Here is a 72,089-nt window from a genome sequence, read left to right as displayed (position 1 = left end):
AGGCCCCAACATGGCACCGAAACAGCATTGATTGACCTTAAATCCCAAATCGATGCACTTGGGGACAATGGAAAAACTGCCCTGTTACTATTACTTGACCTATCAGTGGCATTCGATTTGGTGGACCACAAAGTCCTCTGTAACAATCTAAATACAGCTGCGCACTTCTCTCAAGAAGCAATATGCTGGATACAATCCTTCCTGAACAACATGACCATGCGTGTATTCTCACCTTCAGCATCTGCCAACCCCATTTCCATCACCTGTGGAGTGCCTCAGGGCTCATGTGTCTCACCTACCATGTACAGCATATTCACTAAGCCCCTTTTTCGATAATCTCGATGGTCTTGGTATTACCTACACTAACTATGCCAATGATACCCAGATCCTCATTCCGCTGACGGGAGATTATGACAAGGATTTGGCCTTGCTGAACAGAGTGTACCTCTTCATCCAGGCATGGATGGCCACCCCAAATACACCAGCTTTAACATCGATGGCAACGCAATCAAAGTTGCCAAAGAAGTTAAAACATTCGGTTTCTATTTAGATGCCACCCTTTCCTTCACCAACCAGGTAAATTCCATGGCTTCCGCCACTGCTTACCCCTGTAAACTAATCAGAGCTGCCAAGACATTCCTTTCCACGTATAGCTGCACCACCTTGGCCAGAGCCCTAATTCTATCGAAACTGGATTACTGCACTGCCCTATACCTAGGAGAATTCATAATTGGCTTACCACCAATGATAACATCCTGCTAAAAACAGCCTTACTTACACATAAGTGCCTAAATAACACCGCCCCACGATATCTAATAGAAATATTTAATAGACAATCATCCAACTGGCCAACAAGAATTGCCAACTCCAACCTCCTGACGGTACCCAGGTTTAAACTCTCCAAAACTGGCTATAGCCTCCCAGCCAATGCCACTCAGCTGTGGAACTCCCTACCTATGGCCCTAAGAGCAGACCAAACATACCCTCACTTCAGACACAGCATCATCAACTGGATTAAAGAAAATGATCGCTAAATCACAGCCCCCGCCTTCCCCACTCTAGTACCCTGCACTGTATATAATGTTGCTTTTTCACAACACACCGCCTGATTGCTCATCCTTATCTCTGACTGTGTATATCTTCTAAGATATTCCGATGCTCTACTATTTGTGTCAGCCTTTTTTCTGTCTGTATATAATATCTAAATGTCTTTTGACCGAAGTGTTCTGAAATGGTTGACTTTAACCTTGTTGTATATACTTGCTGAATTCATCTCTGTTGTATTTACTTGTACAGCCTTATAACGTGAGCTGAAAATATTCTTGCCTGTTTCTGTGCCCTGATACCCTCGGGTCTGGCACGCATTATACATATTAAAACAAAAAAACTATACATATAAATGTTAATAATATGAGTAGAGTTAGATATATTAGTAATAATGTGAACAATAATAATAATGGAAATGAATTTAACAAGCACAACACGGCAGTGGGGGAAACAGTGAAAAGGTTGTTTTCAGCAAGTAGGAAATTGGCTACCAGAGCGAAATGATATAATGTTATTTCCGATAGCACTAGTGAAGCTGCCATCCTTGAAAACAGGTATAGAATAATGAAAAGAGAAGTACGACCAAAGTATGACACGTATCAAGGGCTGATTATTTGATGTTATTGAGGATATTCATCATCCTGAGTTCACCAACTCATGGTATTCTGACATGAGAGGTGTGGGGAGAAACAATGTGAATGGGAGCTGTTAGGTGTTTTCACTCATTCCACACACGTCGGGGCCTCCCAAGGTGTTAGTACCGAAAGTAGTCCCAATTATAGAGGCACAATGCCTAGTTCATCTTGCACTATGCAGAATAAAAGGAACGTTCCAGGCACACAGTGTGCAACTGCAAATTGTGGGTCCTGGTCTTGTGCAGTTCAGCAGTGATTCAAAAGATATCAAGTGGGTGGAGTCATATCTGAAGGTGAAAGGGCATAAGCATGTCAATAATAACTGGCAGGATAACACATTACCTTGCATGGCAGAAGAACTGATAACATATATGCAAGGAAAGGATAGCACGAGTGGACAATTTCTGGGCACAAATCTAGACATAGCATATCACAAAGTTTATGTGGATTGCAGCAATGGAAAAGCCGGTGAGAGCGCACAAGGAAGAAGGATAATGGATCTGTTTCTGCAGAAAGGGTACATTCTTTGTCGGATCAAACAAACATTGCAATAAGACTCTCCTGATCACAGACATGAAGCAAGGAACAGCAGCAATGATGGATTACTACTGGGTCTGAGGCCAACAAGCTTACTTGCACCTCCCACCATCATGGAGGGGTGGATGTTCGCTGGCCACATTGCACTCAGCACTATTAGTAATCCCAGAAGAACACCTGAAGGTGGAAGCACTGCCTGACAGGGACTATCTAGTCTCACCACAGTCGAAAATGAAAATAAGGGCCTGTTGCGCACACAAGAGCTCCATACCATGACAGGAAAATGACAGCTGCAACAACCACAGAGGATGAACAGTTCGAATTACATATCCAGTGATTCCTTTACATTGCATGCTGAAATACCAGAAGAATACAGGCTCATCAGCTCAGCAGAATCCTTTTTTCCATCTTTACTTTTGCTGGGAGTACAGGCCGCAGTAAATGCCAAATGGTTGCAGATTGTGAGATGGGAACTGGTCCAGAGCATGAACAATTCAGAGAATGGGTTCAAGGTGATCAAGGTTGAGTTGCAGGCATTAATAATTAGGACGATGCAAAACCGATGTGTTGGGCATGTTAACAGCAATGGAAGGTGAGGTTTACAAAAAGTTTGGCGATTCCTGTTGCACATTCATGCCTCCAGAGGATGCAGAGAATGCATCATTATCTCACATTGTCGCAGCTGTCTGCCCTGGCTGCTCACATGAAGAATGAGGGAGTAGTACAGGACAGTGATTGGTTTACTTTGGCATTCAGATGGACCCCGTCGTGGCTATTGTGAAGATGTTAATGCTGATCATCGTGTTCATCCTTGTTATTTTCTGCATTTGTCAGCTTGGCCTTCGGTGTTGTGCTAATGTGGCACTTAATAGTGCAAGAATGATGGTATCAATTGGGGTTTCAAAAGCACCTTGCGAAACAAAAGATATTGAAGTACAAACTGATATCCCACAAAGTGGATCTAAATGTGAAATGCTCCCCATCCCATTTGGAGAGGAAGTTGATACCACGCTATCATTTCTCCAGCCCCTGATCTAGAAAATTAGACAGAGGTTTGGGTGGACCTGGAGGGGGCTGGTGGTGCATATACATGACTTGCTCACCTGAAGGGTATGCCAGAGGGTAGGTTTTGCAGTCAGTGTGTATGGCCTGGATGCCAATAAAAGGAACTCAGCCATTTGTGGAAGCCGAGAGGAGGGTGCGGTAGTGCAGAGGTATAGCAGAGTTTGTTACTGTAGAAGTAACAAAAGGGGGAAATGTTGCAAAGATGTTCGAGAGGAATGTGCCCTACAAGGCCGTGATCACAGATCGATGCTTGGTGTGCATGTTATCTCACACTGGCCAAAGCATGACCCGGCCCGTCCCCAGGTGAACACGAGTTATAGCCCATATAACTGATTAAAACTTAAGACCCCTGAATTGCATGGCACCAGGTGCACTTTGTCCACCAACTCAAAATAACAAGTCCTGAAAGTTCAAAGAGGACGCACAGGGCAGTTTGTTGAAGCAACAATCGCGTGATTTGTATTGCGAGGTGCCGGCAGGGATATGACAGGAGAAATGGGGGTGTGCATACGCCGACCAGAGACCACCTCGTGAGGTGACAAATGGTGGTCTTTGCTGGGCTGTGTGTTTAAACTAAAAAGGACCAGGGGAAAACAGTGTTCCCAGTTCTTCTTCAACGTGGTACACAGTTTGGACAATTTGATTTTGAGGAGCCCATTGATCTTCTCCAAAACACTGTTGGCCTGTGGGTGGTAAATTGAAAACATCCAGTGCTTAATGCCAAGTAGTGCTGTGACATGCTGAAACAGTGCAATGAAAACATGTCTGCCATTGTCTGACCTTCACATCCAGATGTGCACAAGGCCCTGCTCCCACCCACCTTGAGATATGGCAAACCACGACTATGAGATACCTCGAGCCATTGCAACACTCACCCATGTTTGCATTATCTATGTGTAATTCACGGAACAGCCCAGCAGGGTGGGGAAAAGTGCCCCGTAACGTCGGTCGTGTCATCCCTGTACTGAAACTTTGACATGTGGTGCAATGTATGACCATTTCTGTGATGCTCTCCTGGATGTTAGGTATGAACCAGTCCTCCTGTATATCTGCTGCGATGTGCTGCTTCGAACGGTGGGATGGATAGTGTAACTGTTCAACTGCTACTGCTAGCAGCTCCTGGGACATTACTGACTTCCTGGAGCCCTCTTGTCTCCACAATAGATCTGTTGGGGAATGCTTGCATCCCCTTCATAGCCACGATTCCTTCTCCCTTGCTGGTGACCTTCCCTGTAACTCTATTATCTGGGATGTAGGCAATGCTCTGTAAGGTGTTGGATGTTCGCTTTCTGGTGGAGTCATCACGATGTACTCAGCAGGCATTCTATTTGGCAGATACACCGCCATTTTGGTTGCCGCATCGGCGGCTGCATTCCCCATCGATAATTCGTCTGTCCCGTTAGTGTGGGTGGCTCACTTGAATACCGCCACAACAGATGGCTGGTATAATGCTTCTATTAGTGTTTCTAGCACTGCTGCATGCTGCACTGCAGACCCATCAGCTTTCCGAGCCACCAACTGTTCCAGCAGGATAGACTGGCATGCATAGTTTTTGTGATGTATGCTGAGTCTGAATATATTGTAACATGACACCCTTTGGATGCTTTCAATGCTTCAATGAGCGCTATGAGTTCTGTCGCCTGTGCTGAATAATGCATGGGTAATCTTTTCATAACCACTGTCTCATACTGATATGATATGATATGGCTTTTCTAATGCGCCTATACACAAGTGTTTCATGGCGCGACGAGGCAGGGGGGGACAAGGGGAGGCAGACAACGATTCTACTAGGCCAGGTGTCATTCAGATCGCGCAAGTGCAAGGGTAGAGGGGACTGGGAAAAAGTGCAAGGGGAAGGGAGAGGCGGAAAGTGCTGTACATGGTTAGTAGAATACAAGATATATAATAGGGCCAGCTGGTGGCAAGTGCAAGGAAAAGTGCAGGACATGGTTAGTAGAATACAAGATAAATAATAGGGCCAGCTGGTGGCAAGTGCAAGGTAAGTGCCGGGAGAAGGGGCTGTAGGATACAGAGACAGTCCCGTAGTGCAGGTAGGCAGTGCAGGGAAGAGTGGCTGGACCAAGGACCGAGATCGGAGAGTGGCCCAGTAGCAGATTCAGTCCAGGTTCAGTGTTTTTAGCAGGGGAGAGAGGGAGAGAAAGCAGAGGCAAAGAGGAAGGTTTTAAGGTGCTTCCTGAACCGGAGATGGTTCTCCTCAAGTTTCAGGGAGGTAGGAAGGCTGTTCCAGGGGGAGGCCCCAGCTGCGGAAAGAGATCTACCCCCAGCTCATTGCTTGGAGAAGCGGCTGACCCTGAGGTAGTTGGAGGTGGATGAGCGAAGAGCTCGAGAAGGAAGATATTTCGGAAGAGAGAGTTGAAGGTATTTTGGCCCCAGAAGGCCTTGTGGAAAATGCAGAGGGTTTTGAACTTAATCCTTGCAGCCACTGGGAGCCAGTGTAGTGATTTCAGTCCTGGAGAGATACGGTGCTTGGGCTTGAGGCCAAGGGCAAGTCTCGCAGTCCTGTTCTGGATAAGTTGCAAAGGGCGGAGTAGAGGCAGGAAGATTTAGATAGAGGCTGTTACAGTAGTCCCCTTCCTCAAGACATACTACTGCTGCCACTGTATGTCTCTGTCCATCCTCCTGGTCAATTGTGGATGATCCATCAATGAACAGTACCTCACCCTCTGTCAATGCACAATCTTTCGATTTGGGGATGTCATCCTCCTCCCCCTCATATGTGGTGCAGTCATGCCCTGTTAGATCTTCGGCAGTGGGCATAACTGTTAGGAAGGTGGTAGGATTCACTGTTTTGCATCTAACCGCATGAATGTGGGGCTTTGAAATAATAATCTTGTACGCTGAAGATCTCTGTGTAGTCAGAGCAGATTTTGACCTTTCCAGGATGTCAAATATACACTGTAACTGAGCACCCCATTACAATCATAGAACTTTTTTCTATTGCAAATGCAGCAGCTGCTAAAGCGTGCTTGCACGCAAACTGCACTTGCACCACTGAATCCAGTGTGCCACTGTAATAGGCCAATGGCTTATGGCCCATAGTGCTGTTCTGTGTCAACACTGCGGCCATGAGCTGACCATCTGAATGTGATAGTAAGTAACATTCCTGTGTGCAGTCTGGGGTGGCCAGTATGGGTGCTGCACTAATGACTTATTTTAGATCTTCAAACTGTTTGATCATATCTGCAGTCCACTGTAATTTATGATCCTTTGTTTTTTGTGCTTTCTTAAGGGCCTGCAGAAGTGGTCTTGTGTATGCCACGTAATCTAAGATCAATGCCCTACAGTAGTTGCACAGCTACAAAACGTCTGCATTTCTTTAACTGAGGCAGGTCTGGGGGTGGCGCGTACTGACACTGCCCTGTCTCGTAGTATTCTTTTATAATTTGCTGATATTAACTTCCCCAGACAGAGCATCTACTGTTGGCAGTATTGCAACTTTGCCTTGTCGACCTTGTACCCCTTATAGGCCAGCAATTGTAGGAGTGTAATGGAATCCCTTCAGCTGTGCTGCTCACTGTCACTGCACCCTATCAGATTGTTCACGTACTGGATTATAATGCTGGGTACCTGAATGTTCCCTAAATCAGCATGCAGTATTCTGTTAAAGAGGCTTGGGCTCTCACAGTACCCCTGAGGTAACCTAGTATGTTCGAAATGCATCTGGCCCTGTGTAAATTGTGTGAGGTACCTCGACTCAGGATGGAGAGGAATTAAGAAGAATGCATTCTTCAAGTCCACTAAAGTGAAGTATGTGGCTTCTTTGGTGATACTGCATAGAATTGTTGCAGGATTACTAACGACTGGTAATTCTTTCTGTACCACATCATTGAGCGGGCATAGGTCCTGAATCATTCTCCAATTGCCCCTTGTTGATTTCTTGACAGGGTATATCACTGCGCTACTCAGAGACATAGATGGCACAATTATCCCCATGCCCAGTAGAGACTGTATTGTATTTCTAATACCGTCTTCTGCCTCCCTTGATAATGGATATTGTACTGTGCAATTATGTCGCAGGGGATACAAATCCTTTATATTATTTCCCCATTTTGTTATTTTTCTCGAACAGCTATTCATCCATCACTTCCTTTAACTGTATTTTTGGATCTATACAGAGCACTGTGCACCACTCACACCCATCCCTGTCTATTCCTAGCTCGACAACCCTCTTGTCAGAGACCAACAATTCCTGTAAATCCAACGACAAAAATGTTCCTGCCACCACCTCAGGTGACACAACTGGATGAAAGATGAAATTTGTGGGCACTCGCCAACACTGCTTAGCAATCTGAGACGTCTCCTCTACAAGCACAGTAATACCATAAATGAAAACGTCCGGGTCTACGGGAGTCCCGAGAACCACCCCCCCTTGTTATTGTGTATATTATCAGTATTGCCTTTATTGCGTACATCCCAGGCGGGTAACAAACTATACCGTGACCTGTAAATTATATTGTCATGGTTAATTTTCTGAACAGGTCCCTGCCCAGCAAATTGACAGGGGAACTTTCAGAATATAGTAAGGTAGCCCATACCACCTTCCCTTCAAACTTTACGTCCAGCTCCTCAGTGTATGGAACTGTGGTAATAGCCCCAGAGAATCCCTGCATGTCAAGATATTTGCCTGATAATGGGAAATTCCCCTCCATGATGCATGATATTGTTGGAACTGAGTCCACCATAAATATGAACTGCTTGTTTCCTATCTCCGTCCCCACCAAGGGTTCCTCTTCAGGGTGGGTGGTTGTTGACAAGACCGACACGTGAGTGCTCTCTGTGGGCTGTCCTAATTGGAATATGTATTCATTCTAGGGAATGAGAAGGGGTTACCCCATCACTGTTGCTCCTGCAAAGGGCCGGTGGCCCTGCTTAGTATCATATTGACTGGACCACACTGCCCTGCTGTTGCTGTGGTGGGTGCTGCACCTGTATATCAGATGCTTGAGGCCGCTGGTTATATGTTTGGGATTGCCCCTGTAGATACCCTTTATTCTGAAACCCTTGACCCTGTTGTAGATACCCTAATCCTTATTTATTTATTTATTCACATTTGTTGAGCACACAGCAGCCCGTAGGCATCGTGGCGCTTGGGGCCCTTGGGGTCTTTGGGGCCTTTGGCCCTGATGCTGTGACCCATAATTATACCCCATTGCAGACCTGCTCCTGCATTCGCCTGCAAAATGCCCCCTCCTCCTGTCCCCGCGAGCCACTGCTTATGATATTTCATCATCCTGTTACGTTACAGTGGCAGGGCCTTGTACATAGAAGTGCAGAGAGGGATCATGCCACGTGGAACGCCACGTTAAATTATATAATATTCAAAAGACTTGAAGTGAACGGCTATAGGGAAAGGCTTAATCAAACCAAAAATAGAAAAAGCATACTTAAATATAACACATTTTATTAATAACAAGTACATAAAAGCCTATTAAATCCACAAAGCTAACCCATGATGCATATTGGGTTTCAATAGTTAAGAGCAAGCACAGATAAGTAAAGTGCTAGTACATCTTGTGTGTAAGTTCAATATCTAAATAACACACAAAAACAGAACTGGGAAGACAGAACTTCAACCAAGCAAAGGGTATCACCTGGGAGAAGGCTGTCAAGCCGGGCTCTGCGGCAAATAGAACTTTCACAAATGTGCATGAGGAATAGTCCCAAAATATAGAACTGAGCCACCTCATAAAATACGGTGCGATTAGTCAACTACAATACCCTAGGGACATCAAGTAAGAATAACAAGTGTCAACCTATTAGGACTGTATGTGGAATGTCAGTTTCGACAGAATAATGCCTCGAACTGGGAACCAGCTGATGCCCGTCTTCTTCAGGACAACGCACTCTGATGTACTAAAATGCCTGAACGGTGGCTAATTCAAAAAACTCACAATTTATTTAAAAAATACACAGTCCTCTAAAATAAATCTTTTTATAAATGCGATCCAAAAGACATCAATAAGAGATCCTGTAAAAAAGGAAGGTAAAAGAAAAAAGGACAAAGAGAAAAAGTTAAAATCATTGTGAAAAAGCTTGTCCTTAAGGACATTCATAAACGAAGTTCAGTGGAATATATAATGGAAGGGAGAATAATAAATACCATGCTCTCAACCTTGAAAAAGGGACTCTGTCATACGAACATTTCCAATGGTGGGTCAACCATGTAGAAAACAGTCCTTAATAAATAGTCTGAGGAGACAACACCAAGGATAAAGCATTTATTAACTGGGGTAAAAACCACCTAATTAAAATGATGGAACACAAAAGTAGTTCCCATGAGCTTGGGGCCCAAATGACCTAAACATAAACCCAAAAAGGGTCAAGGGAGGAAAACTCACCTGCCCAAAAGAACCAGAAGAAATCAGAGTCTTTTGGTGATAAGTAAATGGAAAAGCAGCACCTAGTGGATATAGGTATTTCAATGTTCAAAGTCCACAGCGGAAATCAACGTGCCCCACCATAGTTCAAAGCTGCAGAAAAACGAAAAAGGAAGGAATAAATGAAAAAAAGCACACTGTTCCTAGTTCTGCCAACTAAACAATAGAATAAAGCAGTCCTTGTAGGCGCTGAATACATTATGCCTATAGTCCAATCTTCATCTGTGTGTGTCTTTTGGTTGTATACGAATTGTTCGTATTACAACTGTTCGAATGACAATTGACCTTTTCACAATTGACCAAATTGTGAAGGTCAATTGTAACATATATGTGGGGGGAAACCCATCGCAACCCCCCACCCAACCCACACCCGCCCAAAACCCTATATATATATATATATATATATATATATATATATATATATATATATATATATATATATATATATATATATATACGGTCAATTGTGAAAAGGTCAATTGTGACCCTTTAAATTCGGTCAATTGTTCATTCGAACAATTGTAAACAAACTATTTGGGTAATACCTGTCTTTTGACACCCAGCATAATGTTACCGTTCTAAACAATTTCAAATTGAATATACAGTGTAAACGGGGCATCGCCAAAGGTAGAGAAACACAAGCGGGACATAATTAACATGGCCCTCCAAAAACAAAGGTGTAACACTCCCTTATGCGCACAGCTAATAAAAAAACGGCGTGTAGTTGTTAACGTGCATATTCATTTAATCAAAGGACAAAAAGCAAAAAACAAGTGGGAACTGATGCCATCCATTTACTTAAGCGTGGCATTATATGCGCACAGAATGGAGCGAGTCAAGCTGCAATATTCTCAAAACTAGGAGAGGCAGAAAAAAGGAGGAGAAAGCACTCGTGCTGTGTCATACCAAACATTAGTACCCGGTACGTGCAGCGCAACGGGAATACAGCATGGTGATTGGCTCATTTGCGAGCCATACCACACGGTGTTCCCTTTTACGCCGTGCGTGCCGGATTCTCTGTTCCCGGCGAGGGGCGTGGCAGACCCTCAGCCAATGAGGAGGCTCGAAACAGGGCAATCCCCGCTCCGAGCCTCCCCATGGCTGGAGGCTTCCCTCGTCCCACGCCGGAGACTCGGGTAAGACATTTTTTTTTTGTTTCTCCTTTCCTCCTCCCTCCTCCCACCCCACCCCACTTACCTTCTTTTTACGCTTCTTGGAGCGGGGCCATCCTCGCTCCAAGCCTCCACACGGCTGGAGGCGTCCATCGTCCCCCGCCGGAGGCCGCGGTATGTTTATTTTTTTTTCTTCCTTCCCCACCCCACTTACCTTCTTTTTTCTTCTTTTCTCTTCTTTTCTCCGGAGCGGTTGTGCTGGGAACAGAGTGTTCCCAGTGCGCCCGCTCCCGATGGCCGCCATGGAAAGGGAAAATGGACTACGTTTTCCCTTTCCCGGTGGCCATTTTTGTGAATTATTATTATTTTTTTTCCTGCTCGGAAACGTTTCGGAACAGAAAAAAAAGCAAAGCAATTAGTACCCCGGTCTAACAGGCCGGGGTACTAATGGCAATAAACCCCTCAACTGCGGGCTAATACCGCCCGAGGTAATGCCCCCGGGGCTATGTTAAGGCCCTCGCTACGCTTGGGCCTGTAACTACGGCCCCGGGGGCATTACCTGGGGCGGTATTGGCCCGCAGTCTCGTGGCTTATTGCCACACTAATGTAGTAAGTGCCCTGGCGCTAACTTCTGAATTAGCCATTACTCAGACTCGCAAAAGGATTACAGGCGCTGAGTCTGAGAGGTCAAGCAAACTAAAGCTCTAAGAGCGATTGAAGAGATGTATTACCTTGGGACTCAGCTTATCTGCATCCGAAATAAGGCGCCAGTGGCAGTCCTCGTCGCTGCATGAGGAATGAAGCAGGGCGTTTGAAAATGCCCGATCAGGTTTTAAATAGCCCGAACACGGTAGACGCAAGAACGTCACGTGTCAAACGTGTAATTAATATATAGGCGTCTGCCCTTGCTTCAATGAAGGTAAATCCTGTAATGTGCACTGTGATGCATTGTGGTGTTGGAAACCATTTTGAGGGCATAATCCAACATGCCCAGATCTATCTCTCTTAGCAACAGCGATTATAACGCCGGGAACCGCCAATGAACCACGGTCTGCAGAATAATATTGCATTCCATTGTTAAAGTTACCAGTTTCGCAACAAAAATATGCATTATGTGGCAAGAGATAGCTGCTAACTTGTAATAAGAGCAGGCTCGATGGACACAGCTACCATGTCGATGTATGTATTGTGGGTGTATTGGCCCCTTTCAGGGCCCTCAGCCAGTTTGGCTGGTCATTTTCCACACTTAGTGGGAAACCTGGCAATCTCCTTCCCCAATCTGATGATTACAGGAAATTTAAATGTTAAGCCTAATAGACCCTCTGGCACACCAGCTAGAGACTTGGTGAATCCATTGGCGGATGCAGGCCTCATACTGTGCAATGATCAACCCACTCATTCTAGAGGAAATGTATTAGATCAGATTTTTACCTCTAAGAAGGAACTTGTTACGGTAGCGTCTCCTTTTCCGGTGCTCTGGCTTGATCACTTGGTTCTTCCATATACTATTACTTGTCTTCCCGGCATTAGCCGAAAACCTAACCTTGTGGGTCGGCGTCGACAATGGGGAAATTGTCCCTGGTAGCCATCTTGAATCTTGAAACTAAGGACCTTATTACCAAAGAGTCACAGGACCCTTGCCTGGCCCTACCAGAAGCTATGTCTCATGTTGTGGATGTGGTTGCACCCCTTAAGGACAGCAACATTCGTCTTAGGCTGTCGGAAGCGTGGTTTAATGAGGAGCTTATAAATATGAAGCGTAGCTGCCACCAGCTTGACCGTAAATGGAGACTAGATTACGACCTGACCTCCAGGCAAAACTATAAGCAAGCTGTGTTCCACTACTAAATACCTTTACTGTGCAGATCAGATTATCTCAGCCTCTTGTGCTGCAAAAGAACTCTTTTAAATTGCAAAGGAGCTATCTTCTGTCACCACCCCTTTAATGATGCTATGTGCTCACAAGAAAGAAGTGTCATTATTAGCACCATTTTTGCTGACAAAATACAATAAATTCGGGACTTGATTGTGGTCAATGGGGCCATTGGAGGAGACCGTGATTTTCTGGAACGGTCAGCAGGCAGTGAGCCTGCCCCTCGGCTGGACCACTTTGAACCTGTCACGTCTGATATGATTAAGGAGACTCTGCAGAAATTAAAATCATCTTCCCCTATGGATTCCATCCCTTTGTGGGTATTGCAGTCTCTGCCTTTCAGAGTTTGTCTCACTCCTTACATCAGCAGTGCATTCTTCTTTTACTTTAGGGGTCATCCCTAGGCCTCTGAAGCATGCACATGTCTCTCCACTTCTTAAAAAGCCAGAGCTTGACCGAGTCTTGGCCTCATTATTACCGTCGGTAAAGAAAATCATGGAGGCAATATTTACTCCCCAGCTTTCATCATTCCTGGAATCTGGAGGTTTGCTGCACTCTGTCAGTCTGGCTTTTGCTCTATGAGAGGCACGGTTCCATGTGTTAATATCCCCGCAAAAATATTGCCATATTTTTGCGTTGATATTGACCCATGGACTCTGTGGGGGACACCCCTGCATTATTTTAAAATGTGCGGGCGACACCCCCGCAAAGCCCACGCCACAAAATATCCTCCCCAAAAATATCGCCTACGGCGAGACAAACGGCCATATGTATGGCCATATTTTTGGTGTGGATATTTTGTAGGGATACCGAGAGACTGTCTGTTATGATCTTGGTGTTGGATGTTTTGGCGTGTCTACAGGACTGGGGCGAGGTTGGCGTGTTGATTTTGATCGACCTCTCCGTGGCACTATTGATCCCCCCCTCGCCTGGTTAACATCCTTCCTGGCAGAATGTACACACACTGTATCAATGTTCCCCTTTTCATCTTCAACTAGGTCTCTGTCCCGTGGGGTTCCCCAGGGCTCATCCTTGCCCCACTACTTTTTAACCTGTACCTGCGCTCTTTGGCCGACTCGATATAGGATTTTGGAGTTACATTTTATACCTATGCCTTCTTTTTCGATTAGATTCAGCCAGTAGTGATCCTTCGTCCCAACTAAGAAAGTACCCGATAGCAGTGGGGGAATGAATGGAAAAAACTGGTTGAAATTGAACGGGGCAGAAAATGAGGTTATGGTGACGGGAGATTGGGATACGCAGGCACTCTGGAGCGATGGTTTCTGGCCAGTGTCTCTGGTTCCACGTCCTCTTCCGGTGAACTCGGTAAAGAGTCTGGGAATCAAAGTCCATGCCTCCGGCTCTCGGGAACTGAAAATCGCATTCATCTACAAGACAGGGTTCACGAAACTAAAAACTCTGAGGAAGACCCTGCCATACCTACGTGTGGAATCCCGCCCTAAAGTTGTTGCTGCCACTGTGTTGTGAGCTACTGACTACTGTAAAAGCATTTATTTGGTATGATCAGTATGTTTCATTTCAAGACTGCAGCTACTACAGAATGCTGCAGCCTGCCTCACTCTAGGAGCGAATCGGATGGACCATTCCGTCAATCTTTTGCGTGAATTGCATTGCCTCCCGGTGCACAGCCGCATTAAGTTTAAGGCTATGTGTATTACTCACCGTGCCATGCAGTAGGGAGGAGCCGAATATCAGCAGGTTAAGTTTCCCCCATACGTTCCTGGTACGTGTGTACGGTCGGAATCACAGAGGCTAGGTGGATGCGCCTTTTCCTGTCTCGCACCTGTGGACTAAACTCCCTTTGGGACTACAAAATATTGATGATCATCTATTATTTCGAAAGGCCTTTCTTTTTTTGGTTGATAACTGGTAAAGTGGGAGAGAGGTGTGGCTGCTGGTCTCTCCCCTCTGCCAGCCGCCTAGTTGCTCTCCCATAAATGCTATTACATTACATTACATATACAGGATCATGACTTTTATTTCTGGATTCCTCCTTTAAACAATATATTTTATGGTGGAACCACCTTCCCTCCCATTCTGAGGAGGGACTCCCTGCCTTACCTTTGCCTTACCTTATAACGCCTTACCGAATTAATCTCTCTACAATGCAAACACCAATAAGAAATAACAGTTTAGTTCAGAAGGCTTTTATTCGACATTTGTCATCTTGCCTTACAAATTTTACAAATTATAAATGTATGAAAATGTCACCACATCATAAAATATAACAACAAACATAGTTCCAATAAAAATGCATATATCCAATAATCACAATACTGTTAATAAAATTCTTACATGCACAGATAAAAATCATTCTATTTGTGAGCGTTCAATGATATTTTTAACGCGCGTAAGAAAAGTAGATACACAATACACCACTTTGATCACATCACATTTTCTGAAGAACCATAGTGCTTCTACTGTTGTTGTACCACTTGCAAACAATACTAAAAATCTATGCCTACGCACACTATAGGCTTTGTTAAAAAACAGGAAATGTGTCAGGGTCTCCTCTGCTAATAAACAAACAGGGCAGACACCATTACTGTTTGTGGACCATTTCTTGGTGCCATTCCTCAGAGGTAAATTGGAGAATCTGAACTTAACATACAGCTTACGCGAGACAGGTGGCCTTACCATATCAAGGTATGTTTCAAAACCCCAACCCGGTAACGAGAGGGATGGCCCTTAATGTGGAAGGATATAGGGCTAATAGGTGTTATGATACAAAAGGGGGTGCTCCTACCACATAGTACATTCGTGACAATACATTGCTATTCGTATGTCTACTGTAATTTACAACCAAGTTACACATATTGCTTCAAAAATAAGCTAGACATCCCTTGACGTAGTAGTGAGTGTGTGGACTCAATCAATACATATATCATAGAGCAATAGTTTAACTCATAGGTCTGCTTTATCAGTTTAGCAGATCTTTTTGTCTGTTTAGTAGACAGGCATCTTTAGTATTTTTCAGTTCATACTTTTTGACAAGGAGGGTATATTGTATACAATGTAGTCTTGGCACAGATGAGGTATTGAACAAGACAAGCATTGCTCCAATCAATCACAGGTGTGTTATTGTGAAATCAGACACATATTACATCATATTTGGCAATCATATATATATTAAAACAGAGCATTGGTTCTGAAAAAGAAACTAAAACTCCAATGTTTCCTTAGTGCGTTAGAACAAATTTGTGCTTAAGTCCTATGTGATCTAAACGTAGATTGATGTCCGCTAACTCAGTCAGACATATTGGGCCTCATTACAAACATGGCGTTAGCTGTGCCTGTATTTCAGGCATGGCTACCGCCATGCTCGCTACCGGCACCGCCTCCCGCGATTGGGCAATAACTGGCCCATTACGAGATAAGTGGGCCGGTAATTGCCCATTCGCGGGTGGCGGTATTGCCAGGCTCCCGATCCCCATTCTGCCCCACAGGGCAGAATGGAGGTGGGGAGCATGGTGGCACCGGCACCGTTGAAAACAGTGCCGGTGCAATCACGTGTTCTGCTCGCGTGTGCCGCACAGCCCGCCAGGTAAGACCTGGTGGGCTGTCAGGCACCCGCGAGCAGAACTCGTAATGCGGCTGCCCGGTATGAACGGTGCTGGTGCCTTACCGGCATCGTTCATACTGTTGCCGCCACCCTTGACATGAGGCCCATTGTCTGATACCTAGCTAGGGGGACCAGACTATGGGTCAGCTAAATGCTGAATAAGTGGACCAAACCGTAGGTGTACGCCAGGGGGCAGAACTCCCGAAAGAAGTGGTGAACTTGCAAGCTCGCGGTTAGCTGTGTCCACTGGCGTTTCGGCTCCTAGTTGTTAAGCCCTCTTCTGGGCCTCTGGGATAGTCTCTCTAGATGTAAAGGAAGAGAAGAGAGTCGGTAGAAAAGAAGAGGAAGCTAAGACTGTTGCAGTGATGCTGAGATAATTTCAAAGAAGACATAAAAACTGCTGCGAGTAAAGAAACTCTGCAAGCCAATGGAGGGTCATGTAGTTGCAACAAGCCATACTTCATTTCATTTGTTGGCGTTAGGACAGAGCAGGTACTAACCTGTTGGGGATCGTGTGGGCCAGGCTTGGGGGGGCAGTCTTGCACATCATATGGACGGTATTGTCCCTGATTGATGTAATCGTGGGTTCTTTTGTAGTGGACAATCATCAAATTTGTGTGTGCCAGGTGGGGACCTGGCGCAGGTCTGTAAGGAAAAGAAAATATATAGATGTATTGTATATATGTTGGGGCAAAAATGATGTATTGTAGCTAAAGGTAATCTTTGAGTCAGATGGATGATCAGAACAGCATGTCCAGATTGGCATACCTTCATATCTGGAGGGAGCGGCTTGCTGTTGGAAGATCTGTTGAGAATGCCAAAGAATGTGGCGTGCGGGCAAATCTGGCTCCGTGTATGGGAACACCTCTGTGCAGTTGCTGAAACAAGAAAGCACGCAGGGAGATAAGATCTACTGCAGATGCAGAAATCGTTCTGCTCTGTGTCAGGTGAAGAGAGGTGGTGGCAAGTGAGGGCCCACTCCTAATGAGGCTGTGTCACCAAAGGTATAGCTGGTTACCTTATGCGAAGGCTGGAGATCCTACGTGGAAGGAAGAACACTGTGTTCATCAGCACCGTTGGTGACGGCGTCTGCGGTCCGAAGGAGCTGTTCTCTCAGACTTCTGGTGCGCATGCGCTAAACCGTAGCATTGCCTGTCCGTGTGCGTGCGTCCAGACATGGTGTGGGCCGGTTGGCATGGCAACCCAGCGAAGTCTATCTGCTGTGGTTGAGGTGGCTGCGGAACAAAGATTGGGCATTCTAGGTGTAGTGTACGTGATGGACGCTGCTTGCAATAGCAGCATGCAGTCATATAGAGCAACTGAAGAGCTCACCCGATATGTCCCGGGGGACAGCTAAGGTATTTGAGTGTACGGTCCACTGCTGTAACGCTCACCTGGTTCCCACGGAGGCGCGGCGTCGAAGGCGCAGAACTCTGAAGATGGACAGGAAGGGCCCCTCTATTCTGGCTTCCCTGGCTCGTTGGATACCCTCCTGTGCGTGAAAAGGGAGTATTACCAACTGTGGAACAATGCTCAAGCCTCCCACTCCCTTCCAGCCCTCCACGATGCCTCCTCCACGATTCCCCGTGAAGCCTCACCTTAGGGTTTGGAAGGATGAGCTCTCCATCCTGCTTCTGATGCAGGGGCGTGTTTGAACCCAGTTACTTCACTGGATTGAGGATTGATGGGAGTTCAGGTAAGCTTGACTGTTCAGGTAAGGCGCTGTAAAAGTTCTGTTCAAAAGTTCAAGCTTAATAATAATGTTCGTTGTCTAATTGCAGCAAGCGCTAATGCTTATGTCTTTTTCCTCTTAGGGGCCGGGGTTCGGAGTGCCGGAGATATGGCGCCGACCCGAAGTGAAACAGTTCTGGATGAGCGCTCAGGTAATGTCTTTGCATTCGCTCATTCAATGTCTTTGTCTTTTTTCCCCATAGGGGCCGGGGTCCGGAGATGCCAGGAAGCGGCAGGACCCCAAATGCAGTGGGAATAATCCAACAGGTAAGACTTAAAAGGAAACTGAGCTTTCCTTATTCCTTTTCTCCCTCTCACCTTTGTTCTTGTCTTTTTTCCTCTAGGCGCCGGGGCGTAGCTGAATCCGGAAGATCGCTGCTGAAGATGGAAGCGCCTTGCAAAGGTGAGCAAAATGCAGCGCTGCAGCGATCGAAACAAAATGCCTTTAAAATGATGTCTTCCTTTTCAGGGCCGTTGGAGAAATGACTCCGGGATGCAGATTTAGCAGGTAAGGGCTTTTCTTCCCCTATTCTCTTTCTTTCTCCCCTTGCAGGTGTTCCAGGGTGCTGGCAGGCGTGGCTGAAGTCAGGATGCAGGAGCTGACACGGTGAGCGTCCAGCTGCTAGGTGCAGAACAACGCGAAGCACGTGTGGCTGTTCGGGTGGGGTTTAAATAGCCTTGGAAGAGGTTCCTGGTATGTATCCTTCCACCAATCAGGTATGTATCCTTCCCCGACCACACCCGGGTGGTGAAGTAGTCCTACAGGTAAAGTAGTCCCATTCAGGCCTCAAGAGGGCCTGGATGAAGCAGCAAGGTCTGCATCAGGTAAGTGTGCACCCAAGCACTTAAACACATATCCTCTTCTATGAGCCTGGCACCTAAGGCGCCAGGACTGGGGTCCGCTATGAGCCTGGCGCCTAAGGCGCCAGGACTGAGTCCAAAGGGCCCCGACTTGGGCCCGCTGAGACTTCCCTGGGGAAAATGATGTCTGCCTCTGGGGTTGCTGGGTCCGGCCTGGCTCCTTGGAGGTAGGCATCATGACAACTGCAATGTGCATCCATGGTTTATTTATTTATTTATTACATTTGTTATACGCCCAGACCCGGGGGTATCACGGCGTAGTTACAGACAATGGGGGAATGCAATCTTAGAAAGTACACAGAGGAAAACACAGGAATAACAGTCAGTAATATACAATAATATGCGAGGCAGTCAAGAATATACAGCAAAATGCAAAGCAGTCAGATATGTACAGTTAATTGGAGCAGATTAGTGCTCTAGTTCAGTTAGAACTTATTGAAGAGCCAAGTCTTCAGGAAGCTTTTGAATTTAGGGTAGGAGGTTTCGTTCATAATGTGGGTAGGTAGTGCATTCCAGTGTCTAGGTGCCAGTGTTTTGAAGCTACTACCCCCTGCTTTCTCTCTTTTGTATCTGGGGGTTTCGAGGTATGCGTTTTTGTTGAACCTGAGAAGTCTGGTCTGGGGCTTCATCGTGACTGTATTGTTAAGGTATTTGGGTGCTTTGTTAGCCCTGCATTTGTGGGTGATGCTCAGGGTTTTAAATAGAATTCTGGCTTGGATGGGGAGCCAGTGGTGGTCTCTTCTGGTGTTGGAGATATGTTCAGATTTTTTGATGCCTAAGGCTGCTCTGAGGGCTTTGTTCTGCATGAGTTGGAGTTTGGCTAAGTTGGCTTTGGACGTGCCCAGGAAAAGGATATTACAATAGTCTAGCTTAGACAGTATGAGTGCTCTGGCTAGAGTAACACAATTTTTGGCTGAGAGGAATTTACGGCTGAGGGAGATGAGTTTGGAGGTGTAGGAGGTGGACGAGGCTAATGTGTTTACTTGTTTGGACATGGATAGTGTTGCGTCTAAGTAGACGCCAAGGGTCTTGACTTGTTTAAGAACAGGGATTGTGGTTCCATCGATGGTGAATGATTTGAAGGCGGGCTCAAGGGTGTTGATTTTGCTGTAAGAGCCTAGTATGAGGAGCTCCGTTTTATCGTCATTGAGACAAAGGCTGTTATTGGCCATCCAGTTTTGGATGATTGAGTAGATTTGGTTAACCAGGAGGGAGTCTTGTTCATGATTGCCTGAGAGATGAATGAGGATTTGGGTGTCGTCGGCGAAGTTAGTATAGATGACACCCATGGCATCCAGAGCTGCAAGTAATAGCTTAGTGTAGGCATTATACAGTGTGGGGGATAGGCAAGAGCCTTGCGGCACACCTGCTGGGACAGGCACTGGGTCTGCTGATTCTTTGCCGATGGACACTCTGGAGGTCCTATCAGCCAAGAATGATTTGATCCAGTTGGTAGCGCTCTGAGCTAGGTTGAAGTTGTTTGCTAGAGTGTTGCAGAGTTTGTCGTGGTCGACCAGATCGAAGGCCGCTGAGAGGTCCAGGAGCATCAGCAGACAGAGTTTGCCTGCTTCTTTAGTGGCATCCATTTGGATCTTCAGATCAAGGAGGGCTGTCTCTGTACTATGGTTGGGGCGGAATCCGGACTGGCGATCTCCTACTAGTTGATGTTGTTCCAAATGATTCTGAATTTGGCAACAGGCTATTTTGTCAATTATTTTTAGGAGAAATGGGACCGTTGTGATACGTCGGTAATTAGTGGGTATTGAGGGGTCTAGGGATGTTTTTTTTAGGAGTGGTGTCACCCAAGCTTTTTTGATACTGGTGGGGACTGTGTTTGTGAGGAAAGAGGCATTGATGAATTCGGTAATTATGGGTGTGAGGGTGGGGGCACAGAGTTTTACTAGATGGCAGGGGAATTGGTCTTCTTTACAGTTGGAAGCTTTGAGTTTCATTATGGTGTCAAATACTTCTTTGTTAGACACTGGTGTAAATTGAAATGGGGGGGCCAATAGTGGCATTTGATGTAGTCGTTGATATAGTGGGTGGAGTTTTGTCAGCTAGGAGCGTTTTTTTATTATCAATTTTGTTTTGTAGTAGGAGAATTTTAGATGAGAGTGCGTTTTGTATAGTTGTGCACCAGTCTTTGCTAGCGTTAGAAGGTGCTGAAGTTTGACAGGGGTTTTCGAGCTCTCTAAGGATGGTAAACAGTTCTTTGCTGTCAGAGGACGCATTAGTAATGCGGAGGTTGAAGAGGTTGAAGGCATTGGCTTTTTGAGAGATTATAGCTCATTTATATATTTTGTTAGCTTCAGCGAAGGCTAGTGCCGATTCTGGGATATTGTTTTTCTTATGGAGGTGTTGAAGAGATCTTTTTGTGCGTCTTAAGGCTACAAGTTCCTCATTAAACCAAAAACAGGAACGTTTGTCAGGTCTACGGGTTTTGGTGGTGATGGGAGCAAGTAGGTCAATAGTTTGGGTAAGGCATTGTTGGTATTGTTCAGCTAGATAGGAAGGGTTGTTAGTGCCTGGAACCGTAAGGGCAAGGGCAGCACTCAGGACTGGAGTGAGTCTGTCGGAGGAGAGTTTTTTGATATTTCTAGTTTCTAATGCTTCTGGTTTTTTAGGGGTGATGTGCTCTGTACTGGCTTTATTTATGGTGAAGTTAATTACATAGTGGTCTGACCAATTGACTGGGAGGATGGAGTCAATGGTGATTAGAGAGTTGAGCGTGAGAAGCCAGTCTAGGGTTCTTCTTTTTGAGTGGGTGGGTTTATCTATCAGTTGTACGAAGTGCATTTCTGACATGGCTGTATAGAATGTAGAAGCTTCTGAGTCCAGGGGGTCATCGTATCCTAGGTTAAAGTCACTGAGGACTATGCATTTAGTTTTCGGCTTGATGAGGGGCGTTAGGAGTAGCGGTATGTCCAAGTCAGGGTGTGTATTTTTGTTGGGTGATCTGTATACCACTAGTAAGTTGGTGGTGGTTTTGGGGTTGGAGGTGTACTTCACTAGAAGGAGTTCATAGCCTTGTATCTGTTCTATTGGGCTAGCACTGATTTCCAGAGTGGTTTTGGCTATTATTGCAACTCCACCTCCTTGGGTGTTTGACCTGTCTGTTCTAAGGATACTGAATCCTGGGGGAATAGCAAGGGCTAGAGATGGTCCTGCTGCTGGATGGAGCCAGGTTTCAGTGACCACCAGCATGTCAAGGTGTTGGTCCTCAGTAAGGTCATGTATGTCTATGGCATGGGCACCTAATGAGCGGGCATTGATGAGTGCGCTTTTGAGGGTGGAGGAGGGGGCAGGGGGTGGTGTGTTGTCTAAGATGGGGGAAGAATCAGTGGTTTTGTTATTGGTTAGGTGTTTGAGTGGTGCGTTGTGGAGGCTTTTGTGTTGGAGATTAATGGGCGTGGTGTTTAGTTTGGTTGGTGTATTGGGTGTGGTGGTGAGTGGGGTGGGTAGTAGGGGCATTTTAGTTCTAGACATGAGTCTATTGAGTCTTTCATTACCCAGGATGGGTGTGGTCGTATCATGAATGCTGATAGGTATGGTGTGATTGTATATGGACGGGTTGGGACTAAGATACGGGTGGTCTAGGTTTGTTCCATTTTTAGTGAAGGTGGATGTAATGTGGGTCTGAGGGGATGGTATGGGGAAAGGGGGGTGTGTGGGAGGGAGGGGATGGGGCAGGGGATGGGGAAGTGGCGTGGACAGCCTGGTCTAAGTAGTCCTTCGCCAACCTTGATGAGATGACCTCTTGTGCATGGTGTAGCATTGGGGACTAAACAATAGGGGAACATGGTTGAAGGGAAAGCATGGCTTTGTCCAGCTGGATTAGATTATGGTGTTCAACCTGGGTGGCAGGGGCGCTTCCATATATATGGAAGTTGCATGCATATAAAGAGCCAGGTCATGTAGGGGGGTGTCAGTAAAACATCCGTTAAGAACAGCTACTACCCTAAAGGTTGGGAGCCATGCTGGAACATGCATGGAGGCAATAAGTCAGGCTATTCTGTTCAAGTGCTGGAAAACGTTCCTATCAGGCACAGTTGGCATATCACAGTTATATGAAAACACATTTATTGTCAAATTTTTTAAGTACCCAGTTGTACATATAATACCATAAAAATGTTAGAGCCATGATGCTGAAACATGCATAGAGACAGTAATTCAAACTGTGCTGGTCCATAAAAAAAAGCTGGAAAACTAGCCCATCAGGCATTACATTAATATGAAAACACATACATTGTCAAATCTTTGGTGTTTTATACGTATAAGCTTACAGCATATTTTACATTTACATTCATATGTAGCAGTCTGTGTAGCTATGAGATGGTAAATGTATGTATGCCTTTATTGCTCCAGTGTCTAGATAGCACTCTGTGGGGGTCACTGCAATCTTCATGTTTGGTAAATCATGGCTGGTGCATATGATGTAAGGCCTGAAGAGAACTTGTACCCCAGCTGTAAGGACTAGGGGGCTTGTTTCTTTTAGGTTTGGTAGACATAGGGGGCTGCTGCCTCATTAGGACCATTCGAGATTGTCTAAGGCTTGAAAATCCACCCCATCCCCTTGTCGTTTAGAGTGTTGCTTGTGTTCATGTTGCTATCAACCTTGTCTATGACCCACCAGATCAGGTTGCGGGGCCCATGATGGTATTCCTGGAAGTGGGAAAGCAGTGGTGCACTATGTACTTTACAGCGGATTTGGCATCAGTGTTCACTAATCCTTTTGCTGATTTGTCTTTGTGTTTGGCCAATGCATCTCAAGTCGCAAGGACATTCCACTATGTAGATGGCATTTCATGTTTTACAGTTTGAGAAATGTTTAAATATCCAGTCCTTGTTTACAATTTTGAAGGATTTCATTTTTCTGGTGAATTTACATGCTAGACAGGATCCACAGGGATGGTGGCCTGTGAGTTCTCTGAGATTACATAGTCCTGCTCTTGAGACTTTCTTCAGGCGAGCGTGGGTGAGATGTTCTTTAAGGTTTTTTGTGTTCGTTTCAGTGCCATCCTCAGTGGTGGTTCATCTGGCAGGCTCATCTTTATCAAAGGGCAACATTTCCTGATGGTTTGCTGTATCCTGGTAGTGTTGGGCCAAAGGTTGTTACACAAGTTAATCGATCTTCTGTGTTCCTGGTTTTGGGCACTAGAAGTGTCTCTCACGGGGTGCATAGTGCTCTTATTCTTAACCAATTTCTTTGGGTAGCCCATTGCTCTGTGTTTGTCCTCTAGCACTGCTGTGTGGAACTTGTATTGGTGCGTTTCAGTACAGTTTCTTCAGAGTCTTAAAAACTGCCCATATGGAAGGTTGTTCCTCAAGTTCCTATGGTGGCTGCTCCTGTAGGGTAATAGCGTGTTTCTATCCGTCTTTTTCCTGTATAGAGTGCAGGATAGTTTGTCATCTTGCACCATTATTTCTAACAAAAACAAAGAGGTGATGGCTGGAAGGTTTAGAATTAATCTTAACCACTGGCAATGCTCTGGGCAACCCTCCAGACCACCGTTCTTCGCCTGCCAAGCCATTACAGAAGGAAAAGACCATATGCAAATCAGGCTTGGCCCCACCCCAAAAGGGGCAGTCCAGCCCGAACTGCTAGGCCACATCCCTTCTGCACGAGACCACAAGCATCCCCAAACATGTTTCGCCCTTGTTGGGGCTCATCAGTGAGGAGTAGCTTGGGTCTCTAGGCCCAGCAGGCACGGGACCCACGTCTGGGCATACCCGTCCCACTCGGGGTGACATAGCAAAAACAAAGAGGTGATGGCTGGAAGGTTTAGAATTAATCTTAACCACTGGTAATGCTCTGGGCAACCCTCCAGACCACCGTTCTTCGCCTGCCAAGCCATTACAGAAGGGAAAGACCATATGCAAATCAGGCTTGGCCCCACCCCAAAAGGGGCAGTCCAGCCCGAACTGCTAGGCCACATCCCTTCTGCACGAGACCACAAGCATCCCCAAACATGTTTCGCCCTTGTTGGGGCTCATCGGTGAGGAGTAGCTTGGGTCTCTAGGCCCAGCAGGCACGGGACCCACGTCTGGGCATACCCGTCCCACTCGGGGTGACATAGCAAAAACAAAGAGGTGATGGCTGGAAGGTTTAGAATTAATCTTAACCACTGGCAATGCTCTGGGCAACCCTCCAGACCACCGTTCTTCGCCTGCCAAGCCATTACAGAAGGGAAAGACCATATGCAAATCAGGCTTGGCCCCACCCCAAAAGGGGCAGTCCAGCCCGAACTGCTAGGCCACATCCCTTCTGCACGAGACCACAAGCATCCCCAAACATGTTTCGCCCTTGTTGGGGCTCATCAGTGAGGAGTAGCTTGGGTCTCTAGGCCCAGCAGGCACGGGACCCACGTCTGGGCATACCCGTCCCACTCGGGGTGACATAGCAAAAACAAAGAGGTGATGGCTGGAAGGTTTAGAATTAATCTTAACCACTGGCAATGCTCTGGGCAACCCTCCAGACCACCGTTCTTCGCCTGCCAAGCCATTACAGAAGGGAAAGACCATATGCAAATCAGGCTTGGCCCCACCCCAAAAGGGGCAGTCCAGCCCGAACTGCTAGGCCACATCCCTTCTGCACGAGACCACAAGCATCCCCAAACATGTTTCGCCCTTGTTGGGCCTCATCAGTGAGGAGTAGCTTGGGTCTCTAGGCCCAGCAGGCACGGGACCCACGTCTGGGCATACCCGTCCCACTCGGGGTGACATAGCAAAAACAAAGAGGTGATGGCTGGAAGGTTTAGAATTAATCTTAACCACTGGCAATGCTCTGGGCAACCCTCCAGACCACCGTTCTTCGCCTGCCAAGCCATTACAGAAGGGAAAGACCATATGCAAATCAGGCTTGGCCCCACCCCAAAAGGGGCAGTCCAGCCCGAACTGCTAGGCCACATCCCTTCTGCACGAGACCACAAGCATCCCCAAACATGTTTCGCCCTTGTTGGGGCTCATCAGTGAGGAGTAGCTTGGGTCTCTAGGCCCAGCAGGCACGGGACCCACGTCTGGGCATACCCGTCCCACTCGGGGTGACATAGCAAAAACAAAGAGGTGATGGCTGGAAGGTTTAGAATTAATCTTAACCACTGGCAATGCTCTGGGCAACCCTCCAGACCACCGTTCTTCGCCTGCCAAGCCATTACAGAAGGGAAAGACCATATGCAAATCAGGCTTGGCCCCACCCCAAAAGGGGCAGTCCAGCCCGAACTGCTAGGCCACATCCCTTCTGCACGAGACCACAAGCATCCCCAAACATGTTTCGCCCTTGTTGGGGCTCATCAGTGAGGAGTAGCTTGGGTCTCTAGGCCCAGCAGGCACGGGACCCACGTCTGGGCATACCCGTCCCACTCGGGGTGACATAGCAAAAACAAAGAGGTGATGGCTGGAAGGTTTAGAATTAATCTTAACCACTGGCAATGCTCTGGGCAACCCTCCAGACCACCGTTCTTCGCCTGCCAAGCCATTACAGAAGGGAAAGACCATATGCAAATCAGGCTTGGTCCCACCCCAAAAGGGGCAGTCCAGCCCGAACTGCTAGGCCACATCCCTTCTGCACGAGACCACAAGCATCCCCAAACATGTTTCGCCCTTATTGGGGCTCATCAGTGAGGAGTAGCTTGGGTCTCTAGGCCCAGCAGGCACGGGACCCACGTCTGGGCATACCCGTCCCACTCGGGGTGACATAGCAAAAACAAAGAGGTGATGGCTGGAAGGTTTAGAATTAATCTTAACCACTGACAATGCTCTGGGCAACCCTCCAGACCACCGTTCTTCGCCTGCCAAGCCATTACAGAAGGGAAAGACCATATGCAAATCAGGCTTGGCCCCACCCCAAAAGGGGCAGTCCAGCCCGAACTGCTAGGCCACATCCCTTCTGCACGAGACCACAAGCATCCCCAAACATGTTTCGCCCTTGTTGGGGCTCATCAGTGAGGAGTAGCTTGGGTCTCTAGGCCCAGCAGGCACGGGACCCACGTCTGGGCATACCCGTCCCACTCGGGGTGACATAGCAAAAACAAAGAGGTGATGGCTGGAAGGTTTAGAATTAATCTTAACCACTGGCAATGCTCTGGGCAACCCTCCAGACCACCGTTCTTCGCCTGCCAAGCCATTACAGAAGGGAAAGACCATATGCAAATCAGGCTTGGCCCCACCCCAAAAGGGGCAGTCCAGCCCGAACTGCTAGGCCACATCCCTTCTGCACGAGACCACAAGCATCCCCAAACATGTTTCGCCCTTGTTGGGGCTCATCAGTGAGGAGTAGCTTGGGTCTCTAGGCCCAGCAGGCACGGGACCCACGTCTGGGCATACCCGTCCCACTCGGGGTGACAGCAAAAACAAAGAGGTGATGGCTGGAAGGTTTAGAATTAATCTTAACCACTGGCAATGCTCTGGGCAACCCTCCAGACCACCGTTCTTCGCCTGCCAAGCCATTACAGAAGGGAAAGACCATATGCAAATCAGGCTTGGCCCCACCCCAAAAGGGGCAGTCCAGCCCGAACTGCTAGACCACATCCCTTCTGCACGAGACCACAAGCATCCCCAAACATGTTTCGCCCTTGTTGGGGCTCATCAGTGAGGAGTAGCTTGGGTCTCTAGGCCCAGCAGGCACGGGACCCACGTCTGGGCATACCCGTCCCACTCGGGGTGACATAGCAAAAACAAAGAGGTGATGGCTGGAAGGTTTAGAATTAATCTTAACCACTGGCAATGCTCTGGGCAACCCTCCAGACCACCGTTCTTCGCCTGCCAAGCCATTACAGAAGGGAAAGACCATATGCAAATCAGGCTTGGCCCCACCCCAAAAGGGGCAGTCCAGCCCGAACTGCTAGGCCACATCCCTTCTGCACGAGACCACAAGCATCCCCAAACATGTTTCGCCCTTGTTGGGGCTCATCAGTGAGGAGTAGCTTGGGTCTCTAGGCCCAGCAGGCACGGGACCCACGTCTGGGCATACCCGTCCCACTCGGGGTGACATAGCAAAAACAAAGAGGTGATGGCTGGAAGGTTTAGAATTAATCTTAACCACTGGCAATGCTCTGGGCAACCCTCCAGACCACCGTTCTTCGCCTGCCAAGCCATTACAGAAGGGAAAGACCATATGCAAATCAGGCTTGGCCCCACCCCAAAAGGGGCAGTCCAGCCCGAACTGCTAGGCCACATCCCTTCTGCACGAGACCACAAGCATCCCCAAACATGTTTCGCCCTTGTTGGGGCTCATCAGTGAGGAGTAGCTTGGGTCTCTAGGCCCAGCAGGCACGGGACCCACGTCTGGGCATACCCGTCCCACTCGGGGTGACATAGCAAAAACAAAGAGGTGATGGCTGGAAGGTTTAGAATTAATCTTAACCACTGGCAATGCTCTGGGCAACCCTCCAGACCACCGTTCTTCGCCTGCCAAGCCATTACAGAAGGGAAAGACCATATGCAAATCAGGCTTGGCCCCACCCCAAAAGGGGCAGTCCAGCCCGAACTGCTAGGCCACATCCCTTCTGCACGAGACCACAAGCATCCCCAAACATGTTTCGCCCTTGTTGGGGCTCATCAGTGAGGAGTAGCTTGGGTCTCTAGGCCCAGCAGGCACGGGACCCACGTCTGGGCATACCCGTCCCACTCGGGGTGACATAGCAAAAACAAAGAGGTGATGGCTGGAAGGTTTAGACTTAATCTTAACCACTGGCAATGCTCTGGGCAACCCTCCAGACCACCGTTCTTCGCCTGCCAAGCCATTACAGAAGGGGAAAACCATGTTTGGGGATGCTTGTGGTCTTGTGCAGAAGGGATGTGGCCTAGCAGTTCGGGCTGGACTGCCCCTTTTGGGGTGGGGCCAAGCCTGATTTGCATACGGTTTTTCCCTTCTGTAATGGCTTGGCAGGTGAAGAACGGTGGTCTGGAGGGTTGCCCAGAGCATTGCCAGTGGTTAAGATTAAGTCTAAACCTTCCAGCCATCACCTCTTTGTTTTTGCTATGTCACTCCGAGTGGGACGGGTATGCCCAGACGTGGGTCCCGTGCCTGCTGGGCCTAGAGACCCAGGCTACTCCTCACTGATGAGCCCCAACAAGGGCGAAACATGTTTGGGGATGCTTGTGGTCTCGTGCAGAAGGGATGTGGCCTAGCAGTTCGGGCTGGACTGCCCCTTTTGGGGTGGGGCCAAGCCTGATTTGCATATGGTTTTTCCCTTCTGTAATGGCTTGGCAGGCGAAGAACGGTGGTCTGGAGGGTTGCCCAGAGCATTGCCAGTGGTTAAGATTAAGTCTAAACCTTCCAGCCATCACCTCTTTGTTTTTACCATTATTTGTAAGTCTAGAAAGTTATGCTTTCCGGGCTGCTGTTCATAGTGAATTTGATTTCGGCTGTCTGTTGGTTCAGACATTTGTAGAAGTCTCCTAGTGCTGAAGTTTTGCCATGCCATATGAAGATGATATTGTCTATGTAGCGGTACCAATGAGTGATGTAGTTCGAGAATGGGTTGTTGGTAGAGAGGACAAAGGTTTCTTCATATTACACCATAAAGATCACAGCGAGGTAGGGGCGAAAGCAGCCCCCATTGCGGTTCCACAGATTTGTAAATAGAATGTGTCATCAAAGGGAAAATAGTTCTTGCTAAGAGCAGTTGAAGAAGTTCAATTATAAAGTTCACCAGGAATCGGCTCTGTGTCAAGTGGTGGGTGAGGTGATTTCTGATACATTCTAAAGCAGCCTCTTGTGGAATATTAGTGTAGAGGGCTGTTATGTCCATTGTGACTAGTAACTCCTTAGATTTGTCAAAGTGTATATTCTCGAAGGTGGTGATAGTGAACATGCTGTCTCTCAGGTAGGTTTGAGTTTTTTGGCTCAGCGGCTTTAGAAATAAATCTATACATTTACAGATAGGTTCAAGTATAGAGCCACAGCCTGATATGGATGGTCTCCCTGGTGGATTAGTGGCATCTTTGTGTATCCTAAGGAGGGCATAGAAAGCTGGTATTCTGCCCTCTGAGGTGTTAGGATATTTTTCTTCTTTATCAGAGATCCATCCCTGCTCTAAGGCATATCTAGTTGTTTCTTGTATGTTGTTTTTGATGTCAGCTGTAGGATCTTCCTTTAGTTTGTAGTGTCATCTAGGAGTGCTGCTACCATCTTCTTGTATTGGTGAATCTTTTGAATGACGATCCCGCCTCCTTTGTCCGTGCTTTTGATAACTAGATTGTTGTGATTTTCCAGGTTTTTGAGGGCTTGACGATCGATGTTGGACAAGTTGTGGCATAACGTTTTAGAACCATTTTGTAGTTTGTTCATCTCTTGTCGTATACATTTTTCAAAAGCGATGACAGAAGTTGGTATGTCACTATCATTGGGACTATAAGTTGACTTGGTGTGTTGGCCTGTATCTTCTATTTGGGGGTCATATTCTGAGTCTTTGAAATGTACTTTCAGACGTATTAGTCTGAAGAAGCTTTGCAGTTCTTTGTCAAGTTGAAACCAATCCATTGGGTTAGTTGGTACATATGAAAGTCCTTTGGATAGTACAGTGAGTTCAGCTTCATAGAGGCTTATCTCGGTAGAATAAAAAATGGGAATTTCTTGTTGGTTTCTGGTTGTTGTTACCAGCGGTTGTGTCTCCTCCCTCTGGAGGGTCTCCACATGGGGTATTGGAACATGGGCATAGGTGGGGGCCCCCAAGGGTTTCCTAGGGGTCCCTCTCTTCCTAAAAAAAGGCGTATTGTGTGGGTGCACCTTTCTTCTTATAGGTCTTCCGTTCTTTGCAGAGGAATGGTCGACCCAGGGAGGTAGCCACTATGCCTGCTAGACAAACAGCCTAGACAAGGGACTAACCCCCGGAAGTTACCGGTGAACAAGGAAAGCCTGAGGCTACAAAAAAACATTCCTTCCTGAAATGTAGGTCGTGAGAATCCAAGGAATTCCAGGTAGGTGTCTGACACTGCTGACGGCCAATTCCCAGTAGATCAATTCTAGAGATGTCATGAAAGCCAGGAATAAGGATGAAAGCCAGGAATAAGGAGGCACTGGAGGAAGCAGAAGCCAGGTAAGCAATGAAGGAAATCAGGGCAACAAACAATAGTAGATAAGCAGGACAGGAACAGAGGCTGCAGGGGAAAGAAAGAGTGGCAGCAGAGATGGGCAGGACTGGTCGCCTGCCGAGGAAGCAATAGCAGAGAGGCAGAGCTGAGGTGCAGTCTGCCGGGGAGAGAGACACAGAGAATGGCAGTGCAGAGGGTCAGCATGCTGGAAGAGCAGTAAAGGAGCTGGCAGGGGGAAGCCACCGAGAATGACAGGTCTGAGGGGCAGCCTGCCAGGAGAAAGCAACAAAAAACAGCAGGGTTGAGGAGCAGCCTGCCGGAGAGTGACAAGGAGTGGGAGCAGAAAAGCGGAGAAGAACTAGCGAGCAAACCAGAGCAGAAGGAAAGCACTCAGTGCAGTGGCAATGTGAGGGAAAAGGGGCAGAACCAACAGTGATGCATGCAAACCAGGGAAGCCAGAGAGACTGGAAAGCAGGATTGCGTTGGAGTTGATGTGGTGGCACGTCAATGGAGGTTCTTCCACTGCCTCCAAAGACTCCACAGGCGCCACCCAGCGACAGTTATATAACAGTTCCAAGATGAAGTGCAAGGATAAAGGAAATGTTCCACAGGTAAACTTCATGGGTTATAAAAACAATGCTAAGATAAATGTTTTTAAGCCATACACGGGCGCTCCAAGGCCAGGCCTGCAGTCGCTGCCGAAAAGATAGCCGTAAAGTAAGCATTGGGAATGGTGTATGGACAGCCTCAATAATTAAGTTCCAGCGACCCGAAACAATCAACCATTAAACTTGGTTCCGAAGGGTCCTACCTTAAGCCCTTTTCCTCTTGGCCCCACTGACAGCGCAGCTTGCAGGACAAAAGCTGCAGCCGTGGTGAGTGCAACAGTCCCACAAAGTGTAACGAGAGGGGAGGGGAAATGAAGATGATCCAGCTCACCGAGGGTTCTAGAAAGCAAACTCCTCTCAAGGCCAGGTCCAGCTCACCCTCCTCACCCCCCAAACACCGGAACGCTTCCTGCACTTCGCTTCTGTGCTGTTTATATATAAGTAGATTTAAAGGAGCAGCGCTCCAAATACAAAAGCACAGGGGTTGTGCACAGCATACACCAACAAAGTAGAGTCTGGCAGTGTCGGAACACCGGAACACTTCCTGCACTTCGAGGAAGTTAATTCCTTCTGGTTCTGGTACTAACAACTGAATAGTAATAGCATCTGTATTGCGATCATGTTATACACATTTTTGATTGATCTAAGGGGCGCTTGGGAGGAAACACATACTTTTTATGGTTGAGTATGTAAATTACAGATTTACTGAGGTTTTATGCTATGGGATATTTGTAGAAATCACATATTTGTTTTACATTTATTTATTGATTTGGTTTGATGTTTAAGAGAGGCTATTGAAGCACATCATTGATGACGCTGTTACGGAATTATGTATATCTTATAAGTATTTTGATACAAATATTCTATTATGTAATAACTGATTGGTGATTATTTTATAAATGAAGTATAAAGGTTTTATGTTAAACCAAATATGCTTAATAAAAAAATGTTGTGATTCTTTTCTGTGATGAACGGAACTGTGCTATATCCATTCAGTGGATTCTGATTTAGTTGAGTACTTGAAAGCTGGTGGGATTCTGGTTTGTGAAGTGTGTAAGTAAAGTTGCTCTACTTTTGTGCAAACCAAAAGTGGTTTCCTACCCCTCCTGCAGAGGCAGGAGTGGCACACGTCAATGACTTCTTGAAATGTACTTCTCTAAGGCATAGTATTATTTTCTCTTTATTTTACCCCCTTTTCGATGCATTAGGTCATGTCAATCTGGGAGTATATTTCGGGTTGTGTGATTGTTCACAATGCTATGATGTAAAGTAGGGAAAACGTGAGGCCAACTCATTAAACTTTGTTGTGAAAGGTAAATGGACTCTGTGTATAGGTAAAGAGATGGAAACTCTCTTCTCTCCTCGTTAAGGGATGAGATAAGCTTCTCCTAATCACAACAGCCATAGTCTCCACTGGGGCAGCAGATAATATCTACTGCCCCTGTGTGATTTCTCTGATGGATCAATAGTTCACCATTTCCACTGAACGTCTTGTCACACGGCCTCATCACGAGTTGGGCGTAAGCCTTTAAATGCGGTGCTAACGCTATTACCGCCACATTTAAGGGTCCGCCCAAACATAAGTCTCGCAGCATTTACCCCAACTCCAAAAAAATGCACCAGAAAGATTGCCATTTTCGGGCGCAATTAGCGCAGCGCTATTAGCATGCGCTAATTATGCCAAAAATGCCCCATTGGGACCAATGGACCCAATGGGCAATACCCATTACCGCCCAACCCTTGATCTGGCACTAATAGCGCCAGACCGGGTGGCAGTAATGCTATTAGGGCAGGAATTTTACCACCGGGATACCGCCCAACTTGTGATGAGGCCCACAGTCAGAACATGTATGGTTTCCTGGGATTTCTCTGAAGAAGCAACAGCCCCCCCTTTTTCTTGAAAACCATAACACATTCAGAACATGTGTAGATTTTCATTCCAGTGTGATTTCTCTGACGTAACAATAGTTTGCACTTTTTCCTTGTCACATTTAAAACAATGATATGGTTGCAATTTCTCCTATGTAATAATAGTCCATCCTTTCTCTAGAAAAACATATCATAAGTAGAACATGTAAATAGTTTCTCTCTAGTGTGAATTCTCTGATTTAGGAATAGCTCATTAGATCAATAGATCACTCTTTCGTGGAATGCCCTAACACTGTAAGAACATTTGGTGTTAGCAGTGTGATATTGCTGATGTAGAAATAGTTCAACCTCTCCATTGAAAGCCTTATCACATTCAGAACATGTGTATGGTTCCACCCAAGTGTGTGTTTTCTTTGATGTTTCAAAAGATCACCTGTTCTTTTGAATATATGGTTTCCCACCAGCGCAAGTTATCTGATGTCTCAATAGATTACCCGTTGACATGAAAGGCTTATCACATTAAGAACATGCATATGGTTTCCTCCCTGTGTGATTTCTTTGATGTACTATAGGTTAGCCTTTCCATTGAGGGCCTTATCACATTTGGAACATGTATATGCTTCTCTCCAGAGTGAATTCTTTGATGTTTCAAAAAATAACTCTTCCCTGTGATTACCTTGTCATATTTAGAACATGTATATGGCATCTCCCCAGTGTTAGTTCATTGATGTAGCAATAGTGACCCTTTTGTTTGAATGCCTTGTCACATTCAGAACATGTGTATGGTTTTTTACAGCAGTGTGATTTCTCTGTTGTCTCAATAGGTACCTCTTTCCCTTGAAAGCCTTATCACAATCAGAACATGTATGTGGTTTTACCCTAGTGTGAGTTATCTGATGTCTCAATAGGTCACTCTTTTCATTGAAAGACTTATCACATTCAGAACATGTATGTGGTTTCTCTCCTGTGTGAGTTCTCTTATGTCTCAATAGGTCACTCTTTCCCTTAAAAGCTTTATCACACTCAGAACATGTGTATGGTTTGCTCCCAGTGTGAGTTCTATGATGTATCAATAGATGGTGCTTTTGTTTAAAAGCCTTATCACATTCAGAACATGTATAAGGTTTCTCCCCAGTGTGAGTTCTTTGATGTCTCAATACGTCCCACTTTCCCTTGAAAGCTTTATCACACTCAGAACATGTATATGGTTTCACTGCAGTGTGAGTTCTCTGATGTCTCAATAGGTCACACGTTTGCTTGAAAGCTTTATCACACTCAGAACATGCATATGGTTTCTCCTCACTGTGGGTTCTTTGATGTACCAATAGGTCATCCTTTCCATTGAAGGCCTTATCACATTCAGAACATGCATATGGTTTTGTCCCCACGTGAGTTCTCTGGTGTGTCAATAGATGACTCTTTAGTTTGAAGGTCTTATCACATTCAGAACATGTATATGGTTTCTCCCCAGTGTGAGTTCTCTGATGTCGCAATAGATCACTCTTTCCATTAAAAGTCTTATCACATTCTGAGCATGCATATGGTTTCCATCCAGTGTGATTTCTCTGGTGTAGCACTAGATGACCCTTTTGTTTGAAGGCCTTATCACATTCACAACACGTGTATGGTTTCACACCATTGTGATTCCTCTGGTGTATCGATAGATGGTGCTTTTGTTTGAAAGCCTTGCCACATTCAGAACATGCATATGGCTTCACCCCAGTGTGAGTTCTATGATGGCGCAATAAGTCCCACTTTCCCTTGAATGCCTGATCACACTCAGAACATGTATATGCTTTCCCTGCAGTGTGTGTTCTCTGATGTCTCAATAGCTCACACTTTAGTTTGAAAGACTTATCACACTCAGAACATGTATATGGTTTCCCCCCTGTGTGATTTCTTTGATGTACCAATAGATTACCCTTTTGTTTGAAGGCCTTATCACACTCAGAACAAGCATACGGTTTCTCTCCAGTGTGATTTCTTTGATGTAACAATAGACTACCCTTTTGTTTGAAGGCCTTATCACATTCAGAACATTTATATGGTTTCTCCCCAGTGTGATTTCTTTGATGTAGTAATAGACTACCTTTTTGTTTGAAGGCCTTATAACATTCAGAACATGTATATGGCATCACTCCAGTGTGGTTTCTTTGATGTAGCAATAGATGACCCTTTTGTTTGAAGGCCTTATCACATTCAGAACATGCATATGGTTTCCCCCCAGTGTGATTTCTTTGATGTACCAATAGATCACCCTTTCCCTTGAAAGCCTTATCACATTCAGAACATGTATATGGCATCTCCCCAGTGTGATTTCTTTGATGTAGCACTAGAGTACCCTTCTGTTTGAAAGCCTTATCACATTCAGAGCATGTATATGGCTTCTCTCCAGTATGAGTTCTATGGTGTATCAATAGATGGCCCTTTTGGTTGAAGGCCTTATCACATTCAAAACATGCATATGGTTTCACCCCAGTGTGAGTTCTTTGATGTTGCACTAGGTGATCATTTCGCTTGAAAGCCTTATCACACTCAGAACAAGCAAATGGTTTCTCTCCAGTGTGATTTCTCTGATGTAGCAATAGATGACCCTTTAGTTTGAAGGTCTTATCACATTCAGAACATGTATATGGTTTCTTCGCAGTGTGTATTCTCTGATGTCTCAAGGGGTCACACTTTAGATTGAAAGTCTCATTGCATTCCGAAAATGTGAGTTCCTTCTCACCAGTGTGGTACATTGAAGATTGATGCTTGAAACTATTTTCAGATTCCGAAAATGCATCAAATCCCTCCATTGTCTTGATGGTTTGCTTGAAGGAGCTCCTTGGTATCATCATTAAGGTAGACTTAAAGCACAGCAGGGCTTGTGAATCATCATCGTCATGGAAACCACTTCTATCACTGCAGCCCAAAGTTAGTTTTCAGCACTTTTTTGTACTGGATGCTGTACACCAGTGTCCTCACTTTGACATTATTTAGTAATGATCGTCGACAAGGCCCATCCATATTCAGTTCCTTTTGGACTCTCCACTCACTCCATTTTCTCAAGTAGGTACTCAATGGTGAAGCATTAGATGGCTCTCTGTATTGGAAGGCTTATCACTCTGTGCACTTCCTTGGTCTTATTAATCCGTTGCACACAAGTAGCGTGTTTAGTTGGTCATATCTCTAGCAAGCTATGCCAGGTTCAGTCAATTTGCACATTATTTTGTGTTAGCATCTTCTCTGTGGATTCTTTAACGCATTGTATTACTCTTTGCAGGATGAATTCCATTGAGTACATTTGGATATCCTGTCCCAGAGTTGGGGACTCCTGCATTCATTTTGCTGCATCCATTATTCACTTGTACATAGAAGAAACATGTTTTCAGTATATGTGTGTGGCCATCCCTCTGTGGTTCAGAAGTCCATTGAGTTCTACAGAGCTGTCCTATAACATAGAACCTAGTGGTAGATACTGACTGGACATAGATTTTGCTCCTTGAAAACCTCTCCAGCATCAATAATAATAGTATTTTCTCTTGAAAGGTCTTCGCATTCTGTCATATTTCTGCTTCAGAGTTATTGTCTGTAAGGTGGGAATGAGTTCTCTCATGCATGCAAAAAACATTCATGTGACAAAACTATCACAGCAAAACGTTTCAAGCCAAATGTTTTATAAATTATTCACTTATTCCAGATGTCTTTACGTTTTGTCCTGTTTGAATGAAAAAGAGAAATCCGTTAGTGTTTAGTAAGCAAAAAATACAGATGACCACAAATAGTCAGAAAAAAACACAATGGAACGTTTTTACCTCATAACAACAAGCTTATGAAACACTGGATGACATATGAAATGGGCAAAGGACTGTCAGATGGTTTGTCCCACCGGTCTCAGCCTCAAGATAAAAATCAACCCAGAAACCATGGACATTGTGGTGAAGAGCCCGTCACTAGAGTTTGAAAATGGTTGCCCCGCCAGGATGTCAAACTCGACATTGACAGCTGACCAGCTCTGCTGTGCACGGCAAAGAGCGCGGAGCAGGAACAGGGTGGAATCCTGTCTTGGGCTGATAGACCTAGAGACATCATGGAACACAACTGGTTTACTGAGTTTCTCCAACCCTGCAGATACATGATGTCTATTTGAAGTGTCTTGCCAAGGGGGAAATCAGTCTGAACAAGGGGAAGGAATTCAGGAATGCCATCTAGATATGAAAGGCAAATTTACACCAACGGGCGACAACAACCATACGATAAGTGTAGATCCAACCACAGTTATCCCCTAAACTTAGGCAAATATTCCTAATAAAACAATAACAGTACTCTCAACAAAAGACAACCGACAGTGGACACAACACAGCCCGCCACCATGTCTCCACCTACACAGCTTTAAGGGTATTTATGGGTCAGTGGTGCCAGCATGGCAGTGCCACAGGAAAAGGTACGAACATTATTATGTCTCATCTGAAGAGGGTGTTTACAGTGTAAATGTACCTTTTAATTTGCATGAATTATGAATTACGGGCACACATAAGTATGATTAATAAAGGATATGTTTTAGAGCAAGATATATATTTAATTTGCTTAAAAACAATTAAAATACACCAATGGTAATAAGAATTCCTTTTTTGCTTCCCAAAGAAAAGTTGTATTCCCAACTTCAAAATGGAGAGATTAAAATTCCATTGCAGCCATCTTGGTTTTTTCATATCTATTTTTCAGGAACATTGGGCACCCTCTTCAGTAGCAGCCATATTTCCCCGACAACATTAGCTCCTCTGACATCCAGCTGTGACGGGCAGCCAGGGTATACTACATCCCTGATCCCTCCTAAAGCCCTCGCTGCACATGGGCCTACCTAGAGCGGGTTACCTGCCCATTGTCAGCCTTATCCACTCAACGCAGTACAGTTTATCAATATCACAACTTGAGTTGCAATCCTACAAGGACTGTTTGAGCACATTGAAGAGGATAATGTCAGGGTCAATGATGAAGTCAGGTTTGTATTTTATTAAAATGTATATAGCCATTTCACCAAAGCGCTGCACCGAAAATATCAACCATACACTACATGAGGACCCATGAAGGGGAGAACATATCTGATTCATGAAAGCACAGCAAGGACATCACATTTAAAACAAAAGTGACATGTAGATAAGGAAGAAGGGGTACGACGGTCGAGGGGGCTAGAGGGACAGTGCTTAGGGGCTGTCACATGGTCAAGGGAACACACAACTACTGACATCAGAATAAAGTCAAACATGAGACTATTGCATGGAAATGGGTTCAGGATGGCTGCCACATAAAGGTTCTTGGTAAACAGGATTATACATGAAGAATGAGAATTAAAAGGCTTGCAGACAGTTCCAGACAGGAAGGTCTCCTGCTTAGTGATTTCTCAAGCTCAGTTCTTGTACTTTCTTCTGGGGAGCACAAGGGCCCCTCTGACTCCCTCTGGATTTTAGGGCTTCCTCCCTTTATTTATTTATTGATATAGTTGTTTGTGGTTTATAACAAACATTTACAACTTTACAATTTTCACATAAAACTTCATAGCAAAATATAAATTATCATCATTCATCATACATTTAAACACATTTACATACATTTTTCACAAAATGTCGACTTCTTGTCCAATTCATAGTCTCATCATCAAGTAAAAACTGAAGTCGTCAACTTTTACTTAAAAACTTAATTCAATTCTTCAAAACATATCTACTACCACCATAGACATTATTGCTTCACTAGTCAAGGTGATCGCACATTCTGGATATGCTCAGAGCAATACTCCGGTCCAGCATTCTTTTCCTTGTCCACAGCTGCCAGCTTAAGTTGCCTACATTATTGACTTTCAAGCACTAATACTAAACATATGTGCTATTACGTTTCAAGCTAAGTCAGTCACTTACCATAAGTGTTCTCGCAGTTTTAAACTACATCTACGTATTAGCACTGATGAATAAAGCCCGAGCGATGCTCACTGTAGAAAATGTCAGATAGTACATTTTATATCATACAGTTCCATATGGTTTCAGCAGCAGACCATACATTAAACATAGCGATAGGATATGATTCTGACGGTGAGTTTAAACAAAAATGTATTGTGACTATAAAGGATTGTTGATGATCATAACGCACATACATGGTCGAGTACAACGATTCCAACAAGGGACATGCAGGAAGAGCATGTCGAACTGTCTCCAAGTTCAACATGTTTGTACAAACTCGACAATAACGTTGGCCAGCTGCCAGTTGCTCCTGTGTCCCAGAGGTGGCTCTCACTGGCAGTTGATGTATTCTCATCAAAATACAAAACCTGGTCACAAGGGACCAGGGCAGCGTATCAGATACCTCTGAGGGACGAGGTAGGCATAAACCATTCCCTCAAGATAATGGTAATTCTGCAATGCACTCATATAGTTGAAGTTATCAACCCAGCCACTCTTCTGAACGCACTCCTTAAAGGCTGTCCAGGGAGGATAGCTTAGCGGCAACGTGCTCGCCTTGGAAGCAAGACGACACGGAGCAACACAGGTTCGATCCCCGGGTCCGTGCTTAGAAACCTCCGGGCATTAAGCTTGTTATAAATAACCTATCATATCATCATATCATATCACAGCATGATATCGCCCACAGTGGGAACGATTAAACGACCATTTTAGATTAGTATATTAATCAGTTGACATGCATCATACTTACTATGGTCCTTGTAACTGTATGATATTAGTTTTAACATCCGACTAACTGGGTGACATAATGCTTTCAGCGTTAGAAGGCCTCTCTGTTCCAAAATAACGGCTTTAAGGGCTGTCAGGGCAAATTCAACAGGAATATATTGCATAGGGCAAGTAGATGGAAGGTTCAATACAGTCCGCCTTACCATGAAAGATTACCAATTGCCAAAGCTTCCAAACCATATGCCACAACTGAGATAGACCACTGATTATACAGCATCATAATGCCTTTTAATGAGTAGCCAGCGTAATGCAATACAAAACTACGTACCCGCATGGTGATCTGCTTGGCGCGCTGAGTCTTACTCACTATCAGGGTTTGCTGCTCTACACTACTATCAATAGCTACTCCCAGATATTTGTGTGAGCTAATATAATCGATCGAGCCAAAATTGACCGTCATTTTGGGCCTGTTCACTTTATTTGCAGAGAACAGCATAATATTAGTTTTAGTGAGATTAACACTCATGCTGTATTCGGTTGCGCCTCCCCTCCTCCCTTTGCCAAGTACCTTAAAAGCCATCCCCTTATTGGGGTTCTCCTTCTCACTGTTACTTCTGGGGTCCTGCGCTCTCCCCCTGTGTTACACATACCCTCTTCTACGAATCAAAGTAATACCTTTGTGGCGTTGTGTCGCACAGTGTGTTTTGTGCAGCAGTAACATTCAGAGACTTTGGAAGTGGTGGCAGAGTCTGTCTTTACTGGCTGTTGAATGAGGTGTGATCTTTCTACAAAGACACTGGCACTGCGTGGAGCGCTCACAGCATATCGCACACTGTGTATTGTGTTTAGTCCTGCTGGGTGTGGCTCAAGGTCTCTTCCACGGATGCAGCTAAGGAAGCCTGTTGGAAAAATCACCTCTGCTCTCTCGCATCCGTTGGTGGCACTGTATGCGGTACTTGTTTCAGTGAAGGCTGGTGAAGGTTCCTGCACATGCAATCGGTGAGTCTTTTTGGCAAGTTAGGCTGTGTCTCAGCAGGCTACAGCTGTGGGAGTTCCTCTGAAAACTTGCAGAGTACAATGTACGTGCTACAGAGTAAAGTTGCTTTTGATGTAAATTACTTTCTCGGTGCGCATTTGGGGGCTGCCATGGCAGATGCTTTTTTTTATCACTATAATTCCGAGGTCAGAAGTTTTATCTGTTCTGGTGGGTATCTCCACACCACAGGGAGCTCCTTCCATATTCAACTTTAATAAGGAGACACAGATGTCCTTTATGAATGGGGACGTGGCACCCAGCTATGCTGTGTCAGACACTGACATTTTGTCAGTGCTGCCGGATTTAGCAGTGTCGGCCCCGGAATTTGCTTGGGACTTGAGTGTGAGTTTGATTCCTGATGTGGATGCAGGTGTTTCAGGGCTTTAGGACCATGTGGGAACTGAGGTGGCGGGCTTGACTCCATCGCGTGCCATTCCGCCCACAAGACTGTCTCGCTCGCCATCATTATATGCTTGCGATGCCTCAAGGTGTTTGAGCCCTCTGCTTATTCACATCAGATACCCGTGCACAGTGAAGCAGCCATTGTCTGTCATCTTCTGACCCTCCAAACTCAGCTTCTCCAGTGTGGCATGCTTTAAACTTTACTTTGACTAATTTGGTGAGATCTTATGAAACCTGCGGACAATAGGGACTTAAAGGCACCTTGGCATCCTCAATGGCCAAATTAAGCTTTATTGAAGTTTTTATTTGGCTTTCTCTAATGACAAGGGGGCGAGTTGCAATAACATTCCTAATGCTTTGAATTAAATGTTTAAAAAGCGTTGCCAATGTTAGTCACCAGATCACCTCGTTAAAGGAATGGTTTGGTCAGAAAATATTATTGGCCAAAAAGATGGCCAATAATAAAACAAATATCTAAATATATATTTTTATTAAGTCCCAATGTGAAGTTTTCGAGCAAATGAAGCTCAAACCTTAAAATTGGAAGCATTAGGGGGCATCCATTTTGTGATTTCGGGAAGCCTCCTCGGCTCTGCCTTTGCGGCACTAAACAAGCAGCAAAAGCCCCCTACTGGGAGCTTTTGCTTACTGCAGCTTGAGCAGAGCTGAGGAGGCTGCCTTTATTTTCATTTTACGTTTTCTGTGCTCCCCAAGCCCAGGGAAGCACAGAAAATGTAAAATGAAGGCAAAAAGCTGAGGCGCACCAATTAAAAATATAACGTTGTATTTGTGATTGGTAGGGTTGGAAAACCACAGCAATCACAAATACAACAACATTGTTATTCTGACAGCAGCAGCTTTTGCGTGGAGTCTCCTGGGCTCCCCCAACCCTGAGGGAGTCCAGGAGACTCCCAGCGAAAGCTGCCGCATTCAGAATAACAACGTTTTTGGATTTGTAAATACTGCGGCATTTACAAATACAAAAATGTTGTATTTCTAAACACCGCGGCATGGAAACACAACCGCGTTGTGTTTCTGCCTACAGCAGCTTTCACTTTGGGGCTCTCGGGCCCCCAGAGGGCTCCAAGCTGAAGCTACCGCTAACATAAATACAACATTTTAAAAGCTGCAGTTTTATTTAAGTTTATTTAAGTTTTCCAGGCTCCTCCTCCATTTAAAAAAGAAATAGCACTTACCGAGAAGCAGCTGTAGCTGTCCTGCCTGTAGTCTCTGGTCCCCGTCCTCCGAGTCCGGCACCAATGAAGCAAAAGCCACCCAGTGGTAGCTTTTATTTACTACAGCTGGCTGGCTTTTGCTTCATTAGTGCCGCAAACGCAAGCACAGTCGGCATCCATTTCACAAAATCTTTTTGGCCAATAATATTTTCTGACCAAACCATTCCTTTAAGTGAAAAGTCTGTAATGCCTGTTGCCTTGAGAGAGGAGCAGGCAGTACGAGAGGTGCAGGCAGTGCCAGAGGTGCAGGCAGTAGCAGAGGTGCAGGCAGTAGCACAGGTGCAGGGGCAGTAGCAGAGGTGCAGCCAGTACCAGAGGTGCAGGCCGTGCCAGAGGTGCAGGCCGTGCCAGAGGTACAGGCGGTACCAGAGGTGCAGGCAGTAGCAGAGGTGCAGGCAGTAGCAGAGGTGCAGGCAGTGCCAGAGGTGCAGACAGTGCCAGAGGTTCAGGCAGTAGCAGAGGTGCAGGCAGTACCAGAGGTGCAGACAGTAGCAGAGGTGCAGGCAGTACCAGAGGTGCAGGCAGTGCCAGAGGTGCAGGCAGTGACAGAGGTTCAGGCTGTAGCAGAGGTGCAGGCAGTACCAGAGGTGCAGGCAGTAGTAGAGGTGCAGGCATTAGCAGAGGTGCAGGCAGTGCCAGAGGTGCAGGCAGTGCCAGAGGTGATGACCTCCATTAGTGATCAATCTGATGCACCAGAGATTGTAGTACTAGGGGATCTGAAAAACTGTATCGAGGAATTTGCAAATGTTTCCCATAAGGGATTAGATCTTTTTGTCTTAAAAGCCAAAAACCATTACAAAATATCCCTAAATCTAAGAACAAGGGTTCACAAGAATGTCTTTGCCGCTTAAATACCTGACTGGGTACCCAGTCATTGGGGCGAACCAGGGAATGTTTTGCAAGAGGTGGGAGAGGTCAGGAAGGCCGCTCTGGCCGGTGAAAATGTTGTTGGCGTGTCAGAGCAGACCACGATGGCCAATGATGTTTTAATATCCGCCAATGTCCAAAATCAGATTTTTGAAAACTAAGGTACAAATCATATGGGGTACTGGGCTGTTGGCAAGTATGGGTTCTTCTAACCAGAAATATATGGGGGGTTATGAACACTCAAAAATAAGGTAAAAAAAATCCCCAGTTGGCAGGGGGGAAAATGTGATTACATATTTTTTTGAAAACAGTACCTCCTCCAGTAGCTCCCAGTATAGAAAAGTTGGACCTGTGTATCCTCACAATTCATCCTGGTTATGATGATGATTAGGAAGCAGAAGTTATGTTGCCCTTTGACCATATAACTAGGCCCCAGGAATGTGTAAGAATTGTTACTGGTGATTTAGAGCTGGAGAAGGGTGCCGCTCAGCCAGTATTGCCCATGGTTATTGTGTGTAACACTTGGGATCAAGACCTAAAAAGTATTCAAGTGGTGCGTAGTGGTGAAGTGAGCCTTGCAGAGGTTTTGCCCATAACACATTCAGGAGTCAGGAGATTGATGAGTGGTCTGTCGGCCAAAGAATGAGTCTTGTGGGGGGGGGGGAGCAGATCAGTGGTCGAGGGAGGAGAAGCAACCTGTTAACAGATTGAGGTTTTTTGAAAACAAGGTGTAGATTGGGCCTAGGGTTGGAGGCCTTTTCGTCGTATGCACACATTGTGTATATTGAACAGATATACAGATATTTAGGGACAGGAAGCTGTTGCCTCAAAATCGTCCTCATGTTTCGTCATTATTTAATGAGGTCCCAAGACTTGGGTTAATACGGTCCTCCAATATCCTGCAAGTGGAGTTTGTTAAAGATCTCCAGTTAGATTTAACTAGGTTGCATTTCTCTTCCAACGTGTTTCATTCAGTGGTATTGGAAGAAGCGCACGTGTTCCATCTTTTGGGAATCGTTTGGGTTATGTCGTTTATGAACGGCAGGGGAAAACTGTGGGGACTGGGAGTATGCCGATTAAGGATAGATTTGAGAATCCCGTGGACAGGTCCACTAGGCCCCCTTTAAAGATTACCTTATCCTGCAAATCCAATGCTCTGGGCTCGGTATATAATTTGGATGGGATTAAAGATAATCAACCAAAAGGGATTGGTTTTGATTGGTCCACTATAGTGAAGTCACTGAACCAAGCAAAACGTGTTGGAAAAAGAGTGAACTGGCCCCTTAAGTTGGCTTGTTGGAACACTCGGGGTCATTCCCACCTTTTTCCCTCTTCATTCGATACATCTTAAGGAGTAGCATATGAAATAATTTATTTCCAAGAAACCTGGTTAGACTAGAGACTATTCCATCAATGGACGGTTGCGTGATGTGTAGTGAAGGCACAGAGGGGTTTGATGGGCAGGCCTTTTGGTGGCCTTCTGTGCGCAGTTCAGAAGAACATTGGCCTTAAAATGACTCTGTTGGATTCGGGCTCTCCTGATATACCGATGGTGGAGCTGGACTGGATGGTGTCAACCATAAATATGTGTACGTCCTGAATTATATTTATTGTATATTTGAATCCTGGGAAGTAGAATCTAGAGGCTTTTTTATCAACGTTAACTGATTGATTTTCACAGTGGTCACCAGAGTATGATCCGCCAGTGGTGTCAATCAGATTGATGCCTTTGAAGGCACATCTGGGAGTTAGATTCCTCCTCCAAGGTGTTCTCAAAGCTGTTGGCTGACAAATATTTGGAGGGTTGCATGAGGCAAAGACCATCTTGGGCCATGTCCAAGACCACTGTGTGTGCTTCAACGTGGCCAGAATATTCTTTGGGCCATGGCACATCCATGTCTGAACTTTGCGGTATCGTGTAGTGAGGCTTTTCCTCAGTGCAATGCTTAGGAATGTATGATGGTGGGGCATATTGATGCATGTGCTGTGCTTATAGATGTTTCCTCATTCGGCAGAGGACATGTGTGTGGGTACATGACAGGCCACCTGTGTATGCACTCTGGGAGATCATGTGTCAAATGTTTACCCTCGATGGGTATGAAATTATCCTGGCCCCGGCGAAAAAGATCTCTATGGGAACACCCTCATCTGGCCTCCTTATGGCTAGTCGTATCGGCCACGGGTTTAAGATGGACAAAGTCCTGACGGCAAATCAAAACCTGCTAGCAGCCCTCTTAATATGGACCCATAAAAGTGAACTAGGCAAGACCGATAGCCATCTTGAATATGTACTGGAACCCTGCCAAAACCGAAACTACAACTTTTCTGATGGAAATCGAGACTGTAATTGATGAGATCCTGGCAGTTCACCAAGTGCCACATATCTTTGCCACCTGTATGCTCCACAAACCCAAAACAAAGCACACACCATCGGACTACAGAGGTTCTCTCTGGTTAAACCTAATGTACTCCAGAAAACTGCAAAGTCTAGACAAAGTCTTCCCTAATCACGATCGCCTGCCAACCTGGACAAACGGGAAGACACAATCTACAATTGATCACATCTTTGTCTCGAGACCGTTCTTAGAATTGATCACGTCTTTTGAAGTGGCCCAAACCAAGGCTAGTGATCACAACCTCCTAACAACCATTTGGAAAAGTATTAACAATCCAGTGGAAAAACTGGCCCACCAGCTCAAATTAAACCCTCAAGGGAACAGACTTCGTCTCTCGGCCAAAGACATCAGAGAGCTGAGCAGCAAGTACGGTGAGACCAAATCTAGTAAGCAGTACAGCTCGACTGACTATGGTCCTCTTTTAACAGCATTCAAAAAACCTAACTCAAACAAGCAACCATCTACTAGCCTAAAAGAAACATACTTACGATATCCTGTTAGTTCAAAAGCGACGAGAATTTTCGAAAAGTAATAAGGAATGCAGCTAAGCTAGACAAGGAGCAAGCCAAAACAGACAGACAAGAGGCGAAAACAATCTACCAGACCTGGCTGAAATCACACCGAGCAAAGCTCTACCAACAAGACTCGGAAGCAGTACTTAAGTAAATCTGTAAAAAAACCCGAAAGAATTTTGGTCACTGCTAAACTCCACATCAAACAAGAGTGAAGCCATTTGGAACGGCATTGGTGAAGCAACCTGGACAAGTTACTTCAAGGCACTTTTCAAATTACCATCCGGTCAGACATCTCCAAAACCCGTAAAAAAACGTACACCTTGGGAAAAACTAGACGATCAAGAGGAAATCTGTAATTCAATAAAAAAATTGAAAAATTCAAGAGCTCCAGTCCCTGAGGGCATCACCAACATAGACCTAAAAGCCCACCCTGACGCCTGGACAAAATTCATCAGCCAAGTCTTCGCAAGATTCTCAGAGACCAAATCCATACCAGCTTCATGGACTTCAGCCACCATAGTTCCTATATACAAGAGAGGCGACAGCAGCGATCCTTCCAACTACCGCCCAATCGCGCTGCTAGACCCGATTGGAATGGTCTATGGCTCTCTCCTCTTGAGAAGGTTCCAAGCTTGGGCAAAAGAGGCGCCGTGCAATGACCAGTTCCAGTCAGGGCTCAAGAAAAACATGGGAACTACAGCCAACATCCTGTTAATAAGTGCCCTGAAAAGTAAAGTGATAGAAGGGGGACCTAGGCTGTACATGGCTTTCATAGACTTCATTCAAGCCTTCGAAAGGGTCGACAGGACCCGCCTTTGGGACAAACTAGAAGGTTGGGCCTGTCCGAATGAAATCTTAGACCCCATCAGAGCCCTCCACAAAAACATCATTGTGAGAGTTCGGCTGAATTGTCAGGGGTCCCTATCGGCTACCATCGCGATTCAAAGGGGAGTCAAACAGGGCTGCCCGTTGGCCCCTTCTCTTTTTTTGGCTTACCTCGGAGACTACCAAACATCAGAGACTCTGTCAGATCATTTCCTCCTAAATTAGGGCAAAAAAAATCAGCAGATTACTCTATGCTGACGACCTAATTCTAATCAACCAGACGCCCATTGGGTTACAGCGCCAAATTGATAACCTACTGGTATATACAACTATTAACAACCTGGAAGTCAATAAAGAAAAAAACAAAATAATGATTCTGGAAAAAGCAGCCAGGAAATCAGACAAGACAAAATGGCACTTCCAATCATCTGAGATCGATGAAGTAAAGAGCTTTAAGTACTTAGGCATAACATTAGACAGTTCAAAAAGAGAATACGCTATGCAAGAAGCCATATGAGCAAAAATCAGAAAACTGGCAACCCAATGAAAGGCAATTGACCCGAAATTCGGCCGTTTCTCATCAATAGCAGTTATTGACTTCTATAAAATGAAAGTTGTGCCCTCAATAATCTATGGAGCAGAGGCAATGCTATACCAAGTGAAACATCGCCTAAACATGAAGCGTACTACTGGAGGACAGTTGTCGACATACCAACATCTACACCAGTAGCGTCAATTCGAAGAGAATTAAGCCTCCTGTCCCTACAAGGGTCACTGAATTGCAACTCTTTGATGTTATTTAGGAAATGCCGGATTCCAACGAGCATGCTGTCATGATCCATCGATCACGCCCCTTCTGGTCTTCCTGGTCCCTGGCAAGCCGGGGGTTACTCGCTGTAGTACACCCAATATGGCCGTATACACGGAACTCGGTCTATCAACCTTTACGTCCTATGCAGCACGTTCTATAAATTAGCCACTCCCCTGCGGTTCTGCGCGTCTCAATGCTACCAATAGCTGTGGCTTGACGTGTGCCGTAGTTCGTTCTCTTGGAACTGTGTTGCTCTCTGATTCCCAGACTTTCCTCCTACTCTTATTCCTTCTACTTCCTTGATCCTGTTCTTTCCACGTTCCGCGCAGACCGCCTCCGTGTGTTGCCATCTTCCAAGTTTCCTGGAGTTTCCTTTGATCCCGGACGAAGTAGCTGAACGAATCCTGGAATCTGAAGACGGCCGAGCGGGCTTGTACAAGACCCGAACTGCACGGAAGAAGACCCGGCTAAGGATTCCGCAAAGCAAAGGAAACAGGTGGGAAAAGGGGAAACCTGTGACAGATTGAGACGCCACCTGACCGATCTCGATACAGACATGGAAGCAGCTGTCCAGGACCTTATGCGTGGCATGAAAGAGCTGACGACCGAAGTGCAAAACTTAAAGGCTGAAAACGCTGCCTTAAAACAATTGGTGTTATCCCGTGATTTCGCCACAAGGGAGAGTGTAATTCGTTGACAAGTTCGACGGTTCAGCAAAGAGCCTTTGTGGATTCCTAGATTCCTGTTTGGTCCACTTTACATTTAAGCCTTATTATTTTTCCACGCCCAGGGCTACAGTGGGCTTTATTATCTCGCATCTTTCCGGGAATGCCCTGACCTGGGCCACCCCATTGGTTAACTCTGGGGATGCTCTCCTGGATGACTACGATGGCTTCATAGAGGCCCTTAAGACCCATGTTCGACCGCCCAAACAGCTTTACAGGGCCCAGGAACATCTACTCGACTTCCAGCAGGGTACCCAGGATATGCTCTCATATGTCACACGCTTCAAACAGCTGGCTAAGGAAGCGGAATGGTCCTCTGAAGCTTGTTTTACCTTATTTCGAAGAGGGCTAAATGAAGATATCAAGGACGAACTAGCCAGAGTGGCATGCCCGAGTTCCTATCAAGCCCTAATGGATCTCTTTCCAACAACAGCTTCTCAATCAGGGCAAACATGTCTCTTTCCAACAGCAGCCTCTCAAGGAAGGTAAAAAGTGTCTCTTTCCAACAGCAGCTTCTCAAGGATGGCTAAAGTGTCTCTTTCCAACAGCAGCTTCTCAGGGCTCGCTAAAGTGTCTCTTTCCAACAACAGCTTCTCAAGTATGGCTAAGGTGTCTCTGTCCAACAAAAGCTTCTCAAGGATGGCTAAAGTGTTTCTTTCCAACAACAGCTTCTCAAGGGTGGCAAACGTGTCTCTTTCCAACAACAGCTTCTCAAGTATGGCTAAAGTGTCTCTGTCCAACAACAGCTTCTCAAGGATGGCAAACGTGTGTCTTTCCAACAACAGCTCATCAAGTATGGCTAAAGTGTCTCTTTCCAACAACAGCTTCTCAAGGATGGCAAAGTGTCTCTTTCCAACAACAGCTTCTCAATGAAGGCAAAGATGTCTCTTTCCAAAAGTAGCTTCTCAAGGACGGATAATGTGTCGCTTTCCAATAGCAGCTTCTCAAGGATGACAAAAGTGTCTCTTTCCAACAGAAACTTCTCAAGGATGGCAAAAGTGTCTCATTCCAACAACAGCTTCTTAAGGATGGCAAAAGTGTCTGTTTTCAACAGCAGTTTCTCCAGGATGGATAATGTGTCTCTTTCCAATAGCAGCTTCTCAAGGATGACAAAAGTGTCTCTTTCCAACAGAAACTTCTCAAGGATGACAAAAGTGTCTCTTTCCAACAGCAGCTTCTCAAGGAGGGCAAAAGTGTCTCTTTACAACAACAGCTTCTCAATGATGGGAAACATGTCTCTTTCCAACAACAGCCTCTCAAGGATGGCAAAAGGTGTCTCTTTCCAACAGCACCTTCTCAAGGTTGTCAAAAGTGTCTCTTTCCAACAGCAGATTTTCAAGGACAGCAAACGTGCCTCTTTCCAACAACAGCTTCTCGAGTATGGCTAAAGTGTATCTTTCCAACAACAGCTTCTCAAGGATGGCAAAAGTGTCTCTTTCCAACACGAGCTTCTCAAGGATGGGTAATGTGTCTCTTTCCAACATCAGCCTCTCAAGGATGGCTAAAGTGTCTCTTTCCAACAGCAGCTTCTCAGGGCTCGCTAAAGTGTCTCTTTCCAACAACAGCTTCTCAAGTATGGCTAAGGTGTCTCTTTCCAACAACAGCTTCTCAAGGGTGGCAAACGTGTCTCTTTCCAACAACAGCTTCTCAAGTATGGCTAAAGTGTCTCTGTCCAACAACAGCTTCTCAAGGATGGCAAACGCGTGTCTTTCCAACAACAGCTCATCAAGTATGGCTAAAGTGTCTCTTTCCAACAACAGCTTCTCAAGGATGGCAAAGTGTCTCTTTCCAACAACAGCTTCTCAAGGATGGCAAAGTGTCTCTTTCCAACAACAGCTTCTCAATGAAGGCAAAGATGTCTCTTTCCAAAAGTAGCTTCTCAAGGATGGATAATGTGTCTCTTTCCAATAGCAGCTTCTCAAGGATGACAAAAGTGTCTCTTTCCAACAGAAACTTCTCAAGGATGGCAAAAGTGTCTCATTCCAACAACAGCTTCTTAAGGATGGCAAAAGTGTCTGTTTTCAACAGCAGTTTCTCCAGGATGGATAATGTGTCTCTTTCCAATAGCAGCTTCTCAAGGATGACAAAAGTGTCTCTTTCCAACAGAAACTTCTCAAGGATGACAAAAGTGTCTCTTTCCAACAGCAGCTTCTCAAGGAGGGCAAAAGTGTCTCTTTACAACAACAGCTTCTCAATGATGGGAAACATGTCTCTTTCCAACAACAGCCTCTCAAGGATGGCAAAAAGTGTCTCTTTCCAACAGCACCTTCTCAAGGTTGTCAAAAGTGTCTCTTTCCAACAGCAGATTTTCAAGGACAGCAAACGTGCCTCTTTCCAACAACAGCTTCTCGAGTATGGATAAAGTGTCTCTGTCCAACAACAGCGTCTCAAGTATGGCTAAAGTGTATCTTTCCAACAACAGCTTCTCAAGGATGGCAAAAGTGTCTCTTTCCAACACGAGCTTCTCAAGGATGGATAATGTGTCTCTTTCCAACATCAGCCTCTCAAGGAAGGCAAAAAGTGTCTCTTTCCAACAGCAGCTTCTCAAAGTTGGCAAAAGTGTCTCTTTCCAACAGCAGCTTCTCAAGGATGGCTAAAGTGTCTCTTTCCAGCAGAAGCTTCTCAGGGCTCGCTAAAGTGTCTCTTCCAACAACAGCTTCTCAAGTATGGCTAAGGTGTCTCTGTCCAACAACAGCTTCTCAAGTATGGCTAAAGTGTCTCTTTCTAACAACAGCTTCTCAAGGATGGCAAAAGTGTCTCTTTCCAACAACAGCTCATCAAGTATGGCTAAAGTGTCTCTTTCCAACAACAGCTTCTCAAGGATGGCAAACGTGTCTCTTTCGAACAACAGCTTCTCAAGTATGGCTAAAGTGTCTCTTTCCAACAACAGCTTCTCAAGGATGGCATAAGTGTCTCTTTCCAACAACAGCTCATCAAGTATGGCTAAAGTATCTCTTTCCAACAACAGCTTCTCAAGGATGGCAAATTTGTCTCTTTCCAACAACAGCTTCTCAATGAAGGCAAAGATGTCTCTTTCCAAAAGTAGCTTCTCATGGATGGATAATGTGTCTCTTTCCAATAGCAGCTTCTCAAGGATGACAAAAGTGTCTCTTTCCAACAGAAACTTCTCAAGGATGGCAAAAGTGTCTCATTCCAACAACAGCTTCTCAAGGATGGCTAAAGTGTCTCTTTCCAACAGCAGCTTCTCAAGGAGGGCAAAAGTGTCTCTTTACAACAACAGCTTCTCAATGATGGCAAACATGTCTCTTTCCAACAACAGCCTCTCAAGGATGGCAAAAGGTGTCTCTTTCCAACAGCACCTTCTCAAGGTTGGCTAAAGTGTCTCTTTCCAACAATAGCTTCTGAAGGATGGCTAAAGTGTCTCTTTCCGACAATAGCTTCTGAAAGATGGCACAAGTGTCTCTTTCCAACAGCAGCTTCTCAATGATGGCAAAAGTGTCTCTTTCCAAAAGCAGCTTCTCAAGGATGGCAAACATGTCTCTTTCCAACAACAGCTTCTCAAGTATGGCTAAAGTGTCTCTTTGCAACAAGAGCTTCTCAAGGATGGCAAAAGTGTCTCTTTCCAACAGCAGCTTTTCAAGGACGGCAAACGTGTCTCTTTCCAACAACAGCTTCTCAAGTATGGATAAAGTGTCTCTGTCCAACAACAGCTTCTCAAGTATGGCTAAAGTGTCTCTTTCCAACAACAGCTTCTCAAGGATGGCAAAAGTGTCTCTTTCCAACAAGAGCTTCCAAGGATGGATAATGTGTCTCTTTCCAAAAACAGCTTCTCAAGGATGGCAAAAGTGTCCCTTTCCAACAACAGCTTCTCAATGAGGGCAAAGGTGTCCCTTTCCAACAACAGCTTCTCAATGAGGGCAAAAAGTGCCTCTTTCCAACAGCAGCTGCCCACAGAGCAGGGTATGGGCTGGTGGCATTTCCATGCTGAAGTTGACAGGTGCGCGGAGTATCATCCATTTTGGGATAACCCGGCCCTGCCATTGGGATCAGTTGATTCCTGATGGAAAAAAAGATGGCCCCGGTGTCCTCTTGCTTTCTATTACCCATTACCTTGTTTTCCCAAAATCCTGGGAAGCCCTGACTCTGTCCCTTCCCCCTGACTGGCTGTTGGGTGGAAATGCCATATATGGTGTTGTTGTGAAGGCCCGGCCAGACTAGCTGGAGCCTTCCCGGTGATGTATGTTGTGGGTACCTTCTGTGGGTGGGACCTGGATGAATAGAGTGTGTGACGAATATGCATTCTGTGTTGTGGGTGTCTAGTATCTGGTGGTTGACACAATGACTGAGACAACCCTGCCCGAAACTGGTATGAATGCAGCTTGGAGTGTTGAATGGCTTGGTACTTGTCCCAATACACATAACTTGTTGTGAGTGTCTGGAGAGAAGTGAATGGCCTGAATACCTCGTGTGCCCGATTGGCTGCCTGCCTGCATGAATGCCCGTAATCGTGATTGGTTGCTTGAGTGTGACCCAGCGGAATGAATGGGAGATCAACAGTATATCTGGGGACCTCTCACTGCTAGGAATCGTGTTCAGAAGCTGAAGTCAACTACGACGAGTAACTGGATTAACTGACGCTTGACCTTGAAGCCCTGCTGGACGAGAAGAATTGCTGTTGCTCTCCTTCACAATCTGAAAGCTGCTTTGCCTCCAAGGACTGACCCAGAGAGGAGCTGGTAAGGCGCCCTCTTCCCGAGCTACGAGGGACCATTGTGCACAGCTGATCTTTGCCAAAGCTTCCTGGTAGACAGACCTACGACAGGCTGCCGACCCGATACGGGGACTGCTGCGGAACTCCAAGGAGAAGCACTCGGACTGTTGTCCGCCACCGCTGATGACCGCCGTCGCCGACCGGAGCCGCCGTGCTCTCGTTTGCCTAAGAAACTTTCATTGATCATCGGACGCTCTCACCTGCATCGTCATCCGCTTGTCTCCCGCTGGAGAAGGCCCGACCGTTGATGCGCCGAGGAGCATCCACCGGATGGTTTTCCGCCACCTAAAGACCGCAGAGACGCCGACGACTCGACGCCCTTGCTGGGCCACAGTTCTTCATCATCTCTTTGCGGTCCAGAACTATCATCACTGAGGTGCCCCGCACGCCTCTTCCTTGCAGGACACCAACGCTCTGTTGTCGACGAGCACCGCTAGGAACGAAGCTGCCACTTCCCTGCCGTAGTTCACCCTGTTCACCGTCGGACGTTCGACGACCCGTGACTCCCGCCTTAAAGGGATGGCACTCAAGAAGGGCCGTCGATTCCCTGACACCGAATGCCAAGTTCCCCGACACCTCTCGACGATCCGTGGCTCCCGCCTGAAAGGGAGGCACTCAAGAAGGATCGGTCGGTGCATCGTCGGAGAACTCTACTCCACCAGGTACATTGGGGCGGGGCGTAAAACCTTAATAGTAAGAAGTGAGACTATTGACCATATGGACTTGGCTTGTGCTATATATCTTTTATTTACAGTTTGCCCAGGTGGGGGGATCTCCACACAGATCTGTGCCTAGCGGTAGGGGTCAGCATTCTGCCTATTGTTTCAACCATCTTACGTTCTTGCCTATCTCTATTGCTGGTTTCCTCGTTATTAATCTGTGTGACACTTTAACCACCGTACAGTTGATGCACTTTAATGAGATTCGATAACATTAGTGGTACCACTTTAGAATTGTATATATTTATCATTATTGACTTCCGAGTACAAAGTGAGTTATTGTGATCGTGTACATACCTTTGAATATTAATTATATAAAGACTGTGTTTTCAGTAATACAGTGTGTGGACATTCCTTTGTGAGGGTTCGGGGACTACACTGTACTTAAAAACCAGCCTGCATCACCTCCTGAGAAGCTAGGCCTTGATTTCTCGTCCATTGCTACCTTATAGAGAATCTTGGCTGGGTTCCGCTGTGCCTCTCCTCTACCATATAGAGAGCGGAAGTACAGACACTCCCTACCAGTCTTTACACCTATCTATAGCACAGAGCAAATACAATCTCCTCTCTCAAGAGAGGGAACATTGTCAGGGGTCAGAAATGTGAGGCAGACAACTTTTGGATGAGTTTCCAAAATAAGCTATTTTATTAATTCATAAATGTTATCAAACGCCTCACTATCCCTACTCTAACAAGTCTTTCTCTGCCTATCAAAACTAAAGGAAAACACTCTAACAAAGGATATCTGCCCTCACACTTAATCATCAAATATATAAAGACATGTATGGCAGTTCATAGTGACATCGACAATGATATTCACAGTCTCTCTTGGTCACCTGGTGAACTCCCCTTTCCCAGGTTTCAAGGTAATTCAACTCCAATGTTCAACAAAAAGAAAACCAGGAAATCTGTGTCTGTAATACATTCTCAGTTCAGTTCTTGGCTCCTGCAATGTTAAAGTAAGGTCATGTTAACCAAAGTCCAAACAACAGAAAAACCTCTCTTCTTACTAAAATACAGACTTGCCACTGCATCAAAATAGCATCAATGTCATTCCCAGCCACACTGCTTTGCCAAAACTTCCAGTTGACCAAGAGGAAATACCAAGGTTATTTGTTAGGTTAAAGTAAATACAATTTCTGCAAATGTTAAGTGTACCACATTTCCTTGTTAACAATTAGTAGGTCTCTCTTTGCAGGATTTTAAGTCATGTTAGGTATCTTTGTCAGGATAACTTCACAGCAGGCCCACTTCCACTTCAGCCACTTTCAACTCTGAGCAGGTTCAGCAAGAGTTCACCATGAGGGTCTACTCCTCTGCCTCATAGTAATCCACTTCACTTGTGTTATTGCAGTTTCCGATCTACTGACAACCAAATACACCACCACAGCTTCAGTACTCTGACACCACCACAGCTTCACTACTCTGACACCACCACAGCTTCACTACTCTGACACCACCACAGCTTCAGTACTCTGACACCACCACAGCTTCAGTACTCTGACACCACCACAGCTTCAGTACTCTGACACCACCACAGCTTCAGTACTCTGACACCACCACAGATTCAGTACTCTGACACCACCACAGCTTCACTACTCTGACACCACCACAGCTTCACTACTCTGACACCACCACAGCTTCAGTACTCTGACACCACCACAGCTTCAGTACTCTGACACCACCACAGCTTCAGTACTCTGACACCACCACAGCTTCACTACTCTGACACCACCACAGCTTCACTACTCTGACACCACCACAGCTTCAGTACTCTGACACCACCACAGCTTCAGTACTCTGACACCACCACAGCTTCAGTACTCTGACACCACCACAGCTTCACTACTCTGTGACTCTAAACAGTTTTGATTATCATAAGATTTACTTTCTGGTACTTCCACCACGTCTGTAAGGCACTCTTCCTCTGAATATCCCTTTTCCAGGGGGCAGCCTCTCTGCCTCTCTCATCTGTCTTCAACAACCTAGGATTGCCTTTAGGACACACTTCTCTCGTCTTCCTATCGGCCTTGGCAATATAAGTTGTATCGACGTCAATGAACAATTATAAATAGCAAACTTCCCTTCTGCCTACTGGTAGCCAGAATAATTATCCAAAAGCTCTGTTGCCACTCTCTTGACTTCAGGTAATGCTTGCACACTCTTGTCATACGCAATGGGGATGTTATATTTGGCTCACAGTAATATTTAGACCATTCGTTAGCTTTGGGAAAAGCTGGTTTCAGTCTTAATTGGGGAAATATCTTGTTTGCTCTTGGCCTGGGCAATGCTTGGTATCTGCAACTTATAATGGCAGTGTTTTAGACACTTGACTTCTCTTTTTAGTATTGCTGACGGCTTTAATAAAAACTCTGAGGATACTTTATCTCATAGCATCTTTATTAGGCACATGTGACCACTCCTTTGTGTGCTTTTACAAGTTTAAGTTGAACAACTGTGCTTTAACACGTTTTCTCTTTTACACAAGTGGAAGAGAGAGAATTCCTGATCACATGCGAGCGCTACATTTCAAGTGTTCCATTGGTAAAGGCTCAATAATCCACTTCCCTTCACTTCACCTTATATGCAAGTGAATATTTAGCTGGATACTGTTGTCGGCAGTGTTTGCGCAAGGTATTAGAACACCCAGTAAAACTCACAGGCTTTTGGGTTCCTTTCTCCATGGGCGGTACAACTTCTGCGACTTCCGGCTTCACTTGGGATCCACAGCCTTCCTCGCTGAAGGCATCTCTGGTCCGGCCACGTAATTAAAGGAGCCCATCTGGCTCCTGAGAATCTTGGATCCACAGTTACTTCTTGCCACAGTCTCCGACAAACTTCCTACTGCACAATCTCTGCAATTAGACTATCTGAAAAGGCAGTCTTCCTGAAAGCCTTCTGCTGCGTCAACTCTGCACATCAGAGTTTGTGGGAACAGGACCCTCACATGACAAGCAGGTGAAATCTGCTTTATCAAATGCCCAGCGTCCCTTCCGTTCTCCCACTTCTGCCTGGATTACAAACAGAGTGGCTGCTTCCTTCTGCATATACTCCAGCCACATTTCCAGCTCCTTCTAGTTGCCTGCAGCAGAGGGGGCCTTTTAAAAAAAATGAAAACAATAATAATAATCTAAAGGCCTGAGAGGCCAGAAAGACCACCGGGGCTGACACGGAGTACCCCACAATGGGGTGAACACAACCCAAGAATCCGAAAGCCTGAGAGGCCAGCAAGCCCATGTGGCACTGTCACTGACAATAGCCAATGAGAGGGTGAAAGCAAACCTAGAAAGCAACATCCTGAAGGATCAGGTAGCTCAATCCGGGCTACCCGAAGACAGTGACAGACCCAACCAGGGTGAACAAGAGACTCATTGTGGTTGTCAAGCCACTCCTACGTGTACAGGAAATGTTTGAACTGTTGAGACAAAGTGCATTGGGGTCCCAAATAATGGTCTCCAGGAGGAGCGAATTACTGAAATTACCCCACTTTGATGTATATCAATCAGCAGGCCGGGCCGGAGAGATTGAGAAAACTGAAGACACAATTGGGGAAGGGGGGTATTTTAAGAAATAAGACAGCAGAAGCCAAGTAAATCAGGAATGAACTTATTTACAGGGACCAACATTGAAATTGGATAAGCAGTAGCTAAAACCAACCTCTGGGTATTGTGAGAAACCGAACAGTGTTTCCCTGGCTAGTCCCCGGGGATCTGTCGCTCAGATGGCCATGACACGGCCATCGCTATTGGATCTAGATCCTGGGGGTGGACGAGTAAGCGTGGATCACCTGGATGGAGGGTCCTTGGGGAGTGGAACACCAACGGGTGAGACGCTGTATCCCTTTTCTTTCAACACCTTTTCCCCATCCTGCCGCGAAGGATATTCCAAAACACCCCTTCCCCCTTTTCTGACACAAACACTTTTGAATAACAAAAAAGACAACAGACTAACACCAGAGCCGTTTACCTGACATGTCCCACTACAAGGATCGGGCAAAGTCAGGCAATTGGCCAGAATCACACACACCTGACGGCCTTTTCCTTCCCCACAGGGATAAAAGATGAAGCATAAGAGCACAGGACGAGCAAGGCAGATCATACGATGTGAAAGCTTACTCAGCACGGCAGTTCAGGAGGAGGAGAACGACGGCGCATACCAAGAGCGTAACAAGGAGAGAAGCAACCTTGTCCTTTCCGACCAAGCCCCGTGAATCCTCTATAGAAGGAATTATAAGACAGCAAACAATATCCAGCGTGTGTTGCAGCGGGTCTCTATGGTACACAAGACCCCACAAGACCCTCCTCTGCTGATTACCAAGCCGGGGAGAGACGCTTGTCTCTGTGGTACCAACCTTGACTCCAAAGAGAAAGAAAGCCAAGCAGTTCATCACAGTCGATGCAGGGAGAGTTGATAAGAAACTGCACTGTATTGAACAAAAAATAGCCCACAGCTAATTTGAACTTTGAAAGGTTTAAAGAATCTACTGATAGAAAGGGAAAACCATCAACAGAGGAGTCTGACTCCATGAGGGTGCTCACGCAGAAAACTCTGGGTGACTACCCGATGGTAGAAACTACCGTAACCAGGCGGCCTTGGGAAGAGTTCAAAATGGTCATACATGGGTCTTCTAAAATCCTCTGTGCTGTCGAAAGTCTTTGACCGACCGACAAGTGATTGGGAAAGAAAGGGAGATGAATACTGCTTGGTGAAAGTAGCATATGATGAGTGTGTTGCAAAGGTTTGCAAGAGTGAACCCTGCAAAGGGATGCTAACGAGCAGGGACGAAGTTTAAAGTCCCATAGAGTATACTGAAAGGAGTGAACCCGATCAAGAGGTGTCTAGTAAAAGTTGGCAAATGTGAACCTGGCAGAGGGGAGCTGGCAAAAAGGGGCAAAGCCTGAAGAACTGTTTAAAAAAACATTAAGATTTGTGAGTGCAAGAAGTATTGTAAGACCAGGGGAAGTGAATTGTCCCCCTTGTCATTTGGGTCTGAGCCCGACCGGGTGAGATCCAGGGGTGAAAAGTCATCACCCAAAGTCCATTTGGAAGGGAACTCTTTGTTTGTTTGGTTGTTGTTGAATACATCAGGCCCTCAAAGGGAAAATACTTTTTATTGAAAAGAGACTTAACCATCGAAGAACCTGATCGCTGGCACGGAACTGTCGGCTCGTGCTGGGAAAGCTCGAGTGTGTGCTGTGCTCAGGAGATCGACCTTGTCCCGTGCTCAAAATGTGGGGAAGGAAGGTGCCTGGCAATCACATCCTGATTTATTATTTGTGAAAACGTCTTTATTTATTGAAACCCTATCCCACACTCTTTCTGTAGTTATTTTTAAGGATTTGTCCTCTTACTTTGAAAAGACGCCACAAGGACTGCCTTATTTTTCATTTGATGGTCGACGCTTGCTCCCCTCTTAGATTTTGGTTAGCCGTTTTTCCACCCTGCATTTACAGTTTAATAAACACCCCTGAACTGTGATCACTTGTGTCTGTCTTTACTGTTGCCACAATGAGTTTCTTACAGTATCCAGTATTAACGGGTGCCCAGAATCTACCACTTGAGAATCAGGAGCTAGTGCACAGCGTTCCGTAAATCAAACTTCCACACAATTCAAACGTGTCATTTTGAAGCTTATTTTATCACCTATCATGCTTTCAAGCCTTAAATCCTGAGGGTTTTCCGTCCCAGTGCCGAGCCATTTTTGGTACATTTAGGTATGTTGGCATTCAATCCACTGTAACTTCTTTTGTACAAGTGACATCCTGGCCAAATGTGCACCCTTTTCTTCACACATGAAGGGGACGATACAGCCACCAAGAATTCACGGTTTGCTGTATGGGGTGTGAGAAAATAACAAGAAAGTGACAAAATGTTGTGCTTTTTCAGAAATTGACAATAAAATGAAGTTCAAATTTCTTTTAAGTGTTACATATAAAAGAATGGCAGTTCTGAATTAGCCATTTTCAAAGCTTTCAAGAACAGGTTGAGTGCAAAGAAAAAAAACATTATTTGTCATGAATGTACCTTCAGTTTTGCGGGAGGTAGGAGAGTTTTCCCTTTTTTTTTTAATAGGACATGCTTGCATGGAATGGAAGAGGAGGGAAGGAGAGCTCAATGGGAACACAGAAAGGCATACATTTCTGAAAAGTAGATACAATTCCAAGTTCAGGAAGGGGTCATTTGCGCAGGTCAAGCAACAACTATGAACCCATAATTCCAAGTGACAGAAAAAAAAATATGCGCTGGGCATATTTGCACATGTTAGGTGATGGCGTCCATGAATATTCATAAAATCAATGCCCTGCTACATTCCCCAACTCTTCTAGTGAGGAAATCACACCTGTGTTCGTAATGTTTCACAAAACAAGCAATACCACCAGCCAAAAACCAAGGAATGTTACACTGTATTTTTATGCTGACGGCCTAAACTGACGTACTTAGCATTTGAAGATAACAAAAAACAAAGTGGTGAAGAAGGCCATGCAAACATTTTTGAAAGAGCACAGGCTGGCCTTTTGAAGGATCGGTGACTTGCACAGGTCACAAAAGTGTCCCGTGCATAAAGCAGTGACAAAATGTGGGGCACATTTGGGAAATGTAAGGGTGGTGTAACATAACTGCAGGAGGCCATGTATGAAAACGTTATCACAACCAAGAGAAAACAACAATTGTCCTACCTTTACACATTCCCACAGGTGTCCCGATAAAAATGGTACCTCAACTTTTTGGGTGCACTGACCTGGGCACAAAGGAAAAAGGTTAAACTACTGGTACACCAAACGCCATGGGGAAGATTAGATTTGGCCTTGTAGACAACGCACAGATTTGGGCTGCGGTATCGCAAACACCAAGGAAAACATGGGAACCGCATGCATTGCCGAAAAGAAGACACCCGTGGGAATCGAAAGAGGTTTCACATGTGAGAGTCGCACTACAATTTATTACCCAAAATGCAGTGGATAAAACACACATTTGAGACATTTGCTACCAGTAAACCACAGAAAAATGTGGGCAACAACACAGGTCCTACCTTCCAAAGTTCCCAGATGTGTCCCGATGAAAACGGTACCTCACATGTGTGGGTGCGCTGACTTGGGCGTAGAGGGAAAAGACTAAACAAAGGGTTTGAAATTGAGGTTCGAAGAGCAAGAGCTAAAACCAGCTCCTGGTTGTCGGGCACGCGTCTTTAGGCAGGAGCTAAAACCACTCCTGGGTGTCGGGCACCCGCCTGTAGGCAGGATCTATTGCCAGCTCCTGGGGGTCGGGCACCCGTCTGTAGGCAGGAGCAATCTCAAGGAAACCAGGGGCTGCCAGAGATACTCTTTCACTGTGTACATTTTATATGAACCATAGTGTTTAGATGTATATTAGATGTGTTTGAATTCGTCTTTATTAACATTCTCAAATACTCAAGGTTAATGTCACATTTCCATGTATACAAGGCCGCAGATGGCCTAGGAAGCAAAAATAGCTCCTGGTAGCTGTTGGTTTCAAGCTAACCAGGCTCTACTATGCTAGAAGCAGGAGCTAAATAGCTCCCGGCTCCCCGCCATTTCGATCCCTGTAAACCACTGGTATATCAAAGGCCTTGGGAAGACAAAATGCATTGTGGTTTTGGCCTTGTGGACAAGGCACAGATCTGGGCCTGGGGTGTCGCAGCCGATAGAAAAAAGGTAACTCCATGCATGTCTGATAAGAAGACACCTGTGGGAATCCAAAGAGGTCTCACTTGCATGAGTCACGCTACAATTTATTACACAGAATGGCCAACAAATTCCAACATGTTGCAGAAAAATACACAATTTTGAGACATTTGTGACCAGGAAACCACTAAAACACACGACCAACAACACGTCCTACCTTCCCACAGGAGTCCCAATGAAAACTGGAAGTCACATGTGTGGATGCACTGACCTGGGCACAAACGGAAAAAGCTAAACCACTGGTACACCAAATGCCCTGGGAAGACACAATATATAGTGGTTTTGGACTTGTGGACAACAAACAGATTTCGGCCTGGGGTGTCACCACAGCCACCAAGGAAAATAGGGAACCCCATGCATTTCTGAAAAAAAGACACCTGTGGGTATCCACAGAGGTCTCACTTGCGTTGGTCGCGCTACAATTCATTACCCAGAATGCCCAACCAAGTCCCAAATGTAGGGAAAAAAACACAATATTGAGACATTTGTGACTAGGAAAACACCGAAAACATACAGCCAACACATATGCTACGTTCCCACAGGTGTCCTGTCGATGGAAACGATACCTCACACGTGTCCTGATGGAAACAAAACCTCAAACATGTGGGTGCAATGACAAACTGTAAAATGGTTTTGGACTTCTGGACAACCCACAGATATGGGCCTGGGTGTTGCAGGGGAACCCCATTGATTCCTGAAGAGACACCGGTGGGAACCCAATGAGGTCTCACTTGAGTGAGTCACGCTACAATGCATTATCCAGATTACCCAGCAAAGTCCAAAGTGTGGGGAAAAAAACACAATTTTGAGACATCTGCATCCAGAATACCAGAGAAGCATGCGGGCAACACCATATGTCTTACCTTCCCACAGCATAACACAGCACTCGGTGGCTGTACACCCAGGAGTATGCAGATAATCTTGGACATGACTCCATGTGCATTGGGATAGAAATCACTGCATGTGTGCACAGGAAAGAGCAATCTTGGAAACCACAGCCTGTGCACCAGGCATAACACAGAGCAATCTTCGAGACTACCATCTGTGTGCACAGGAAAGAGCAATCTTGGAAACCACAGCCTGTGCACCAAGCATAACACAGAGCAATCTTCGAGACTACCGTCTGTGTGCGCAGGATAACAGAGCAATCTTGGAAACCACAGCCTGTGCACCAAGCATAACACAGAGCAATCTTCGAGACTACCGTCTGTGTGCGCAGGATAAGAGAGCAATCTTGGAAACCACAGCCTGTGCACCAAGCATAACACAGAGCAATCCTCGAGACTACCGTCTGTGTGCGCAGGATAACAGAGCAATCTTGGAAACCACAGCCTGTGCACCAAGCATAACACAGAGCAATCCTCGAGACTACCGTCTGTGTGCGAAGGGTAACAGAGCAATCCTCAAAATCGCTGCCTGTGCACCCAGTTGAAAAGAGAAAAATCTTGGAAATGACAGCCGTGCCCTCAAGATAAAACGATCAAATCATGAAAACACATGGATGAAGGAGAGCATTCTTGGTGATTATCAGCCTGTGCATTCAGGATAACAGAGGGCAATCTTTAAAATCAAAACCTGTGCTCCAGTGATAACAGAGAGGAATCTGGGAAATCACAGCCTGTGCACCAGGGATAACAGGGAGGAATCTGGGAAATCACAGCCTGTGCCCCAGGGATAACAGGGAGGAATCTAGGAAATCACAGTCTGTGCACCAGGGATAACAGGGAGTAATCTAGGAAATCACAGCCAGTGCAACAGGGATAACAGGGAGGAATCTAGGAAATCACAGCCTGTGCACCAGGGATAACAGGAAGGAATCAAGGAAATCACAGCCTGTGCACCAGGGATAACAGGGAGGAATCTAGGAAATCACAGCCTGTGCACCAGGAATAACAGGGAGTAATCTAGGAAACCACAGCCAGTGCACCAGGGATAACAGGGAGGAATCTAGGAAATCACAGCCGGTGCACCAGGGATAACAGGGAGGAATCTAGGAAATCACAGCCTGTGCACCAGGGATAACAGGGAGTAATCTAGGAAATCACAGCCTGTGCACCAGGGATGGCAGGGAGTAATCTATGAAATCACAGCCTGTGCACCCAGGGATAACAGGGAGGAATCTGGGAAATCACAGCCTGTGCACCCAGGGATAACAGGGAGGAATCTGGGAAAACACAGCCTGTGCACCAGGGATAACAGGGAGGAATCTAGGAAATCGCAGTCTGTGCACCAGGGATAACAGAGAGGAATCTGGGAAATCACTGCCTGTGCACCCAGGGATAACAGGGAGGAATCTGGGAAATCACAGCCTGTGCACCAGGGATTACAGGGAGGAATCTAGGAAATCACAGCCTGTGCACCCAGGGATAACAGGGAGGAATCTGGGAAATCACAGCCTGTGCACCAGGGATAACAGGGAGGAATCTGGGAAATCACAGCCAGTGCACCAGGGATAACAGGGAGGAATCTGGGAAATCACAGCCTGTGCACCAGGGATAACAGGGAGGAATCTAAGAAATCACAGCCTGTGCACCAGGGATAACAGGGAGTAATCTAGGAAATCACAGCCAGTGCACCAGGGATAACAGGGAGTAATCTAGGAAATCACAGCCTGTGCACCAGGGATAACAGGAAGGAATCTAGGAAATCACAGCCTGTGCACCAGGGATAACAGGGAGTAATCTAGGAAATCACAGCCTGTGCACCAGGGATAACAGGGAGTAATCTGGGAAATCACAGCCTGTGCACCAGGGATAACAGGGAGGAATCTAGGAAATCACAGCCTGTGCACCAGGGATAACAGGGAGGAATCTAGGAAATCACAGCCTGTGCACCAGGGATAAGAGGGAGTAATCTAGGAAATCACAGCCAGTGCACCAGGGATAACAGGGAGTAATCTAGGAAATCACAGCCTGTGCACCAGGGATAACAGGAAGGAATCTAGGAAATCACAGCATGTGCACCAGGGATAACAGGGAGTAATCTAGGAAATCACAGCCTGTGCACCCAGGGATAACAGGGAGGAATCTAGGAATTCACAGCCTGTGCACCAGGGATAACAGGGAGGAATCTAGGAAATCACAGCCTGTGCACCCAGGGATAACAGGAAGGAATCTAGGAATTCACAGCCTGTGCACCAGGGATAACAGGGAGGAATCTAGTAAATCACAGCCTGTGCACCCAGGGATAACAGGAAGGAATCTAGGAAATCACAGCCTGTGCACCAGGGATAACAGGGAGCAATCTGGGAAATCACAGCCTGTGCACCAGGGATAACAGGAAGGAATCTAGGAAATCACAGCCTGTGCATCAGGGATAACAGGGAGGAATCTAGGAAATCACAGCCTGTGCACCCAGGGATAACAGGGAGGAATCTAGGAAATCACAGCCTGTGCACCCAGGGATAACAGGAAGGAATCTAGGAAATCACAGCCAGTGCACCAGGGATAACAGGGAGTAATCTAGGAAATCACAGCCTGTGCACCAGGGATAACAGGGAGCAATCTAGGAAATCACAGCCTGTGCACCAGGGATAACAGGAAGGAATCTAGGAAATCACAGCCTGTGCACCCAGGGATAACAGGGAGGAATCTATGAATTCACAGCCTGTGCACCAGGGATAACAGGGAGGAATCTAGGAAATCACAGCCTGTGCACCCAGGGATAACAGGAAGGAATCTAGGAAATCACAGCCAGTGCACCAGGGATAACAGGGAGTAATCTAGGAAATCACAGCCTGTGCACCAGGGATAAAAGGAAGGAATCTAGGAAATCACAGCCTGTGCACCAGGGATAACAGGGAGTAATCTAGGAAATCACAGCCTGTGCACCCAGGGATAACAGGGAGGAATCTAGGAATTCACAGCCTGTGCACCAGGGATAACAGGGAGGAATCTAGGAAATCACAGCCTGTGCACCAGGGATAACAGGAAGGAATCTAGGAAATCACAGCCTGTGCACCAGGGATAACAGGGAGGAATCTAGGAAATCACAGCCGGTGCACCAGGGATAACAGGGAGGAATCTAGGAAATCACAGCCTGTGCACCAGGGACAACAGGGAGTAATCTAGGAAATCACAACCTGTGCACCAGGGACAACAGGGAGTAATCTAGGAAATCACAGCCTGTGCACCAGGGACAACAGGGAGTAATCTAGGAAATCACAGCCTGTGCACCCAGGGACAACAGGGAGGAATCTGGGAAATCACAGCCTGTGCACCAGGGATAACAGGGGGGAATCTAGGATCTCACAGCCTGTGCACCAGGGATAACAGGGAGTAATCTAGGAAATCACAGCCAGTGCACCAGGGATAACAGGGAGGAATCTAGGAAATCACAGCCTGTGCACTCAGGGATAACAGGGAGGAATCTGGGAAATCACAGCCTGTGCACCAGGGATAACAGGGAGGAATCTAGGAAATCACAGCCTGTGCACCAGGGATAACAGGGGGGAATCTAGGAAATCACTGCCTGTGCACCCAGGGATAACAGGGAGGAATCTGGGAAATCACAGCCTGTGCATCAGGGATAACAGGGAGGAATCTGGGAAATCACCGCCTGTGCACCAGGGATAACATGGAGGAATCTGGGAAATCACTGCCAGTGCACCATGGATAATAGGGAGGAATCTGGGAAATCACAGCCTGTGCACCAGGGATAACAGGGAGGAATCTAAGAAATCACCGCCTGTGCACCAGGGATAACAGGGAGTAATCTAGGAAATCACAGCCAGTGCACCAGAGATAACAGGGAGTAATCTAGGAAATCACAGCCTGTGCACCAGGGATAACAGGAAGGAATCTAGGAAATCACAGCCTGTGCACCAGGGATAACAGGAAGGAATCTAGGAAATCACAGCCTGTGCACCAGGGATAACAGGGAGTAATCTAGGAAATCACAGCCTGTGCACCAGGGATAACAGGGAGTAATCTAGGAAATCACAGCCTGTGCACCCAGGGATAACAGGGAGTAATCTAGGAAATCACAGCCAGTGCATCCAGGATAGCAATGTTGGAAAGCACTGCCTGTGCACACAAGGAATGCATAGCAAACTCGTAAATGTCTTTGCACCCAGGATAACGCAGAGCAATCTTGGAAATTACTGCCTGTGCATCCGGGATAACGTAGAGCAATCTTGGAAATCACTCAGTGTGCTCCCACGGTAACATATGGCAATAATTCCCTGTGCACTCAATATAATAGAGGGTAATGGTGGACATCAGCCTGGGCAGCCAGAACACCACACAGGAATCTGGATATCCCAGCGTGTGCACGGATGATGGCACATATCTTGCCTTATAGTGATTCAGCAAGAAACCCCTTTTAGCTGGAAGTGGGACTCGTCAGCATACTCACTCTTACAGGGAGCTGGGTGTAAACTGCAGGGCATGTATGCCGGTTTGCACAGCTGCAGCTCAGTGGGTGCGGCTGTGGCTGTTTCTGAAGTCAGTCTCCTGCGCGAGAACTGGGCTCCAATCCGAGCTGATTTGGAGTTGTCTGGGGGCAGAGTTTGCGGGAGCGGCGCTCCTGGGTGTTCCGGCCCATTTCCTACCCTGGACACTTGAAAATACATTCCACTCAATGGCATTATCATGTAAAAGCTGAGGCTATCCGAGGCGTAAAAGAGGCACACGTGCATTAGTGGAGATTGGGGACTTCAGCAAGACCCTCGGAGCCCCCCAATAGTGATATCAGGAACCACGAGAACACTCACCAGCAGGACCCCCGCAGACAATAGAGAGAAGAAGACGAGCGCGGCTTCCATCCCCGGACTCGGGAATCCCGCGGTGCATGCCGGGACTCTGCAGGCTCCGGACACGCTCAGTGCAGAGACGCTACACCCCGGGACAGACTTCCAGGCACTATTCAGTGGGGCGTCCTCAGTCACGGCTTCCGTGATTAGGATGTGAAGGAGTGCTCGCCCCTCCCAACCCCCACACACCCCCTCTGCAGTATTTCTACTTTGATACCCCGCGGCCTACAGCACCTGCAGGCCCCGGGCACTGGGCTGCACCCACCCTGGACCCGGCTCAGAGGCAGTCCTCCCAGGGAGGGGGCAGGATACTCTTGGGGAGGGAGGAATCACTGGTAACTAGAGACTAACAGCACCCCAGCAGGGCGAGGGGTGCAGCTTCATGCAGGAGGGGTAGCGCCGAGGCGGGGGGGTCTCCAGGCTCTAGGAAGCGAACTGTCCAAAGAATCGCAGTAACTCTTGCGATTATTTTATAAATCACAGAAGTGCCATCGTTTAAATTGTACTGAAGAGCTGTAAAGTGAGAATATGTTGGAGCCCTTTAAGTGAAACACAGAGGATTGATTTACACATGTGTTTTTAAGCTTAATGTGCAGAACACATTTGCCCAGGATCACACGGGTTTTAAGTGGTGACACCAGCATTTGCGATGAGTCTGTAACTTCGGGACTTGCCCCATATCCTCCCAGCTCTAGTTGGCACTTGCCCCATATCCTCCCAGCTCCAGTTGGCACTTGCCCCATATCCTCCCAGCTCCAGTTGGCACTTGCCCCATATCCTCCCAGCTCCAGTTGGCACAGTAGCCCCATATCCTCCCAGCTCTAGTTGGCACTTGGCCACATATCCTCCCGCCGCACCATCATTTAAAAAAATACAAAAAATGTATAGTGTGTTTTCGTTATATAACTTTTCACACAATACACAGCAGAATCATAGATGAAAAATGAAAACACTGTCAAATACAATTCCACTGAAATAAAACATTTTGCCAATCAGTAAATACAAAAAGACGCACATCTTTACCCAGGATGGAATTTACAATATAGTCCATTAAACAAGGAGCAGCCTCCACACTAACGGGGGCGGGGGGGGGGAGAGGGGCAGCACTTTATATTATCCTACCAGTGGAGCAAACTCCTTTATAGAGAACCCGGCAGCAGCACTGCTGAGGTCATGCCAAGGCTGAACCCCGAAACACATCGCAACCAAAAGCTCTCCCTTCGTATAACCTGTATTTGCCCCCCCCCCCCCGTGTTTACTAGAATACAGGCCATATATCCTATATGCAGGGCAGGGCACACAGTTAAGGCATGCCTAATAGTTGGGCAAGACACATTCCACATGTATGACGTGGCAGCGGAGCGCCCCGCCACGCCCCCTGTTACCCAACACTTCCAGTTTATTAAATGCAATCTCCTCGTGCCAGGCCAGGGAACTTGGCATCTGTGTGGTGGGCCGCCTGCGGTCACCGGTGCGGGCCACACTGGGTGTCGGGACTGCCCGACACGGGTCCTTTGGGGGCTGCGCTCCCCCTGCCTCGTCCTGATGCATCAGATGGGGGCTCCCAGCCCTCTGCGGCCATGGCCTAGGGGCACCCAAGCCGGGCAGCACACACAGGCCACGATCACGTGGTAGACCCAGTCCCAAAACAAAGACGCAGCACGAGTTGCCGCTTCCTGGGGCTCTGCTGCACTGCAGAGCCCCTTTTATTAGAGAGGTGTCATGACGCTCCCTCGTAGCAAACACTAGACCCCCACACATAACAATCTGGAATGCTGCGCTTCCTTAAATGAAAGCAAGTGCTAAAGTATTGAGAGATTTCACTTGAGTTATGTTCGCTTAAGGATTAACCCAATCCCACTTTTCAGCACACCTTGTAAATGATCGCTACTCTCTGCCACCACCATTGATTTGTGCCTGACCTTTTAATTGTCTTGAAAGAAAGCACACATTTTGGGGGGATAACTGGCGCTTTAATTGGGCTTCCATTGGAAGACTCATCCATCAGTGTTTCAATCGCCAAACCCTAAAACAGGGCTTACTGGAATGAGCCCTCATGTGACAGCCGCTTCCCATTCAAGCACTATCCCAAGCCCAGAGGTCCTCCGGGGGCGGCAGGGGAGTTGAACAGCAGGAATTCGGGCAGAACAAGACAGAGACAAGCGACTCCCAAATCCACCCCCAAGCCCCACTTAAAGCTCCGACATGAATGCCAACATTCTGTGACCACAAATCTGTAGGAATCTCTGGGTTCTGTTGGCAGTCAGACAGACCACCTTCAATAAGTACTGCGACGAGGGAGAGGGGCACGGAGGTGAAGATATTTTATAATGATATGTGCTAAGTATTCTCACAGAAGAAGCAGGCGTGTGTGCCCCTCGAGGGCCAATGAACCTTACAGCCTCTTCAAGGCTTACTCAGATTTCTCTGGTCTCATGGTCTAAAACATGCTGACTTTATCCCCAACCCTAGGTATCCTGACAAACTCTCGCTCGCATGTCACTCCTCGGCTCCAGTGCCACTGATCTTTCCAATACAACCAATGGCAGACAAATTTACAAGGGATTTATTCTTGTACGGAGTTAGCACCAGAGGCACCTGTGAGGTGCATACATTAGGGAGACAAAGAAATACAGCTGGGGTTTAATATTTATTTATTTATTTATATTTATATAGCGCGCAAGCAGCCCATGGGCAATAGCCGCTGATTATCACAAGATGGCTAGCCTGCAGTTGAACACAAAATACACACTGAAAAGCTATAAATCCTTATATGTCAGCAAGGGCCTGCTGTGGAGGAACTGGTGTGAAAAGGCAACAAGATATTAGCACTTCTGTATACCCCAAGATAAGTGATGGCCGCAAGGGCTTCCACAAATGCAGCTTGTAAGGGAAGCTCAGCAAATAGCGCATTTAAAACCGCAGAATGAAAGTAATATAGAGAGAAATATATTGCTGTGTCTAAGACTGCTGACTGGCAACATAGGACAGTTGCTGGCGGGCCTAGCTGAAGCTCATGGCCCCTTTCAAATGAAAAGGTGGAAAGGCCCCGATGCCATAATACTGATTTCTAGGGATTGTGCTTTTGGAGACGGAATAGAAATGCACAGCTAAGAAAGAAGAGTGCAAGAAGGACTGTGCTGGCACAGTGTCTTCCTTTAACAGGGACTGGCAAATGTATGTTGCACGATTCCCCCAATCTGTGCTCAAAAGTACATGGAAAGTTTAATGCAATGAACAGGCCCTGGGCCCAAGGAGCCCTTGGCCAGCAAACTATGCGATTACAGCCAGGTACTGAAAGGAGCTTTGCAGCTTATCCAGGCTGCCCCTGACACTTGCCTGGACCTCACGGTGCTCAGGGCTGAGAGTGTGTCTTCATATATGGCATAATGTATTCCAGTTGTATAATAATGGTCTTATACGTAACTAAGGAGTTTTGTACCATATAGAAAAGAGGGCAGAAGATCAAGTGCTTTATACAGTCACGGAGCTCCAAGATGACTCCTAACAAAATGGTGAGACAGCCCTGTGGGTTAAAGTGCTCACCGCAGATATCAGTATTCAGTAGAGCTGGGGAAGCCAGGGATTTCATGGGTAGGGCCGAGCCTGGACCGAGCCTGGAGATCAGGCCTCGCTCTAGGAGCCCACCATGGGCCCATGAAATCCCTTGCTCCCCCAGAAAAAGGAATAAAATGAAACGCGGTCCTGGCGAGTCACCATCAGTGCAGCATTTTATTTATTTTTCATTTATGGGAATTACAAATGGGAATTTCTTTCCATTTTGCCCATGCAACACAGGCATGTTTTTTTCAGAATAAATTCTGTGGAAAAACACCAGTTGTAAAAACGGGTGTTGATGGTCGCCTGCTTGTCATACAGGTTGATGGGATGAGCGTCCAACGTCCCAATCGCGAGAAAACATACAAACTAAGGAGTTCCCTATAACACAAGACATAAAGTGCACAGAAGGCCAGACACCAGCCAATATGTACAACAGATAGCCTTAGCCAAAGCTTTAGGGGCGGGCACCTAATCACCTTAACCCAAAGTTGGCCCACCACCTAAGAAGTGAGTGCACGTTTGTCCATAAAGCAAGTTTATTGTACACTCGTCCGATGAGAAGCTAGATGACGCCTTAGAGTCAAACTAACCCAAGCCTCACTGAACCACATAAGTTGACACATTACACACATTTTGCAACAGTTAAAACACTCTTATACCCCTCCCGCACACATGTTTGGACAAACCTATTACAAAGAAATCCCATCTTTCTCCAATTCTTCCATTCTCATTGGCCAATTGTTATCTTAACTACCATCTTCAGATCATATTCATAACACAACCCTCTTGGGATTCA

At 46.2% G+C, this 72,089-nt stretch overlaps 1 protein-coding gene across 1 annotated transcript; it reads right to left on the bottom strand.

The window, feature by feature from the left end:
* Positions 1-29,147: 29,147 nt before the first annotated feature.
* Positions 29,148-67,857, bottom strand: LOC138570286 (zinc finger protein 268-like). Its single transcript, XM_069649057.1, has 2 exons — positions 67,694-67,857; positions 29,148-37,052 (listed from the first exon to the last, which is right to left on the bottom strand). The coding sequence occupies exon 2, from the start codon at positions 36,190-36,192 to the stop codon at positions 34,069-34,071; it is 2,124 nt and encodes a 707-aa protein (XP_069505158.1). The 5' UTR covers positions 36,193-37,052; positions 67,694-67,857; the 3' UTR covers positions 29,148-34,068.
* Between the last annotated feature and the right edge of the window lie 4,232 nt (positions 67,858-72,089).

This window comes from Ambystoma mexicanum, chromosome 2q, assembly GCF_040938575.1.
Source record: "Ambystoma mexicanum isolate Mex_15411 chromosome 2q, UKY_AmexF1_1, whole genome shotgun sequence".
Lineage (NCBI taxonomy): Eukaryota > Metazoa > Chordata > Amphibia > Caudata > Ambystomatidae > Ambystoma > Ambystoma mexicanum.
This window is presented reverse-complemented; position numbering and strand designations above follow the sequence as displayed.

Coding starts and splice junctions, on each gene's coding strand:
- LOC138570286 (XM_069649057.1), bottom strand. CDS start 36,192: ATGATGATACCAAGGAGCTCCTTCAAGCAAACCATCAAGACAATGGAG.